The sequence below is a fragment of the Tasmannia lanceolata genome, unplaced genomic scaffold, assembly GCF_043159265.1.
Source record: "Tasmannia lanceolata isolate RefF3 unplaced genomic scaffold, GAP_Taslan_0.1 ptg000021l, whole genome shotgun sequence".
NCBI lineage: Eukaryota > Viridiplantae > Streptophyta > Magnoliopsida > Canellales > Winteraceae > Tasmannia > Tasmannia lanceolata.
Genome location: NW_027518698.1, coordinates 9,690,826 through 9,762,914, shown reverse-complemented (window position 1 = coordinate 9,762,914; position 72,089 = coordinate 9,690,826). Strand labels below are relative to the sequence as shown.

The following is a 72,089-nucleotide window of genomic DNA, read 5'->3' as shown; positions in this document are numbered from 1 at the left end:
ATGCGATAGATCCTACTGTTTTTCTTAGGATATACAACTTAGCTACACATAAATTATAGGAACCACTTGCATGAGCTTAGGGCTAACCTGCATTTAGTTAGAGCATATAGGGTGTCCTAAAATCTACAATCCATTGGAATTTAAATAATCATACAAGAAGCTTTAAGAACTAGTCCGGTCTTTTAGATCGAGTCTAGGATAGAGGTCTAGATGTCTTAGGCATCATAGCTTAGAATAGGTGCGAAGAACTACGTTGCCTTGATTCTCGTGGAGGCGGGGATACGTAGGCTTCTTTGGATGAACATCAGATCATCTAAAGACTCGGGCCTAGCTATAGATTAGAGTTTTAGGGTTGTATGGTATCGAATCATTTTCTATGTTTTGCAGTGTTTTCTTACTTTATTGTGCAGACCTTATACTTTTTTTGGTGTGTCATGCATGCGTTTGTTCATCAGAACTTAGACACATATTAGGCATGTCACTTATAACCTAGCTATGCTTAGGTGACACATGTTTCTTTTATTTTATCTTGTGTGCCTTTGATTTCATCTCCGAGACATGCATGATTAGATAGACGTCTTCTCGGAGATATTCATTCCCATTTCATATGATTTTCGCCCAAAGCTCTTCAAAATTATTAAGTAAATGGCATAAGAGACCAGGTGTTTGCACTTGGGCGGATGAGGTGCTCTTTAGACCTTCCGAATTCGTAACCAGGCACGAACCTTATTTTATATCTCTGGTTATCCGTTGCAACAGAGCATAGTATGGGATCCAGGGCCCATTTGCCTTTTTCCTTGGATGGCGACTCTTCTTTGTTTAAGGTACGCCTCGAATCTGGGATAGTCCCCGAATCAAGAAGTATCTCACCTTTTATCGCCACTCATGCTATGAGAGGCATTTTTCTTTCGAGAGTTCCTTGGTAGAACTCTCCATTCACGTGGATGATCCATAGAGACCTTAGCGCGTGGGGCTCGTCCCTCACCGTCGCACCTCTCTCGGATCGGGGTCCACACCCTCCATGTCACAATGACTACAATAATGTGAGCCATGACCCCATAAGTACGGCCTCCCCCTGAATCTCGGCCAAAGCCAGGGCCCTGTCCGCGATGACTGCGACCATGACCCCTACCACAAGTACCCCGAAAGGAACCAGACTAGGCAGCAAAGGCGGACTGGTCACCAGCAACAGAGATAGCCGGATCGATACGTAGAGCGCGCTGAATGCGAGAAAAGATCTCATCCAAAGATGGGACCATGCCTAACCCAAGGATCTGATGCCGAAGAGGAACAAACTCAGGCCCTAAGCCATCTAAAAACCGAGTAGTACGAAGCTCATTCTTCTGTTGAGCCAAGACCTTAAGGTCGGTGGATGGTGGATGATAAATATCAATCTGCTCACAAAGACCAACAAAATCCAAATAGTACTTGTAGACACCCCCATTTTGCTCCGCTTTAATCAGCAAAGAAGTTAGTGTTTTGCTATCCGTTTTCCATCGTTTTCCATTCCTGTGTCCGCCTCTTATGTTTTCTCGATCTTGTCGATCATTTCTGCCGTGTTTCGCATTTTTTCGATGAGTGTTGAGAAGGGTTATTCACAAAAACCTAAACAAGAGAGAATTTGGACCCATTGGGTGGGCCCGCATTGAACATGTCGATTGGAATGGGATCAAGCAAATGTGCCTTCCATTGTTTTTAATAAAGAATATGGGTTTTGAACTTATTTGGATCCAATGAACGAGATCAATTTCCATGGTGGGCATAGTGTATTTTTGCCAATCTGGTGTGAGCCCATTATTGTGAAAAATTAAAACTTAAAGTCGTGGCTCGTCAAATTGGACGATTCGGATCATCCCATGGAATAGATTTAAAGAGCGCGACCAATTTACATTTTGGCCCTTAAATTGGACGGTAGGGGCAGCTGTTAGGTGGAGATCATGATTCGGTCACTTAAAGTAGATTCCCAAATTCGGTCAATGCCGGTGGGCCTCACTTAAGAATTATATTTAAAAAAAAAAGGTTTTACCCAACCATTAGATCAAGGATCTAGGATCATTGAAGAATGTGACTTACACTCTAATTCTAGCCTTGTAGAGTGGTTGTGTCTGGGTAAGACTAAATCGGCTCACACATTGTTTTCAGTGTAGAAATGAATTTTGGCTTTGTGGGGCCCACATATTAAGATTGATTTGAAAGGAGGGGCCTAATGTGTATTTCGACCATTTGGTGGGGGCCCAACATGCGTCCAACATGTGTGGACCCACCGCACGATTCCAACCATTTTTAAGGAGTTAAAAATATTGAATCTTGAATTCGGTCAAATTGTAGTAGGGCCTGCTTATTTTCATAAAAGATTTCGAATTCTATTCAAAAAGGGAGTCTCGGCCCACATTGAGTGATTCTTACCTATGTGTTATTCCATTAAGAAAATTCAAATTTTATTTCCCATTCAAATTCTATTGAGAGATTGACTTAAAGGACACATATCAAGGCCCATTCAGTCACGTTGGAGGCAAATAGTTTTCATCTTATGGTTTTTTGGTTTAATAGGAAGTTGATGTGGAGAAGGGCACTTGGGGAACTTCTATAAAAAAGAAGAAGAGGAAATCAGCAGCCACTTTGGGAAATGATATTGCAGCCACTATAAAAAGAGGATTCCAATATTAATGAGATTTTGAGACTACCGGATTAGCAAGGTCTAAAAATGGATTTTTTTTAATAGAAGTTGGATGCTTGTTAGAGATCTTGTAGGATGTGCTAGTCGAATGGATTGTGTTATTTAGAAAGGATAAAGAGGGCTGCTAAAATCATCCGGGAGTTTCAATATTTAATGTGATACATGGACGTGAGATTTTAATAATTCTTAATATAATAGAAGTCCAGGTTTGATAGATTAGAAATTCCAAAAGTAGACCTCAGTGTGTTTCCTATTTAATGGTAAGGAGATCTCAAAGATGGGGTGGCCTAACATTCTCGCTCTTTCGATTTTTGGCAAACTCTTTCTAAAAAAAAATAGCCATGTGTAGGACTCTCTCTCCCTCTATCTCATCTGCAATTTGGCAACCTCTCTCACAAAATTTCTCTCGTATATTTATATATATGAAGCAACAGGTCACGTTTTGGGAAGCTCTTTTCTTTTTCTCCCGAATATCTTTAGAAAGCAGCTTGTGTGGGGAATCTTTGTGATTCTAAAAAAAGGAGATATTTGCAGCAACTTCTATTTCATCACTTCCCTAATTAGGCAAGGAGCATTCTAGGAGGTTTAATCTCCTCCCTCCATTCGTTAGACTTTTCATCTCCTCCTTACACCTTTACATGTTCCAAGGTTAGAAACTAAAAAATGCCCCCTCATAACCAAAACCGAAGGGGAGGAAAAGATGAGGCTGACTCTTTAAAAAAAGAAGAAAAAGGAGACTCTCAAGGTTTTTTGAGGTGCTCTCTCATTCTCACCCTCTGGATAGCCCTCTCGACATCTTTCCCTCATCTTCACTCTCTACATCTTTCCCTCTCCCTCACTCAACAGCTCGCTCCCTCCCCCTCGCTCAACAGCTCGCTCCATCTCCACAAGCTCTCGTCTCTACAACCCTCTCATCTTTTCTCTCTTGGGATAGCCGCCCTTCTCATCTTCACTCTATCTCTCTCTCTCTCTCTCTCTATCTTATTCTCTCTCTCTCTATCTATCTCTCTCTTTACCTCACTCTCACTTACTCTCAGTTCTCTTTTTCTCTCATTATCTATCTATCTATCTCTTTCTCTCCCTCTCTACAATAAAAAAAAAGCAAAGAAAGAAAAAGAGAAAGAAAAGACATTGGAGTGCACGTCGGCGGACCTTAACGGATTATCAAGCTCTCGGATTCGGCGAGGATTTCAATTACAGGTAGATGCACAATTCTCAGATTTTTTCAGGATTATTTGGTATTTTTTATATTTTTGCATGATTTTTAGCATTTAATTGAATTTAATTCAATATTATATGTGTGTGCTAAAAATCATGATCTACATGAGTGTTTCAATTCCGATTCGTCCCGAAATTTAATACACTGATCTATTTAAATAGACTAAAATAACCATCAGATCGGATCGGACATTGGATCAAAGGATTTCAAAATTTTGAGTGAAGAGTGGAATTTCATTTAAAATAACGGCTGAGAAATTACAAAATTCGAAAAAATAGCTATCTCAGGATGATCTATTTTTTGGAATTTAAAATTTTTCTTGTGTTCATCATATCAGAACAACGTTAAAGGACATTTTCCGGAGTCGTAATTTTCTCGAAATCGTGTTTTAAAAATAGAAAACTCTTCAAAAACATCTTTTTGACGAAGAAAAATAAAATATATACTAAATAAATTCCACAATTAATGAAATTTCGTGGGAAAATAATATGGTACTGATATATTCTACCATGAATTTTTAAGAATTTTTGGAATTGGTTTGGTATATTATTTGATGCTTTCTTTGAAAATTATCAGATTTGGTGAGATTTTTTATTGACATCATTTCACAGTTACAATTCTCAAAATTTTTACAGTAGTCTTATATTTCATATTTCGTGCCGTTGTAAAATTTTCAATTGATTTGGATCTTGTTTCCTAAGGGTTGTAGTGTAAATTCATAATCTGGTCTGAAAATTGAAAAATCCAAAATTGATAGTACATAGTCTCTAAAATTCATGAAAATCTCACAGTATGCTATGTTTACTTATATCTTACTAATGTAGAAATTTCAATGAATTTAGATTTCTATTTCTAGTAGTTTCCGTCTTATTTTTGCAATCTGGTCTCATTATTGTTAAATCAAAATTAAATATGAGCTTAATATAAAAATCTGCAAAACTCTTTCAATAAGCTACATACCATCATATCTTATTGCTGTAGAATTTTCAATTCATTTCTAATTCGTTTGCAATAATTTCACTTGTAAAATCACTCATATGGTTTAAAATTGATAAAATCCATTGAAAATTCGAAATTAATTAAAAATCATCATAAAGTTTATAAAGAACCTTGAGTTTTTGTCACATATTAATTCCTTAATCCATTGAAACAGAAATCTTAGGATCCTTAGATTTTCCTGGTAAAATGGCCAGTGCATCCATAATCGCATCCCAATTGCAACCGATCTTTGACAATTTGAATATTTAAGCTATAGCATGTTATTGGCTCCGAGGTTACTGTCCACGGAAATCCTGAGATATGCCAGGCAATAAGATGTTATAACATAAGTATTAAATTGCACAAGGAAAGAGTGCACGATTCTCTTCCTTGGATGTCATTCGAGGCCGAAATTGGTGAACCCTAGAACCTTTGGTATCCCTTAAATGTTCAGAAACCGAAAATCCTTGAAATCTGAAATTCATTAACTTTAAGAACTTAAATCGATTTGTCTCGTGTCTTTCGGAACCATTGGATTATGGTTTCCGATATAAGAACCATTAGAGCCCAATTTAGGAACACTGGTGTCAGGTCGTGTCATAGGTTTTAGGGAGTCTTAGTTTTAGGGAGTCCTAGAGTTAGGAGTCCAGCCTCATCACGGACATTTGCTATAAATAGCAACTGTGCCATAGGTCTAGTCACACTAGTCACCCAATCTTTCCCTAGGACAAGCCTAGTTACCTAGGATGTAGGTTAACCTGCATTAGTCTAAGGAACAACTTGCACTTAGATAGGATCATATAGCATCTTAGATGAAATCCTAGGATAATAAAATCAACAACTTGAATTAAATAACTTTTCTTAAAACTGTTGAAACAGTCAATCCCGTCTAGGTCGGTGTCTTAGTTGAGTTAGGCATAAGTAGCTTAGCTTAGGTGCACCGAACTACGTCGACTCTGATCCCAGTGAGGCTTGGGTACGTAGGCAGCTTGGATGTCTGATGGCATACCAACCGCGAGTCGGCTCCACAACAAATTGTGGGGTTTTATATATTAATTTTCTTGTAAATTCTTAATTAAATCACTTAGGACTTTCCATGAAATTAGAATTTTAGGAGAACTTTCACTTAGATTGAATTCAAACAAATTAAGAAATCAAGATACACATTTAGGATCTACATTGAAATTAGATCATAGGATGCATGTCAAATAGTTAGCACACTAACAAAAAGTTGAATGAGCCATTTAAAATAAATTTAAAAGAGTTAACTTTTGGAATTGAAGACCGATTATCGGGCAAGAATGGTGCATGTGGTGGATAACTCCCCATACCTTCCATTCTTGTAACCAGGTAACGAGTCTAGATTTCTGGTTAATTATGGGTCCTAGATCCCACATCTAGGTGGCGACTCTGTCAGTCTCTTTTGTGTGAAATTCGGATTGCCTTAATGATCCCAAGTTCACATAAAAGATGAGTTAAAATCAATAATAAAAATGCACACGCCAATCGCGTGGGTACGAGAGACCAAGAGAGAGCGTGGCGGCTCGCGTCCCACCCCTCTCGCGGGATAGGGTCCCACAGTACTCAGCGACAGTCTTATCTCTACGCGAGATACGAAAGAAGTCATTGTAAACATCAATAATCCGCGTGAGATTGTTGCTGCCGGAATAGAGTGTCTCAGCAAGCAACCAGACTGCCCGTGATGTATCCAAAAATAGCATGTGGCTCGCAATCTTTGGTTCCATACTCTGACAGAGAAGAGACTGAAGCTGGACATCCTCTTGACTCCACTTATCATACCCAGCATCTTTCGGATTCGGAGGATCCATCGTGATGAAACGTACTTGCCCTGACCTCACAGATAGAGGTGAACAGAACAACTCCAGGTAGGGTAATTAGCACCATCCAATTTAATGGATGTGATAGAGGTCATCGACACCGAAAATGAACCGGAGGAAGAAGCTGATGGCAAGGCCATAATAAGCACCAAAACTCAAATGGGATGTGGGTGAAGCAGACAGGACAAGACACACCACAACAATCACAGACACCCACAGAAAAGGGCAGCCAAATATAGGCAAGCAAATCACCACGAAGATAAACAATCAGAAGGAAAAACCACAAACATCTGCCGGAAGGACCCCGAAAGAATAAGCACGAAGCCTCATACTTGTGGAACTACAACGAAACATAGAGACAAAGCTTAAGTCATCAAGTAGGAAGCAAAGAAAAATGTAACAAAGCAGAGCCACGACCAAAAAGATGAAAAATGTAACGGGAAGATTTAGGGCATGAACACCCGACGGCTAGAAGAGAAGAACCCTATCCTTATAGGTCAAAGAAGATGGGGAAAGATGTTACAAAAGAAGGGAGAACGCGCAGGGGGGGCAAACAAGGAAGAGTTGGGTTTTCTAGGGGGCGCACAGGGGGCAACCAGGGAAGAGTTGTGTTTTTCAAGGGGGGCAACCAGTGAAGATGGAGGAAGAAAGAAAAATAAAAGAAGAAGAAGAAGAAGAAAAAGTTAGGGCATGGGCATGGGCATGGGCTTCAATGGAAGAAGAAGTTAGGGCATGGGCTTCAATGGAGGAAGACAAGAGGTCTTCAATGGAGGTCCCTAGGGCATCGAGAAATCTTAGGGCTCTGATACCACATTAAAAGAGATATTTGAGAATGAAATGTTGTGTGTTAGCTTACTTGCCCTAACACGCACATATATATTTATTATGAAAAGACTATAATGCCCTTAGGCTACATAAGCTTATTCTAACAGTTGGCATACCTGAAAATAAATCACAGCAAGTTAAAAAGTAAAATTAATGACAGATGGAATCTTAACTGATCGAGTGTAGTCAACCTGATCAAGTTTCGAGTGGAGATGCTGAGGTTTCTAACCATGGAAAACCATGCTAGGACCACCATCGTTAGTATAGTAAACAAAAATATCAATTTTCAATGAATGAGAGCAGGCACAGAGGCCCACTTTTCAGCAGATTTCGTCTTCATTAATGAGGTGGCTGCTTCCACATGCAACATGCCCGATATTTTGAGTAACACACAGTAGCTTCTTCAATTGCCAAAGTAAACACTGCAACAACAACAAATCCATAAAGTCAAAATTTTAACAAAATTTTTAAAAGAAGACAAAAATTTTAACAAATTCAAAATTTGTTTGTATTTGATGATACAAATGGTTTTTTAGTACTGTCCTTAAAAATAGATTCATAAAGTCCCCTTATATGATGATATATAATATTTTACATATATAGACTAAACATGAAAGCAGCCATCGGTATGACTACGACTATGTTTTATACAGATTCAAAATTTGGTAAGATACATAAGCAAAAGTACCCATATTTGATCATATTACTTTTTACATACATAAATACTAAACATTAAAGCAGTCGGGAGTATGACTATGATTGCGTTAAGAGCCGAAGGTGTCAAAGCTATAGAACACTTGAAAAAAAAATAGATTTTCAATCAATCAAAACAAGAATAAAAGTAGCCAAGCATTCATCTATATAATCAGATGGGTATTTACTATGGATGCTCAGCCGAATCTTAAATTCATGAAAACCAACAAAAAGAGAACACTTATCCAAAGATACCAGAAAAGAGATAAAAAACCATACCTTGCGGACATATCCATGATCGCTCACCATCTCTGAATCCTCAAATGACGTCCCTCGAATAGTGATCTGACAGATGATTGTTGAAATAACTCTTCTTGTAGAGATCTGAAACATGAAAAATCATATAAAAGAAATCCGAAGAAGGATAAAGCTAAAAAAAATCATAATAATATCAGCAAGATATTTGGAGGAATTACATATAGAAAACTCAAAGTGCCATTAAGCATGGTCAAAATATAAGCTTTAGACTAAATAATCAATAGTTTCTTTGAAAAGCAAAATCAAATTCTAATGCATGATACTTAAACAGATGTGTAGGACCAAAGGGAGTTGAAGAGTTGTTAGAGAGTTCATTGTATTAATAGAAAATGAACTCCAAGTCCAAGCACCGATAAGACATTTGATAAAAGCCTTATTGCCCTAAACTCCTACAATGGAGAAGGGAAGGGGGTGAAATGAATTGAAAACACGCTGAAGGAACGAAATAAAATTGTATAGGTAAAAATACAAATAGCGGCAGCATATCACAAATAGAAGATCCCGGATTATGAGGGTTTATCACATGTAAACAAATTGACCAAATTCTTACATTGTCAGATGCTGTTTCTCTGCAAGAATGAAATTTGATGGCGTATCTGCAAAGAAACATGGAAGCAAAATCTCAACCATGAAAAGTGCTAAACCTCCAATGAAATAAGTCATACAATCCATTTAAGAAAAAAAAAACCCAACATCAACAAATATAAAACCAAACGTAGATCCCAAGCTTTGAATCAATAAAAAATATTACTTATTTAGCAAGCCTCCAATTCCAATAGAGATTAAAGCAGAGATGCCACTACAAGAAACATTGGTATTAGCGACCCACTAAATTGGGCCGCTAATACTAAAAGTATCGTGGCTAATAGTAATAGCGACCATTTTTTTGGGTCGCTGTGTGGTCACTAATTTGATCGTCGCTAATAGTCTTTAGCGACCCAAATTAACATGAGAGTCGATAAATGTTACCCATTAGCGACCCATGAAACTATTACTAATGACATCATACAACCGTAGCTAAAGGTTTGTAAGCAACCAAAAAAGACAACCAAATCAAGCATTAGCGACGGTCGGCACGGTCGCAATATATATTTGTAGCGACGAAATATGTTGGTCCCTAATAGTAATTATTAGCGATAAGAATAAATTTGCGACGATAAAACTCTGTTCGCAAACCAACATATCATGTCGCTAGTAATCATCGGATCTTTGTAGCGACCAACTTAATTTGGTTGTGAATACTATCTTGAACGTATATATGTTTTATTACCGACCAAAGTAATTGGGTCGCGAATACTATTTTCACTATATATGTTCATTCTGCCACCAAATTAATTGGCTAGCTAATACTCAATTTTAAGATTTTTTTGTTTTGAAATTTTACTTTATTATCCTGTTGCACCTACACCTGTACAATATCATCTCCCTAAATTTAAGGCCATATAGGAAGATCCACGACGTCAAAATAAAAAAATTCTATGTTCACCCATTTTTTAAATTGATAATAGCAATTAAAAATAGAAATCATAAGGCATGGTAATTAGCCTTACAAAATTGGCATGGTAATTAGTTTACTTGCTTGTTGCTCTTGAAAGAGTTTGGAGTGTCCTAATGTATTATACTTTCACGGGTAGTGGAGTCCATCCTTGTCAATTCACGGTCATTTTTGTCGACAGTGATATTCCTCAATTATATCCATAATCATAGTGAAAGAGAGAGAAAGAAAACAAAAATACTTCTATGGGAAACAAGTCGATAGAAACAGTGATAGGATAGACCTTTTATTTTATTTTTCTTGACTGTTTTTTTTTTTTTGTAAATGTCATAATGACATGAAGAAAAAATAAAAGAGAAACTTCAATTACCAAAAAGAGCTTAGAAATTAAATGATGTAAGATAGAGCATACCTAATTTTTTCCCTCCCTTGAATGTTTTGTTTGTCATGATACCTAAAAGATGATAAATGAAAACAAAAATATGAGGACAATTAGAAAGGAAAACGCTATGAATTTGGAAAAAAACTGTTATAAAATCAACACAATCTATCCAATAGAAAAAATAACCATTCACAAAACTCATAGAATTTATAGCCCATAAATTAAGCAGAAAATTTTAGATTAAAACAAAATGAAATATCTCATACCCATCTTTCAAAGTGCCTTGTTATTAGTTATTGGATCTTTTGGGTAGCCGAAAAAGCCTCATTATCATCATCTTGTGAGTCACCTTGTAGACATCTCATTTTGACCGAACCCTTTTTATATCTTGTTTAATCAAAATCCCATCAAATCAGAGATTTAGGGCCCCAAATTTCACCCTAGGATAGGTTAGGATCCCGGCTAAGTCTCTACAAAATTTCATCAAAATCGGATGAGATTTGCCTAATAAGACGAGCCGAATTAGAATTGTAGTGCGAAAGGGGAATGAAATATCATGTAAGACAGCCAGTTTTTACACTAGACCAGAAATGAGGGTGCATTATCCCTATAATGTCGCCCATGAAGAGTTCTATTTAAAAATACTCATTTAGTTAAAATACAACATATACATGAATAAGGAGTTGTCTAAGGTAACTTACGGGGCAAAAAATTTCTTTCAGTTAATTTTTCATTAAACTTTTTTCCAAATGGCTACCATTTTGCAACCAAAACCAAAGCAAAATTTTTAAAAATGGATTGTCCTATAAACTAATGGGGGACAAAAATTAAGGAAAAACTCTATAAATAGAGCACTTGGGCTCTTATTTGAAAAAAAAATTAGGGCTTTTAATCTAATTTTAGAGAGAGGGAGAGAGAGAGCTTTCTAGAGAGAGAGAGAGAATTCTAGAGAAAGAAGAAGATCTAGAGAGAGAAAGGAGATATATAAGGAGATCTAGGAAGAGAAAAAAGGAGATTTAGAGAGAGGAAGAAACTTTCAATGAGGTCTCCAAGAGAAGAGCACAAGGTTAGTAGATTTTGAGTTTTCTTTGAAAATCTAGCCTAAAATGGGAAATCTAAGTGGAAAATGCTTTAAAATGGTTAGATCTAGTAACCTAGAGTTAAAATCTACCGAAATATGTTTAAACACATGTCTCATTTGAAGATCTAAAGCAATTCACCTCAAATTTTGAGTTCTAGTTGAATTTTGATGTAAAAATGGCAAAACTAAGTGCTGTCCAGCCTTGTTTTTGCCACTTTCGTCAATTTTCGGTTGGAATTCGTAAAAATTTCTCGCTAAAAGGTGTAGTAGTCATTGAGATCTTCGATTTGGCGTATAAATGTCCAAAAGTGGCCAAGAAACAAAGAAGTTATGGCCGTTTTAAGATTTCAGCTCAAAATTCGGTGCAAAATGGTGAATCTATGTGTGTGTTTGTGAAAATTCCTTAAAGATCTTCAAAACTGAAACTAACATGGTTAGATCTAAGCCTAATCAACATGTATTATCATATATTTGTGTCAAATTACCATAGATCTTGTGTTTGAAGTTTTGATGTGAAATGTTATGAAATTGTGTTGAATTAAATGCTGTCCAGATTTTATTTTTAATTTTTCACTAAAATCCGGTTAGATCTAGTGAAAGTCATATACACGAAAGTTGTAGATTTTTCCGAGATCTTTGATTTAACATCTTTTGGGCCTCGTAACGATGGAAAATGAAAAAGTTATGATGATTTTAAGATGTCAGCCAAAAATACTACATTTCCAGATTTGGACTTGATCGGAAATGGCCATTTTAACGGCCACTTTCGGCAAGATCCAGCCTAAATTGTCAACAAAGAAAAGTTTATTGGATCAATGTATTAAAAATTTGTAGTTGAACACGTTTCTTGAAAATGTATTTTTGATCCTCTGTTTTGCAAAACCAAATCAGAACTTTTGAAAAGCAAAACTGCATAAATGAAATCTAGAATCAGCCCAAAGATGGCCGTTTTCTGGACACTTCCGGCAAGATCCAGCCAAAATTGTCAGCGGAGAAAAGTTTATTTGATCAATTTTATAAAACGTTGTAGTTGAACACGTTTCCTGAAAGTGTATGTTTGATCATTTATTTTGCAAAATCAAATCAGAACTTCTGAAAAGCAAAACTGCAGAATTGAAATCTAAAATTTGCCCGGAGATGGTCATTTTTTGGCCCCTTCCGGCGAGAACCGGCCAAAGTGTATAACTAATCAATTTTTTCCTGATGTGTCCCCTACAACTTGGATGTGTTTCACTTTTGCTAGTTTTATCATTTTGATAGTGTAAATTAAATACAAATTTTCAGCTTCCATATAGAATGCAAATGTTTGCTTTTGATGCTTGATTCATGCTTAGCCTAGTGGGCGATGAAGGCGTTAGCCCAAGCCCATCCTTAGAGGACTTATTTAGTCCGAGTAGCTCTCTCCTCTCTCATTTAGAAGACTTGCTAAGTCTTTTAGACGCGTTTAAACCATAGAATCCTTCCTTCATTGTAAAGGGCGATGAAGGAGTCATCACAAGCCCATCTTTTAGGGGACTAGCTTAGTCCACATAGTATTTCCCTTCTTTAGAAGACTTGTTGAGCCTTTTAGATATATTTAGAAAATATAATCTCTTCCTCATTGCATGGGCGATGAAGGCGTTAGCCCAAGCCCATCCTTAGGGAACTAGCTCGGTTCTAATGGCGTTCCCCTCTTTATTTTAGTAGGCTTACTTAGTCTTTCAGATACTTATAGATATTAGAACCCTTCTTCATTGTCAGGGCAATGAAAGAGTCATCTAGAACCCTCATTTAAGAGATCATTGTGGTCTCATTAGTGAGTTACACTAGGAGACATGCTTTGTCTCATTAAGGCGATCCTTCTTTGGAGACAAGCCTTGCTGTTTAGAACCCATCTCTTAGGGAGATTGCCTTATCTTGGTATATAGTTAGCCCATAGGAGGCGTGCCTTCCCTCATTTATAAATTCCTTTCTAAGTTGTGCCCCAACTTGTACCCCCTACTAGTTGGAGACCAACTTGGTCTGTTAGTTGCCATATTCCCTATTTATTCATTACAAGGGCAATGATAAGGATACTTGGAGCCCATATCTGTGTCTAGTCTCACTAGCACATTTTAGTCTCTTCTTCATTTAGAAGTCAGTCTTTGACTTATTTACCCCCATACTTTGGTAGTGTTAAGAGCGAGTCTTTGACTTATTTGCTCCATCTTTCGGTAGAGTTATTAGAGAGTCACTGACTCATTTGCGCTCATTCTTTAGCATTGTTAGTTAGGAGTCTATTCTTTACTATTATTGTCACCCCTCTTTATTAAATACTAACTCAGTCTTATTAGAGCTTGCTTACTTGGTATCTTAGATCGTTTTCTCTGTACTTAGGGCACTAGTTTACTTGTTATGGATCGTCTCTTTAAGACGCTAGTTGTTTGTTCGGAGTTTTCCCTTAAATTTAGGGCTTTGCCCCAGTTTGTGGTTGTGCTTGCGTGTTCCCTTTCAGAGCGAAAACATTTAAAGCTCCTAAAATATTGGAATATTTGAAAACTCAAAAACATCAAAAATTTAAAACATCAAAAGCCTTAAATCTTTTGGAGTGTTAAGTTTTAGTGTTAGTTAGGAGAGTTCGATTTCGAACTACGTTGGCTTGATCCTCTTTCACGAGGTACGTAGTGCAGCTTGGGATCTTGATCCCAAGTCCAGCCAAACATTGTAAATAAATCATTTGAATTCTTTAAAAAGTACAAAAATCTTTAAAACCTTATTTTCAAAAAGCTATTCCTCTAGAGTTAGGAGTTTGTTCTAGATGGGATCTTCAAAGTTGAGCTTCTTTGCTTGACACCTTCCAAGGATGATGCCACCATTTGATTCAAGCTCCTTTGCAAATTGTTGATCCACAAGCTTTGGCCTTCATTGATCTTCCTTTGTTTGTTCAATGCTTTGAGATGACTAATTTTGAGCTTCTCCTTGGTTGATCCTCCAAGGTATGATTGATCCAAGTATGCTTTAGCTCCTTTGTATTGTGTTTGGTCCATCTTCAAGCATAGGCCATCCATGGTGTGTGCTAGCATGTATTGACCTGTGAATTCCCTGTATATAGCACAACACTCAAGGCAAACAATTAGTCTATAAGGGACTAATCAATTTATGTTTGTTAATCACCAAAACAATGTGATTGAGTAACCCCAAGAGAACTCTTGGGCTTACAATCTCCCATTTTTTATGATGACAAACCAAATTGATTAGAGGTGGGAGGAACTTCTTATGTGGATTAGATAAACAATATAAGCATAACTACATAACTACTCCCCCTCAACATATGCATAAGTTAGATTTACCAAATTATAGTATAGAATGCATATGAATAATGAACATCTAATCAATTTCATAATTCTCCCCTTTTGGCATAAGCAAAATGGAAGGATTAACAGTTAAGCAAAATACAAAGCATGAAAGATATTCAATGAATATTGATGCTCCCCCTAACTTCTTATCATGAATACAAGATAAACAAGGTATAGATGCCATGATAAGAGCATAACAACATAGAAACAAGATACCAAATGTAAATCAAGTCTATGTTGGAGAAAAAGCAAAGAGACATTACATATTAGCTCAAATTTGTAGGGTATATGAATAAAACCAAAAATTGAATATCCCTATGACCTGTAATTAAGTTTACGAGAATAATATGGCAATATAAAGCTCATGTTATACTTATCATGAAGGAAATAAAGTAAATGTAAAGTTTAGCATGATAAGCCTCCCTTTTTTTGTTAAGATATGAAAATTTAAGCATAATAAGTGGGGAATGTCAAAATAGACAATGCAAACATATTATTATAGTCCATATGAACATAAAGATATCAAAAATTAGCTCTCCCCCTAAAGATTTGTCATTGGCCTTAGGTAAAACCTATGAGGTAAGGCATGACAATGCATAATAGGCCAAAAATATAAAAGTGAATACATGACCAATAAGACTTATCATGAATATATAGAATAAATAACTTTATAAGCACATGATAATAAGATATTTCATAGGGAATATGATAGACAACTATAAGAAGGTCCTATGAAAGATATTCTAGAGCTCTATCTTGGATAATTCTCTAGAAGAGAATACTTATCCTTAGAATGGATGATACCAAATTTAAGATCTAATCAAATTGATTATCCAAGATAAGTATGAAGCCCAAGAGGATATGATGCTCCTAAGCTATGGGCTTTTTGTCTATACCAAAAGAAAATGGTAAATAATACCAAAAACAGTAGATGATACCAAAATAAGAGCATAAGACAAGCACAATCTAACATATATGGAGCAATCATGCTCCAAATGAGTGTACTTATCATATGATAGATAATATACACATTAAACATCATATGATAAGCCCCTAAGGACAAGATTTAACTCTAAGCTCCCCCTTTGAAATTGAATCATTCAATGTATGACTCCAAAGGGTTGTCCACAAATGGACTCCAAGGAATTTTGGATATATTTACCAAAAGATAACACATTAGACTCAACCCTTGGGCTACAATGACACTTACACTTTAAGTGTCAGTTTATCATGACTAAATGATAGCCATAGTCTAACTCCACATGATAAACAAGCATATCACAAAAGATATGAAAGTCTTAGCTCATGCTCCCCTAAGTGTGATATTATATTCTATAATTCAAATATACTTCCCTAAATATGTGACATACAAGCAAGCCAGGGAGATCATACAAATACATATATCTATCCATGATTGAGATGTTGGCACAAGGCCAAATGATTAAGTGTTTTAATTTAAGGTGATGGTACCGTTCCTTCAAAAGAAGGCATGAGCACCGATTGAATAGCTTTTAACATTAAGGTTTGACATCTCATACATGTAGATAATACCAATCAAGGGGTGATAAGTACATATAGAGTGCTACATAATATAATTAATATCAACATACCAAGGATAGGAAATGTAGTTATTTAAAATACGTATCCTAGGGCAAGCAACTCTAAGATAACTACTTTACTTTGATTTTCCTATAGGGACACACTAGTTATTCATGGAGGGAATTGTCAAATACTTTCAAGTTTTAAATTTTATTTTTATTACCCTCATACTTTTTAAATCATTTAGTCTTATACATTACATCAACATTGTATAAGTATGATAAGACTAATGTTTAACTTCTTTTTTAACCCAAGATAAATAACCTTTGAGTTTCAAGTTGGGTTATTACTCATGTATGTGCATTTATGTGATATATCAATCTAGAATATGCACACACTCTCATGATATGATTAAGATTATCTTTTCAATTTAGATTGTGAGATACGAGTTTGAGAGCTTTTAGATATGTTAAATCACTCAAACTTATAGAATATGTATAGTGATCTATCATGTGAGTATTCTAATATGATATACATAGATCAAAATACACAAAAGGCAAAGAATATAACAATTAGATCCAAATGCCTTTAATTAAAGAGTTTTAATGAGTATTACTTTTAATGTTCTTTCTTTAATGGGTTCACATATACTTGCATTTTTCATGTTTAAACATTTTATGTGAGCATCTTGTAGACCGCATAGATATTAATGATAAGAAAGCACGATGATCCATATCAGAACACCCATGGATAGTCTATTATGTTTGGACATAAAGAACATGACACATAAGGTACATGAACTAAACATCTACATCTACATCCACAAACCACATATAACAAGATAAGGCATTAAGCACAAAGTGCATAAGCCCATTGAAAACTAAAATGTGAGGGAGTCAAGCATTCCCATTACAATGCATTGTGTAACAACCACCACTTTTTAGTAAATGCCCAAATATGATACTAGATTCTTCAATATTCTATGATATTTCCAATTTTACTCAAGTGGGTTTCATACATTGAATCTAGATTCATTTTCAACTTCCCTACAAAATGTGTTCTTATATGAATTTAGGGAATGATCCAATGACTCTAAGGATATACTCATTAAGTGATAAACACCTTGGGCACATGTATTCCAACATAAACTATCATGACTACACATAATATATCTAAATTTTAAAATTCATATTAATCATAAGAGGATATCCAATATAAGCTTTTGGAACACATAGACATATAACTCATCAAGGACTTCATATTACATATAGTGATAATCATTTAGCACATAATAGGAAAGTCTTGTAAGAGTGTGTGAAGGAGAACTAGGTGCATGGAAATAGACATATTTTCTCACTTAGGGCATAAAAGATATCTAAGAGGTGATCATTTTCCTAGACATGGCATTTAATTTCTTAGTTTTGCTAGAAATGATATATAAATGCCAAATAATCTAGCAAAAGCCAATTTTATCCAAATTAGAGTTCAAGTATGAAAGATGTATACTTATGAGTTTAACATCAACTCATGGATAGTGAAATTGATAATCATTTAAGCATAGATATGGTTTTCACATTAAGTTCTCTATTGTGGCTTGTCATGTGGATGAATACTAAGTGCAATGTGGTATAAGTTATGGTGTGTACACTTAGCCAAAATACATATAGATACGTACCAATCAAACAATATAAGTCTATTGTATCTATACTATATTTTCTAATGATGTCATCATTATGCTCAACCTAGATACATAGAGATAGTTTAAGATGTACACATGTATCTAGTAACATATTTTCTAATGATTTTCACATTGAAGCTCAAATATAAACTATATATCAAAATGGGATATCTAGGGAACATTTTTCAATAGATATTGCAACACGTCAAAGTCATTTTGTACACAAGTTTAAGCATATAGATTTTGAATATTTTTAAAAAGATATTCATCAATTAAGCTCATATACATATAGATACATGAGAATCAATCAAAGATAAGCTCATGGTATATCTAATACATTTTTCAAAAGATTTTTAAATTAAAACACATACCCCTAGATCTAAGATAAGCAAGATATATTCATGTTGGGGGTTTTGGAACCCAAACCATGTTGGGGGTTTTGGAACCCAAACCATGTTGGTTCCACCCAAGTCCTTGTGTTGATAGAAATAATTCATCAAGTTTCTCTCATACACTCACACAACAAGCATTAATATGACATATTTTAACATTGTTGATGCATTGGGAAGAGAAGAGAATTATTCTCCAGAAGACATCTACCCTTCTTACTCTTAAATCGAGGAAACATGATATTCAAGAATTCACTAAGCTAAGAAGCTCAGACTTAACCTCCTAAGGTTAAATGTCTCAAAGCACGGCTACATCTCCAACACTCTCCAAACGAGTAAGCAAAGGAAAGAAGCAAGTATTCAAGCTTCACACAAAAGATCTCCGACAGGCTTCCTAAAGCTCAGACAATAACAAATGATGATGACGATTCCTCTAAGTGTTGAAGTTCGGCCAAGTAACTCTGGAATCTCCAAGAAGCTTAGACACATCAAAGACGGGCTCCATGGTTCTGAGCTTCGTATCGCCGAGCTTTAGTAAGCTTGGCTGAGCATACACAAGTCACCTCATCAAAGGTCAGTACTGAAAGATCTTAAAGACCTCCAAAACCTAGAGCTACTTCCTCGACATGAAAACGGCTCAAGTGGGGCAATATGTTAGGGGTAAAATCTGCTCCCCGTTTGGATGTTTGACACGTAGCGCTGTGCCAAGATAAGAAACCGAACTTCTCTTAGGAAAAAGGGCAAGGAGGATTCTCCATCTACAACTTAGCAACATTTCCAATTGGAAAGAGCCGCACAAAGAAAGTCCTACACGAACATGGAAAGTCTCCCACAAGGTAGATAGAATTAGATGGAAACCCTATCCCACGAGGAAATCGGGCATTCACCAAGATAAACATGGAAACCCATTCCATGGGAAAGTCTTCCAATAAGGAAAGACTCTAAGAAAGGTAAGCTTCCTAAACTATTAAGGACTCTAAATCTATAAAAGGGACCCCCACACTCAAAGGTACGCATCTTCTTCCACCCCCTTAAACATGCTCAATCTCTCTTTCTCCATGAATTAGTCTTGCTCAGATACTGTTGATGCCGATTTTTGACTCCAGCGTCAAAGGGTGTCACCGGAGTCCACACTCTGGGGCTCTTCTAAAGTTGTTATCTTTGGGAACAAGCCATCCAAAATATTCAAGTTCATTTACACCGTCCGGCGAAGATTCAGGTACGGATTTTGGCATCATCAGCAACGAGGAATTTTTTTTCCATGGTAAGGGTGGGTGGGAGAGGAAGAGACCTGAGAGAGACCGTGGGAGGTGAGAAAATACTTAAAAATAAGGAATAAAAAAACTCCATTCAAAATATGATTTATTTTCCTCTTGTTTTGAACCACTTCTCACCTTCTCTTCATTTGTATACGGTGCAAGTTCGTATAGTTCAATATTTTTTAAAAAGTACTATTGGCCCACACCATAAGATGATCCAAACCGTCCATTTGATGGGCCACAACGTAAATAAAGTTGTCCCCAAAATATCATTTCCATAGGAAGATCAATTTGCAGTTCCTTCATAGATCAGAGGGCTAGGACCATCCTATGGAAATGATATTTTAGGCACAACCTATTTATGACCGGAGGGCTAGGATCATCGTATGGAAATGATATTTTGGTCACAACCTATTATGTTGTGGTCCATCAAATGGACAGCTTGGATCATCCTATAGTATGGGCCATAGGGGGTGAAAACCTAACAGACATGGGGCCCAAAGGTCATCTTATTGGAAGAAAACCTAATATTTGTCGTGAGGTCAGTTCTAAATCCTGCTCAAAGCCCAACTACGGCCGTTTTACATTTGGGAGTGGGGAATCGAGAATAGCACCTATTGGTAATAAAATCTCTCATTTTTCAGCCATTTTTCCGACTGAAAAATGAAAGTCAAAGGAATGAATTAGTGGAAAGAGCAATTCTCACTCTCTATTCCCATAAACCAAACACGCCCTAACTTTCCTCTACAAAATAAATAAATAAGGGATTTGCTTGGGACCATTGCATAAGGCATTTCTCAGAAGGACTGTTGCATGAAAGTGCAGCTACCTCAGATGAATTAAATGAATAGGACAAAATCTGTTGAAAAGTGAGCCTATGTGGCATTGTGGCTGCTCTCTCATTGAACAGCCCTTGTGCGAAATGCCTTATATGTTGCTCCCTAGCAAATCTCCAAAAATAAACTATTAAAATGAGCAGCGCTTGGATATTCCGATCAAGATGCATCCAACGGAGAAGATCACGTCCAGTAGGTTCCAAAGGTAATCTTTAGCTAGAAAACCTAAAAGTCGTCCTAAGGTCAGTTCTAACTTCTAAGTCCTGCTCCATGTCCCTCTCTAGAAAATGAAATCATCCCCTCCTTTTCGAATCGCCCTTTCCGTCCTTTCCCGCTTTTTCCCAACCACTCTTATCCCCATTTCTCCTCGTCTCCCGTTTCACACTTCACTCCCTCTTACCAAAAACAACCACAAAAATCTCTCATTCTTCTTCTCCTCCATCTCTTCTTCTTCAATGTCAAACTCCTCCCAACCTTTCTCTTCTTCTTTTTCAATGGAGAAACAGTTCGAGGATTTCCGTGTCCAGCTGGACGAATCCGGACGCGTCCGCGAACGGATCCGGTCTGTCACAATGGAGATGGAGTCCGCCAGTCGTCTCATGCAATCCAGCCTCCTCCTCGTTCATCAATCTCTTCCTGTTCCAGGTGAACCAAACCCTAGATCCTTTTTTTTTAAAGAAACAAAACCCTAGATTTTCCCCTTCCTATCAGTCTTATGCTTCGAGAGAGCGTGGATTTCAGATGAATGGATGTTGTTCATGTTGTTTCATCTCTTTTAGCTGTTTTGCTTTGATTTTTGCTGATTATTTTTGTACATGAACACGGATTAGGGTTTAATTCTTTTTTCTTTCCTTTTTTTTGTTATAGAGATTTTAGAGAAGTCTAGACTTCAGATTACCTAGATCCTTATCCTCTTTTTTCTTTCTATCGCTCTTATGCTTCGAAAGTGCGTAGATTTCAGCTGAATGGATGTTATTCATGTTTTTTCACCACTTTTTGGCTGTTTTGCTTTGATTTTTGCCGATTATTTTTGTACATGAGCAAGGATTAGCTTTCAATATGTTCAAGTATAAATGTTTAGATAACACCAACTCTAACAGCTTAAGCTTTTGGAGTGATTGGTTGTTTCTCATGGTATCAGAGCTATTGCCTCACGGCAGGTCATATATTAAAAAACCCAACAACTCCTTGATATTAAAAATCCGTGTATTGCCATAAATATCTCCAATATTTTCAAAATATAGAAATTTGATTGCGATATTTTGATTAAACAACAAAATTCTGAAATAATCTCAAGAATTTAAAAAGTATAACGATAGTTTCATTTTCGGCTATAATATCACGATATTTTATTTTTTTCTTAATTTATATATATTTTTAAATAATTTTACTTTATCGCTTTTCCTGATATAAACCCAAAAAAAGTAGTGTATCCCGAGATTTTCCATTGCTGAGAAATTCCCAAGAACGATATTTGTGACATGTTGGCAACCCAAAAGTCTTGAAATATAAATGATTAAATAACACCAACTCTAACAGCTTAAGCTTTTGGATTTGTTGGTTGTTTCACATAAATTTCTTTTTTTTTTGTTTTGTTTTAGAGGTTCTAGAGAAGGCTAGAGTTCAGATTACCGCGCTAAGGGAGCTTTTCGGGCGACTTGCTGAAATTCTTCGCGAATGCCCCGGGCAGTATTATAGGTACCCACGTTGTCTTACTCTCAGATAGCTGTTGGGGATTATTGTCATTGTATTCCCTTTCTGTATTGTAGTAGCTGTTATGCCGTTTATCATTGTTTGTTTGTTTGTTTTTATTTATTTTTGGTTTTTTAGGTATAATGGAGATTGGAGGAGTGAGACACAGACAGTGGTATCATTGCTTGCGTTTCTGCATTGGTTAGAAACAGGGAATCTTCTCATGCATACCGAAGCGGAAGATAAACTCGGATGTGAGTTCCAGTTTTAGTTGTTATTATTATAGTTATTTAATTAGACCCTGATTGTTTTGGATTTTGAGAACCGGCTGTGAGTCCAAATCAAAACCTATTATTGGACTCCAATATTGGAGTGAAGGTGGTTGTTGAAATTAATTTTCTTTTGGATTGGTGGAAAAAAAATTGAGAAAGGAAAGATGCATTGAAAACTCAATTCACCTTGAAGCTTGAAGGGTAGTAGGAGGATGAACTTTATATTGCCAACTTGAGTTCATTGCCACAAAGTATCTTCAATAATTTTGAACGTCTCTTTAAAGTATCATTCTTCAAAAATCTTTTCGGGTATAAATTTCATTTTTTGTTTTGTTTGCAGAAAAAACATAAAAACAGAACAAATGACTTTTTATTTGCACAAAAGAAATCGTTCAAGAGCAAAAACAATAAATATAATATGAAATGAAGAGAGGAGAAAGAGAATTTGTGACGAAGAGGAAGAAATCTGCTTTCCATTATTCGACCAATGTGTTGATTAGATGTGTTTGTTCCAATGAAATCGTCAAATGCTTATCTTTTAGTTGATGATGTAATAATTACTTTCTTTTATTTTGTGCTCTTTCTTCATAGCATTTCTATGCTACTTTTTTGTTAATTTTTTGTTTGTAAGTAGGAAAGTGGTATGTTTCTTTGCTTGGAACAAGACATGTGAAAAGTTGTTATCTTTTGACAATGTAGTGGATGCTTCGGAGTTTGGTCTTGACATTGAAGATTATCTTATTGGTGAGTGACCAATTCTATTTTATGTTCTTTGTTAATGTATATGTTTTCTGATTGAATTCTTGAGAGAAAACCTTTGCATGTAAAAGTCCTAAAAAAGTTTGCTTCTTTGCCATGTGATAGTGTCAATTATATATATATGAGGAAAAGGATTGTACGCTCGAGCGTACCAAGCTTATGGTACGCTCGAGTGCCCAATCACATGGGTCCCACATTTTTTGTGGTGATCCAAAGCATTCATTTGCAAGGCCCTATCATAGATAGGGTGTGTACCAAAAATCAGCTCCATTGAATCATCCTAACCCCTCCAAAAGTGGAGGGCAAAAGTGGGCAGATTTGTGGACAAACAGTGTCTGTCCATTTTGACCTCCACAAATGGATGAGTTAGGATGATCCTATGGAGCTGATTTTTGGTACACACCCCATCTATGTAAGGGCCTTTCAAATGAATGCTTTGGATCATCCTAACAAAGTGGGCCCACATGTGATTGGGCACTTGAGCGTACCATAAGCTTGGTACACTCGAGCGTACAATCCTTTTCCTCTATATATATATATATACATACATATATATATGTATGTGTATATATGTGTATATATGTATATATATATATGTGTGTATATATATATGTGTATATATATGTACATATATATATGTACACACACACACATACATATATATATGTACATATATACACACACACACACACACACACACACACACACATATATATATAGGAATGATAGATACAAGGGAGCCCTTGCATAAAGAGCCGCAAAAGGGCTTGTGATTGGATCCAAGTCATCAAATGTAACTGATTTTTCTTTTTCAACCAATTTTAAAATGTAACTGAAAATGACGTGCATCCATGAATAGCCCTTTTGCCGCTCTTTATGCAAGCGTGTGTGCGTGTGTGTGTGTATGAGGACATATAGATACAAGGGAGCCCTTTGCATAAAAAGCTGCAAAAGGGCTCGTGATTGGATCCACGTCATCAAATGTAACTGATTTTTCTTTTTCAACCAATTTTAAAATGTAACTGAAAATGACGTGAATCCAATGAATAGCCCTTTTGCCGCTCTTTATGCAAGGGCTCCCTTGTATCTATCATTGCTCTCTCTCTCTCTCTATATATATATATATAAATATATAGCAGAAGAGAAAATAGAGAATTATTTGAATTTCTCCCAAAATTCTAATAGAATTACACATCACTATTTTTGACTTTTTTTAACAAAGGCACCCATTCAACCCACATATTTTCAATCCTACCCCCTCCTTTATGCTTTTTAACAAAGGCACCCATTAAAGCCGCATAATTTCAATCCTATCCCCCTCCTTTATGCTTTTTTCATAAAAAAAGTGGACAAAGTCATGGTGGCGTTTTTGTTTTTGCAAACATTACGGATTGGGTGCATATGTTACATAATACTACGGATTTTTGTTAACATATTACATAATACTACGGATTTAGGACACCTTTCAAAATATTGACGAATTCCGGGCACCTAAGAGGAACAACATATGATGGAAACCTCTATAGATTGGAGGGCTAGGATCAGCCTATGGAAATGATTTTACGGGCACAACCTATGTCTGTTGTGTTCCATCACATGGACGGTTTGGATCAACCTATGATGTGGTCCGTACAGTTCTTTGTCGACTCGTGCATCACACGAGGTTTTTTACTAGTGTGTGTGTGTATATATATTGAATGATTGCAAAAAATTAGTAAAAGAGAAAAATAAAACAACCCAAAATGATCATTGGTATATAACAAAAAAGATCACAACACGGTGCAAGTTGCACAAAGGATGCCTAAAAAGGTTACAAATATCTAAAAATAGTAGTTTCTCAGTTAGCTCAATTGCGAGCGTGCACAAGGCTCATGCTGAAATTTAAAACTTCTTCTATAGCATTCGTAAAATGCCAAGACTTAAATTGGATCCACTTAAACGATGTTGAGTGAATCACCCTCTACTATCACAGGCTTCGAACAAGATGCTCTCAAGAGCTTTATTCCACACATCGACACCAATACCTCAACTTCCGATGAATCCATTATTCCTTCAGAGTCTAAGAATGCCAATTTGACAATTCATTCATGGTTTCAAATTTCATTAACCATGATAATCCCTAGATTTAAAATGCTAGATCTGTCAAAGATCAGCTTTAGCTGACCCTAGGGCAGTGATTTCCACCTAGGATTTGAACCATCACAATCAAGACTGGATTCGTGGTAAGCGTTCCATTGATTGGAGATCTGACAAAGATACATCAAGGAAAATTGTTGAATAAGCAGTGCACTAAAGCACACTGGTGAAAGCCATGCTTCTTAATCTTGCTATGGATTTCACCCTTCCTTTGAAGACTCTGCAACTGCTTCCAATCCACATCAGAGCAGTAAGAGTTAGAAGCAGGAATCTTCCCTCGGGGTGCTGCTCCCGACTCGGAACCTCTGTTCGGCGCTCCTTAGGAAGGAGCTTCTAGGGAGCGAGATCCCGAAGAGAAGGAAACTGCTCCCAACCCGCTCCTATTACTCCATTTGTAATCCCCTCACCAACTTACTTGCATCAAACTCCTCCAACTGTTCGAAGCATATCTTTAAAACTCCCCCTTGGCCGTGTTCCGGGTTGCACTGCATCTGCATTGCACCGCATCCGCATTCCACATTTTGCCCTACAGTCAATAAAAACTCCTTAACATTCCCTTATATAAGACATTCCCTTATATAAGGAACACACAAACTAGCTAAAGGATATATGGCATACCAAAATACCAATTACTAACACTCCCCCTCAATTTTGGATGGAGACATTTTAGACTTGTAGTTCTAACCCAATGCCTTAGTGAAACATCAACCAATATTTATTTCAGTGAACACTTGGAGTGTAAATCAATCCTTGTCCTCCATCTTTGGCATCTTTCGCGCGAGTTGGGTATGTAGTGCCATCTCGAAGATCTCTTTGAGGCCGGGTGATGCGAAACAAGAGGAGAACAAGGAGAAAGGGAAAGAGGGTAAGGGAAAAGAAGGAAGAAAAGAAGTGAAGAAGAAGGAAGAGGGAAGAAATTTTGTAATCTATATTATTCCAAAAACTACAAACTCCAATAGATGAGGCCCTCATATATATAGGCAATGGAAATAAAATAAAATCCCTAAAAGTCAATCATGCTACTTAGTGGACAAATATGCCACTTATTACACCCCATGGCCTACTATCCCCATCACTATGTTATTGTATATAAACAATAATTTTCTACTGAGTTTGCATTGAGAAGACTGTCTGGACTTGTGTTTCTGCTCAGTGAATAACAAGGTTGAAGGCGCTACAATTTTTTTTGAATGGTAGTTGATTGTATTAATAGGATAAATGAGGATCGAGCCTTGTGACTGGGATGGCCAATACAAAGAAAGAAAGAACAAAGAACGCTACAAGCGATAAAAAACCACCCTCAAGGAGGGAGAAAATAAAAATAAAAAACTCCAAAGCAGCCTTATCTACTCTGTCTCTAGCAAACCGATCTTCTAACATGATGAAATGTAATCAATGAGCCTCTGTTACGGTCAACAATCTCATCCATCTAATGATCAAACCTCAAAGGAGAGAGTTAGGGGTGCAACTCAGGTCGCGTTGGATTGGGTTGAAGCCAACCCTAGCCCAACCCTAGTTAGCATTCCCTCAACCCTAACCCTACCCAACCTGAGCCTCAGGTTGAGGATGGTCAACTCTATTCCAACCAGCCTCTAAATCTCTCAACCCTAACCCAACCCATCTTACCTTGAGTTGGGTTGGTTTCAGGTTCACCTTGGGCAAAACAGAAAAATACAAGAAAAAAACATAACCCAAAGAAAACAATGATAAAATTAGAGGACGGAGGTTGGATCGGGTTGCATAGGCCTCAACCCTACCCCAACCCGAAATTAAATTGGGTTGGGCTTTTCACAACTCAACCCGAGGAAATGCCAACCCAACCCGAGCCAAAATCGGGTTGAACCCGTCAGGTTCGGGTGAGCCCGACCCAAGTTGCACCCCCAGAGAGAGTCGCCTCCCACCACAACCTTATCTAGGTTATGCGACTCCAATTTCCTTATTCTTTGTTGAACCGCCTGCATCTCCGTCTCATTGGATTCTGCGACACTGATGGGGCCTGAGAAGGCCCATATGGTTGAGCCACCGTCATATCTAAGAATTCTCCCCATACTTGACGGTCTTGGATTTCCTAGACTAGAGCCATCAAAGTTAAACTTCTATAGTCCAGGCTCAGGAGGACACCAATCCTGAGAGATAGCTGATCTTTGCTCACCTCCCCAACAAATCTCTCTTCATCGCCACAGGTCGAAAGCGAATACAAACATGAAAGGGGGAAGGATTTGCACCCATGCAATCGTTAATGCTAGGATCTTTATAGAGATGAAGTTGGGGCTTTTTACAATTCCCCCGAGTACTCTACTCATCCATCGACATGTCAAAAGCTGAAGGCCCTACAATTTTAAAGCAACATGGCGCGAAGTGCTGTTCTACAATGATTTCATGGACTGTTCATATCAGCAACCTCTGGAACAATTTCTAGAACCCCAAAGCTGCTCAAAACTGTGTTTCTTGATGATCGGAAGCTGCCTCAAACCGAGTTGCTGTTTCAGAATGCACTACGAACTGCTCGGGCAGCAACTAACTATCCAAACTCCAAGGTACCACAAGGAAAATATTTCAGCAAACCTCAAATTCCATTTTGCAGCTCAGAACTGAATTCTGTTCTGTGCACGAGCCCAACAACGTTCAGGAGTCAAATTCTGCTCAGATTTGTACATTTCTATGGCCAGACCGCTAAATTGGATCTGCTGCTCAGATTGGTAACCCAAATTGCACCTGCATAGAAAGTGAGTTTGCTGTCCAAAAGCTGAAACACAATCAACTCAACAAAATCCAGCAAAAAATTTCGAACTTCAGGCCTCGTATATGAAAAACAAATGGGAAGTAGCATTCGGAGAGGAAGATCAATAGCAAACAATGGAAAGAAACTCCAAGCAAATGAAATGAAGCAGAAAGACAGGAAAATTGATGCAATAGAATGAAAATGATGAAAATATGATGATTAACGAAGAAGGAAAATGAGGAAATTTTGCTGGAATCTATGGAGGAATTCTAAAATTTCTTTTGAGACTTGTTTTCAATGTTAAAAACGACCAACATGCAGTGGATTCAAGAAGGAAGGCAATAGAAATCGAAGGGGAAGAAAAATGAAACTGGCGACGAAAAATCGGAATTAATGAACCACACAGTGAAACAGTTGGTTAAGATTCTATATAGGAATTACAAAATCCCTTTAAGAGGTGGTTTCAATGAGGAAAACGACACGAAATTTGAACTGTTATTTGAATTTGGGGAAGAAAACTCAAGAGAAAGAGATGCAAAATTGGGAAAATCGTGCAATGTTACCATTTCCATTGCAATTCTGACATGAATCGCCAGAATACATTGATTCTGGACGAAAACTACAAGAAGCAACTCAAAATTTGTGGGAAATGGTAGCATTTGGGATACATTTTGGAAATTGTGAAGAATTTGAAGAAAATTTGGGTGAAAATCTTGGAGACTCCAAATTCGAAAGCGATTTGAGAATTTTCAAAGGAATTCAACACAAATGATGGAAAAGCAATCAATATTTTCGCCCAAAATAGCAATCAAATGCAAATTGCACAATCAAGGAGGAGATCAAACAAAATTCGAAGCTTCAGATCGTGGAGAAATGAGAATTTCTTCCAAATCTAGCTCTGATACCAAATTTGATGTAGATCTTTGAGGATCTAATCAAGAGAAGCAATCCGAGATCAAAATGTAGCCAAGAACAATGAATGGATTGCAAATTCTGCTAAAAACAGTCCTAAAACCATTAAGTTAATGGAAATTGCAGAAAATGTTGAAAATGTGCTGAAAATGCTGGAAAACACTAAATGATGAGCAAGAACAGAAGTGTATTGAATCTTTATTGAATTTTGATGAAAAGAAACAGTAACAGAAAACTTAGCTCAATTGCAACTACAATTTCAGATCAAAAAGTGGAAGGCCTTCTTTGAGCAGGATCTCCCTTCTAACATCAGTCAAAACTCTCTTTTACAATGGCTTTATCTCTCCCCAAGCTAGTTATAAGCTCTTCAATTCAAATCTCAGCAAATAGTCCCTCCAAAATTCAAAAAGGGCTATTTTAATGGGGCCCAAGCCTAGACTCATTACAAGAATACCCTCAGTCCCCCACTACATCTCTCAATCACATGAATGCCCTCATATCAAAGGAATACACATACACCCATACTACAAGAGAAAATTACAAATGAAACCACTATTAATGCCTTATTACAACTATAACCCCACTTCCCAACTATTTCCTTCACTTCCTTTCACCTCTTGCTAGAAGCCTCAATCCTGGTCCTCATCAGAATGGCATGGCTTTTCTATAACTATTTTTATCATTCATTATTTGTTGAATTGCGTTACTCGCTATTCATTGGTGTTTCTATGAATTGACAACTGTTTCTCTGTTGGGGTAAAACAAGATCATGCCCGTTTTAACTGTATAACTGATTTTTTTGTATATTGATTTTTCCTTATGTTTAGATATGCTGATGTAGAAGCCTTTTTCTGTTTTGTAGGATTGTGTTTCATGTCCAATGACTTGGTAAGAACTATTTTTTTATTCTTCCTATAATAAAGATTCTTGTTCTGTCGTTATAAGTATAAAAAAGCTTCTTGTTTTGTAGTTATAAGTTGTACATACATTGACTTTCCTTCGTCATGAACTCATAACATCCCATGTTTTAGAATTCCTCCAGACATGTGGCACTCTATTTATATTTTCCCAACATAGAAACCCTTTAGGTACTTTTTTTGTGTTCCCACAATTTAGAGTTGTTAGAATGGAGAATGGATAAGAGAAGAGAGGAAGAAGAGTGATGAGGGAGAAGATGGTGAGATTGTCCACTAAGGAGCTCTCCCATGTAATGATGTATGTATAGAGCCCAAAATAGGGCAACATAGTACAAAGACTACAATACTAATCACTTATACACGTAATGACCCAAATGCCCTTACACTTTTCAACACTCCCCCTCAAGCTGGAGTGTATATACTATAGAACTCCGGCTTGCTATAAAGAAAACTACAACCAACAACTCAGAAAGACCATATAACAAAAAAGGTACAATAAGCTCATACACACAGCCAGCTTGGTATAACACTCCTCCTCAAGCTGGTGTGGTGCATGGTTTTAAATTTCAACCGAAATCCGAAATTTTGGATTTCGGTGGAGACCGACACTGAAATGTCACTTTTCCGAAACAGTACATTATTTCGGCCGAAATTTCGAAAGTTTTTTCCAAAATTTCACACAGAATACTAGTTTTTTTTTTAAAATTTTAATATTATACCAAAATTTCGGTAATTTCGGCCGAAATTTAATATTCAATAAAATAATCTTTTCGTTCTAGTACCGGATTTCGACCGAAATTTTGAAATTTCAGGGTCCGAAACCGGTACCGAAACCGAAATTTCAAACCATGGTGTGGTGAATATATAATGAAATACATAACAAAAAAGAGAGGATAGCAACGGCCACAATGAATAGAATGTCAAGCTCATTGACTACCAAAGATAACAGTTTCCTCCGAATCAGCACGATGGCGAGAGCAATCACAACATGGCCGCCCCCTGAATCAAAGCACGACTTATAAATCCGCATACCAACGAGCAATGGAGGCGCCTCAACAGGAAACAACAACAATCCTTGAACAAAATAAGCACCCCAAAGGTGCGCACACGAGTAATGACGGAGCACCACAAGTAGATATCAGTTGAACAACACATCGCCATGAGAGGAACTACCAACCAACCAACGACGATCAACCAACTAACATGGTGATATAAAGATTAGCCCACTACAACAACTAAATAACGACGGCCACACAACATGTCGCCTGGAAGAAGCGACAACAAGGCCGAAAGCAACGCTAACGACCGGGCATACGGCCCCAAGAACAACAAGGCCGAGAGTAACGCTAAAGACCGGCATATAGCCCCAACAACGACAAGGCCGAAAGCAATGCTAACGACCTGGCATATAGTCCCAACAAAGTGGATTGCAATGCAAACCACTACAACCACAACAAAGGCGTAAACCTAAGCCTAGCAACTACACTCACTATATAGAACCATCAACAACATGACTCGCAAAGCGAGTCCACCAACAACTAACCACAACAACCAACAACAAACCAACCAACGATGATCACAAATCGACCACAACTAACCAACCAACAAACCAACAACTAAATAACAACCTCTATGATTTCAACCACGATCAATCCAATCGACAAACCAACTATAAAGGCACAAAAGCAACCAACCAACAATGAATACACACCAACAACCAACCAAACAACCCTTGTCCACCAACAAACCAACAACCAAACAACCAACTAAAAAACTACCAACAAAGACCACAACAAGACAACAAGAAGAAAACACCAAAAAAGATAACACCAACAAATACATACTAACACAACTACATGATAACACTCCCCCTCAAGTTGAAGACCGAATGCCTTCAACTTGCAACGAGAAAAAAGGGACTTTCAAGGCACGACACCTCTCTTAGAAATTTTATCAAACACTTGCTGTGCATCTTTGACATCAATACAATTTTTCATAGAAAACTATGGAGAGAACAAGACAACTACAAAAGAAGGATGCAAAGCATTCCATCCATGGAACTACAAGTCAAGGAAAGAACAAGACAACAACAAAACAAGGATGCAAAGCACTCCATCCATGGAACTACATGAGGGCTACAACACTCCCCCTCAAGTTTAGGCCGAAGGCCTTCAACTTGCAACGAAAAGACAACCTTCGACACACAATATTCCTCTTGGACATTTTAACAAACACTTGGCGTGCACCTTTCAGATTAACACAAACGCCAAAAGAAACAACGAAAAACAATGAATATAGAGGGATAGAACAAGAATTGGGTTGGAGTAGAAGGGGGATGAGACTCAAAACATGAAAGAAAGAAAGAAAGAAAGGATTTAAACCATAAAGACAGGGTAAAGAAACTAGAAAGAACTCAACAAGGAGATTTAGGGATTGAGAACTAAAAAGGAGAAAGATATTTATGGATTTGGGACAAAAGAAAGAACAAGAAAGGAGCTTATGAATGGAAAAAAGAAAAGAAAAGAATAGATAAAAGGGGAATCTTCCTTTTTTTTTTTCTCTTTTTTATTTTGTGGGAAATGGATGGAGCTATAAATGTTATTTATAAGAGGGGTTTGGGATTTAGAGGTTCACAAGGTTCGGGTTTGAAGGTATGGAGTTAGGGATTAGAGAGGAGAAGCCCAAAAAAATGAGTTTGGGTTTTGGGTTTTACGGCAAATGAGATGAGAATGGTTTAGGGTTTGGCGAATGACGAGACGAGATGAGGGAGAGCTGGCAGCGAGAGAAATGAAGATGGAAACTTGAAACTCTTCTTCTTTCTTCCCTAACGATCTTGCTCTGATACCATGTTAGAATGGAGAATGGATAGGAGAAGAGAGAAAGAAGAAGAGTAAGGGAGAAGATGGTGAGATTCTCCACTAGGAGCTCTCCCATGTAATGATTTATATATAGAGCCCAAAATAGGGCAACATAGTACAATGACTACAATACCCCTCACTTATACACATAATGGCCCAAATGCCCTTACACTTTTCAACAAGAGTGAAATGACAAATTTCAGGGATGCCATTATAAATTGAAGGTCTATGTAAATAAAACTTGAACTACGGTGGTTCAAAATTCAAATTACTGTTTTTTCATGTGTAATCAAACAATGGAAATTTTGGAAACGTTTTTCTTTCCCAAACTTTTCCTGAAAATTCCTACAATCCAAACAAACCCGTGAATAAAGAATTTGTCCAATTACAAGTTTCATCTCCTGCCAGAGAGGACTTTCTGTGTAATTACCCTATGTTGCATATTCAGTCAAATAAGAAAAACACATATGCTCTTGAATTCTTTTTATAGTATATGAGTGTGTAAAATTTTCCATGGTTGTATTTGAGCATTAACATGGAAGATAGTATGATCTGAACACCCCTTGCTGAGTGGCTGACCTGCATTTTAATCTCGATCGAGAAAATTGCATGTTCAGCTGCCCATCTCTATGTTCCCGATGTATGCATTCATTCCAAAATGTGAGCTCGGCAAAACTAATTATCCAATCTTTACTGTTGATTTTGCACTTGACGTATTAAAATCACTCATCACTTCTTTATGCCTTCTTTACTTTAGTTCTTGGGGAGCTAGTTCTGGTTTAAAAAATTGCGTATGTTCGTTCCTACATCTCAAATTTTCCCAAGAGAGAAGCTTGAATAACATCTCGAGAAAAAACTTGAAACTTGAAAACCCTACTTTTGCTTGCTCGAATAATCAAAGTTATATACATGCATTACCACAAATATATTTTGTGTTTGTGCGCATACATCCATTTTTTTCTCTTTTGTTCTACACTCGTCTCCTTTTTCTATCCTTTTTATTCTCCTACCTTAACAAGATTTTTAGAGAAATGCTAGAAATTTCTTTTCTTCCCTTCTCTGTACTTGCCATTCACTACTGATTTGAAGACTCGGCATCCTTTGCCATCACTCTTTTTCTTTGTTGGCTTAGTTTTATGAAGTGACTGGTGATTCCTTTCTTGTGTTGGTTGCCCGTGGTGTGATTGGTGACTTGTGATTATATGAGGATAGTGCGTTTACGGTTGCCTCCATTGGTTCTTCCACTGTGGTGATACAAAACATACAGATGACATCCTTCAAGTTAGATGGATTGAATTATCCTTCATGGAGAATAGCTGTTGAAACCTTTCTTCTTGCCTGAGGAAAGGTTGAGTATACTGAAACTTGAAAGTGACCCCCAATAGTGAGGATAAGTTGTATGGGAAGTCGAGGCAGGAAAATGCAGTGATCAAGAGTCTTCTTTGGAACAGTATGCAACCCAAGGTTGTTGTATCTCCAATCATCCAAAGATATTTGGAAGCGAGCTAAAACCTTGTATTCAAGAGTGAACAACTTGACTAGGATTTGTGATCTGTGCTCTGAACTTATGAATTTAAGCGTGGAGACAAGCCGATTTCAAAATTTTACTCTCAACATGTGACTGTGTGAGCAGCTTGATATGTGTATGCCATTCACTTCTGATGCCACTGTCTTGGCCAAGCGTAAGAAGGATTTGTGTGTGGTACAGTTTCTGGATGCCTTGGGGCTAGAGTTTCTCGCTATATATCAGCAGATCGTTGGTTTAGGGTCTCTTCCCTCTCTTGAGGAGGTGTTCTCTTGAGTACATTAGTCTATGCGAGTTCAGGGTGCAAGTGAGCCTTCTGTTGAGCTATCGACCCTAGCTGCTCAGTTGGGCGGTGATTGCAGTGGTCGTTTTAGTCGGTCTGCCTGTGGTAGAGGTCATCGTGGGCGTGGAGGTGGCTGTGATTTAGGGGAGGACGTGGTACTGGTGGTCGTGGAACCCATATTTGCACTATGGAGGGTCAGTATTATTACTATTAACTGCATCCGGAGTTATGGCCTCCTCGATATGCTAATCATGCTTCGGTTGCTGCATGTAAGATCTCCTTACACTGTCCTCTGGATAAGATGATCAGGTTGATTCCTTAGTGATCCCTCGGGCTGAGTATGATGAGTTTTTGAGGTCTAAGGACAAAGGCAAGCAGCCAACTGCCACCTTAACCCAACAAGGTAGCACTTCCTCTTGTTTTCTTTCTGCTTCTGGGTCATGGCTTATTGATTCACGAGCATCCGACCATATGACCAGTAAATCTGATATACTTTCTTCCTTCCAGTCATTTTCTTCATCGCGAGTCAATAATGTTACCTTGACTAATGGGACTATCTTTCCTGTCTCGAGATTAGGTGTAGCTTCCCTTCATTCAAGCTTTTCATTATCTTCTATCCTCTGTGTACCAAAATTTCCTTTTAATTTACTTTCTGTTGGATATATCTGAATTGTTTTCTTTCTTTCATCCCTTCTTATTGTGTTTTCAAGGATCTGAAGACTGGGAGGAAGATTGGTTCCGGTCATGAGGTGAATGGCCTTTATTTGAGGAGCTCTACGAGCTGTTGATTCCTTTCTGGACCACCCTTCAATTGAGAAGCTTTGGAAGTCAGTCTTACTGGCGAATCCAGTTAGTCCATTCAGTTTGAGTCTTATGAATTGGGAAACACCATAGGGTGTCCTTTCCCTCCAGAGTAGTCAGTCGTGTCCCTTGTCCTTTTATGTTAGTTCATTATGATGTATGGGTCCCATTCAAACTCATCCTTTGTTTGATTTTGAAGTACTTTATTATTTTCGTTAATGATTATTCAAGAATGACATAATTGTTTTCAAAGAAAAATCGTTCAGAAGTTTTCTTTGCATTTCGTGCATTTCTTGTTTTTTTGTTCTGAGATTTGCAATCATCATCAATATTCAATTCGATGTTTACGTACTGATGATACTAGGGAATACTTTTTTACTTGTGATGGTTTTCAATGCTTCTTGGAGTCGTGTGGTATCTGTCATCAGTCCTCTTGTGCCTATACCTCCTAGCAAAATGGAGTAGCCGAGAGAAAACTTCGCTACCTTCTTAATATGACCCATTCTCTCATGTGTCAGATGAACGTCCCTAAGACTTATTGGAGTGATGCTGTGTTTACTGCTTGTTTTCTTAGTAATCGTCTACCTTCTTCTGTGTTGGATAATCAAACTCATTCTCAGTGCTTCACCCTTCTTGTAATCCCTTTCCTTTGCTTCTGCAAGTATTGGTTGTGTGTGTGGTTTTTGCACATGTTATCTCTTGATTTAGACAAGTTAGATCCTCGTACAGAAAAATGTGTTTTTCTTAGTTACTCACGTACACAAAAGGAAGTGTTATTGACCTGCTGATGTTACCTTTTTTGAGACTGCTTCGTACTTTTCTTACTTCAAGACTAATTTTGTTTGTGACACCGGACTACCTCTTCACATTCCTTCTTCCTCCTTGGATGTCTCACCTCAATTGCAGGCTTATACTTGTGGCCCTCATAGTATTTGGCAAACTCATCGAAATGCAGCTACCTCAGATTCACCTCCACCCGCCCAACTGCCTTCCCAGTCTCGGGTATATCTTTGGTAATCAACTTTCTACAATTCCTTTTGATTCCCTAGTTGCTTCTCGAATTCATTCACACATTGTTGCATATCCTATCTCTCATTTTGTCTCTTATGATCGTATTTCTTCTTCATATCAAACCTTTCTTTCTGTTTTGTCTTTTGTTGTTCCTAAATCTATTGCAGACGTATTAGCTCACCCAGGTTGGTGTGCTGCCATGGATGCTGAAATGAATGCTCTTCATTCCAATGGCACTTGGCAGTTGGTTCCGCTTCCATCCGGTGCTAGACCGTTGGCTGTCGATGAGTTTTCTCCATTAAATAATTTTCAGATGATACAGTTGGAATCAGTTGGTTACAAAGAGCTACACTTAGACATTTGGGGTGGATTATTCTGAGATGTTCTCTTCGACTGCGAAAATTCCGTCTGTCTGGGTTCTTATCTCTTTGGTTGTAATTGGGATTGGTCGTTGTATCAGTTGAATGTGAAGAATGTCTTTTTATATGGTGACTAGCTGAGGAAGTTTATGTGGAGCATCCTCATTGGTAATTGCTCAGGGGAAGGTGGGGTCAGCGTGCCGTCTCCATAAGGCTCTTTATGGACTGAAGCAGTCTCCTTGAGCATGGTTTCAGAGATTTAGTGAGGCTGTTATGCGTTTTGGTATGAAGCAGTGTGTTGTCGATCACTCGATGTTTAGTTCTCACTCCATTGCTGGATATATCTTCTCGATAGTGCTTGTGGATGGCATTGTCATTACTAGAAATGCAGGATAGACATACAAAAGCTGAAAGAATTTCTTTAGACAGAATTCTGCACAAAAAAAATCTACGTCGTCTTAGGTACTTTCTGGGAGTTGAGGTGGCGTATTATCGTGATGGTCTTTCCTTGTCTCAGAGGAAATATGTGATGGATATATTAGACATGATCCTTGGGAACGAAACCTACTTAGGTACCTATGGATCGTAATGTGAAGCTTTATCCAGATTAATGAGAGTTCTTGGAAGAACCAGGCAGGTATAGGAGATTAGTTGGCAAGTTGGTCTACCTGACCGTGACTCGTCCTAATATTTCCTTTGCAGTGGAAGTGGTTAGTCAGTTTATGAGTTCTCCATGTACCTCCCATTGGGGAGCACTTCTTCAAATACTTAAGTACTTGAAGAGCGCTCTTGGGAAAGGCTTGTTCTTCAGAAAACATAATCAGGTGAAGTTGGAAGGACTCACCGATGTAAACTAGGCACGGTGTTGGATAGATAGGAGGTCAACTACATGATATTGTACCTATGTTAGAGGAAACTTGGTATCTTGGCGGAGTAAGAAACAAGATGTGATAGATAGATCTAGTGCAGAGGTGGAGTATCGAGCTATGGCTTACAAGTGTGGAGAGTTGACTTGGTTTAGGTCACTTTTGTTTGAGATTGGAGTTCCTTCCTCATCTCCAGTATCCTTGTACTGTGATGATAGAGCAACCATTCATGTCGCCTCGAATCTAGTCTTCCATGAGAGGACTGAGCATATTGAAGTGGATTGTTCACCAAACTACCAAGAAAGTCAAAGTTGAGTGACATTTGTAACAAGCTGGTGTTGTATGAGATATACACTCCAGCTTGAGGGGGAGTGTTAGAAGGGTAGTTTAGTCTCTATCATTGTTTTTTTTTCTGTGTTGCATGGATTCTTTGCCCCCTTATGCCGAATCTGTGTCGACAAGTCTCCGCACCCGAATCGGACTTGGATTCGCGTGGGACACACCCGAATTCTTGTCGTAGCCGTGTCCCGCACGAATTCGACTCATTGTTGTCTCTTTTAAAATGCGAATCCTATATAATTTCCCTTAAAGTGTGTTTTCTTCTTGACTTTATCTATATAAAAGCACAAGTCGTACTCTTTTAATAAAAACCCTAGCGCCTCGACCCCCTTCCTCCTCCTTCGACTCTCTTAATAAAAACTCTGACGCCTCGACCCTCCACCCTCAAAATTTACACACACACACACATATAAATTAATTTATTATTTAAAATTTTTAAATTTTATTTTATTTAGAAATTACCGAATCCGAATCCTACTTTTTGGGGTTTGCCGAATCTGACACCTCAAATCTATGTCGGGTCCCGACACGAATCCGAATCCATGCAGCACAATTTTTTTTCCAATGGTATTAGTCTTTATCATTGTTTAACGCTATATATATATATATATATATATATATATATATAAGAATAGAGTTCCTGAGGGTGCCCTCATATAAGCTTATATGAGGTGGCTCTCACAAAACATAAGGGGCCCACATTGTTAGGATGATCCGAAGCATTCATTTGAAAGGCCCCATCATAGATAGGTTGTGTACAAAAAATCAGCTCCATTGGATCATCCTAACCCCTCCAAAAGTGGGGGCGAAAATGGGCAGATTTGTGCACAAAACGTGTCTATCCATTTTTGCCCCCACTTTTGGAGGGGTTAGGATGATCCAATGGAGCTGATTTTTTGTACACACCCTATCTATGATGGGGCCTTTGAAATGAATGCTTCGGATCATCCTAACAATGTGGGTCCCTTATGTTTTGTGAGAGCCACCTCATATAAGCTATATGAGGGCACCCTTAGGAACTCTATTCTCATATATATATATATCTATTTATATATATATATATATATATATATATATATATAGAGAGAGAGAGAGAGAGAGAGAGAGAGAGAGAGAGAGAGAGCGAGAAGGTTTCCTACACACTTGTGTTGATAAGTTATCTACACACTAGCTTAAAATACAGTGGGGCCCACATTGTTTGGGTGATCCAAACCATTCATTTGAAAGGCCCTCACATAGATAGGGTGTCCACAAAAAATCAGATCCATAGGATCATCCTAACCATTCGAATTGTGGTGGCAAAAACTGGACTAATTTGTGAAGGTTTATACACTTCCATTTTACCTTCACAAATCGTAGGGTTAGGATGATCCTATGGATCTGTTTTTTTGTGGACACCCTATCTATGTGAGGGCCTTTCAAATGAATGGTTTGGATCACCCAAACAATGTGGGCCCCCACTGTATTTTAAGCTAGTGTGTAGATAACTTATCTATATATAAGAGAACGGTTCCTACACACATGTGTAGATAAGTTATCTACACACTAGCTTAAAATACAGTGGGGGCCCACATTGTTTGGGTGATCCAAACCATTCATTTGAAAGGCCCTCACATAGATAGGGTGTCCACAAAAAATCAGATCCATAGGATCATCCTAACCATTCGAACTTTGGAGGCAAAAAATGAACTAATTTGTGAAGGTTTAAAGACATCCATTTTACCTCCACAAATCGTAGGGTTGGGATGATCCTATGGATCTGATTTTTTGTAGACACCCTATCTATGTGAGGGCCTTTAAAATGGATGGTTTGGATCACCCAAACAATGTGGGCCCCCACTGTATTTTAAGCTAGTGTGTAGAGAACTCTCTACACATATGTGTAGGAACCGTTTTCTCATATATATATATATATATAGAGAGAGAGAGAGAGAGAGAGAGAGAGAGAGAGAGAGAGAGAGAGAGAGAGAGAGAGAAAACGGTTCCTACACATATGTGTAGATAAGTTATCTACACACTAGCTTAAAATACAGTGGGGGCCACATTATTTGGGTGATCCAAACCATTCATTTTTAAGGCCCTCACATAGATAGGGTGTCCACAAAAAATCAGATCCATAGGATCATCCTAACCATTCGAACTGTGGAGGCAAAAAATGGACTAATTTGTGAAGGTTTAAAGACATCCATTTTACCTCCACAAATCGTAGGGTTGGGATGATCCTATGGATCTGATTTTTTGTAGACACCCTATCTATGTGAGGGTCTTTAAAATGAATGGCTTGGATCACCCAAACAATGTGGGCCTCCACTGTATTTTAAGCTAGTGTGTAGAGAACTATCTACACATATGTGTAGGAACTGTTTTCTCATATATATATATATATATATATATATATATATATATATATACACACATAGCAGAAGAGAAAAGGTTTGAATTTTCTGAATTATTTGAAAACGCTGTAGAATTAACACGTCGACGGTAATTTCGAATCAATCTTTTCTATCGTTTTCGTTTTTATAGGTATTTGCTAGCCACCTTCTCCAAAGGCTACTTCTCCCCCATCCTTTGCAATTGTATGTGTTCAGAGATTTGTCTTATTAGACGTGGTGAAAACTGTACGGAAATACTATTTCTTGAAAGGTGGCTAGCAATAATAATTACCGAAAGAAGCTACTAATAATAATCATTAGGTACTAAAGTTTTGGAGGAAAATTACGGACAAAGTGCTTGAAATTCGCAAAATTACGGAAAAAAGTACCGAAACGGGTACCTTTATATGACAATTACGGAAAAAACTACAAAGAAGAGGTATAGAAATGACAATTACGAAAAACCTACTTTTCCTGAATAATTTTTTGAGGATATTACGAATTCGAGACACCTTTAAAAATATTTACGAATTCGGGGCACCTTAAGAGGAACAACATATTATGGAAACCTCTATAGATTGGAGGGCTAGGATCAGCCTATGGAAATGATTTTACGGGGACAACCTATTGATGTTGTGTTTCATGACATGGACGGTTTTGATCAACCTATGATGTGGTCTGTACAGTTCTTTGTCGGCCCGTGCATCGCACGGGGATTTTTAATATAATATATATATATATATACCTTTCCCATGCCATTTCTCACTTTATTCTCATTTTCCACTTGCACTCTTTAAAAAGGGATTATTTGTTGCATTGTTTCCCATTTTCATTTCTCAAGCATTCAATTATGATCAATCCCAACAAAATCAGATTGAATATTTCATCAGAAATAATCAAATCTCCAGACAAACTATCTGGAGTGATTTTTGTCACAATTGAATTTCCCACTCAGGGTTGGTTATTCCCTTAAAATAATCAAATCCTGCATAACATGTCCTGTCCACTGATACAAAATGACATCATAATGTTTGCTAATGTTTACTTGATACTCTGGGTTGAAGAGAAATGGACCGCTGTTTGTCTAGGAATTTCGTGGCGACTATTCTTGAGATCAGTCCCTTATAAACTTGAAATGTCAGTGGAAGTCCAATAATCTTTGCATTCTGTGTTAGATTAATGCCCAAGTTTTAGTATTGTCATCTGATTGGACCTTCATTACCATTCAAAAAAAAAATTGATTGGACCTTCATTTTTGGTTCAAATGCATATGCTTCTAGGTATTCATTTATGGGCAAGAGTTCTTTGATTATTACAAATTGGTTTATTTAATTAGAAAATAGAATGTTGGCTATTGACATTGTTGTAATGATCTTCCAGCCCAGATATGTGGTGAACCAAGTGACGGCAGGGGACTATGATTGTCCAAGGAAGGTGTTGAAGTTCTTAACAGATCTCCATGCTGCCTTCCGGATGCTTAATCTCCGAAATGACTTCTTGCGTAAGAAGTTTGATGGTAGGCTTTTTCTCCGCCACTTAATGATTCTATACTGTACATGGCATCTCTTCCTAAGATGGCTAAGTAGTCGGCTTTTTTTTTTTTTTTTGGTTGAAAACTCTTACAGGTACTACTTAACATAAAATAAATTTAAAAATTGCAAGAAAGTATAAGGATGTGAGGTTATTGTGGCACTGGCAACTATAATTCAACAGGTTTCCTCAGTCCATTTAACTTAATACCAGGGGGTCCTTTAACGTATTATTTAAAATGCACGTATCAGAGGTTGCAAATAATTTTAACCTTATCCTCGTTAATGAGGTTGGGCCTGTAGCTCATTGGGATCATAATTGTCAGAGGGGGAAGCGAGTACGAGAAGCAATGCAGGAAGCGGAAGTGGGAAGCGAGGGGTTTAGAAAAGAGAAAAAATGCAGAAAGCGAAAGGCTCTAAAGAAAGCAAAGAGGAGACACGTGGGAAGCGTCATTGAAAATCAATATGAAACATGAAAAACCTCATTGGAAGCGAAAAACAATTGTATAGAAAGAGTAGGGTTATAATAGGTTAAGGAGGAAGGGTTAATGTTGGTAAGGATTACAAGTTGTAAAGAAGATTTTGATTGAAAAAAATTACAAGTTTTAGGGATTTATAGTTCCGCATGTTTTATTCATGTAGATTTAATAATGTTAACATTTAGGGGAAAAAACAGATAACATAAGTTTCATTTGAAACTTAAGATAAGTTTTTATGTTTTAAACACAATCCTTCGACATTATCAAAGGAGAAAATAAACTTTTAGGAAAAAAATATTCACCTAAATAAGAAGTGTACTCTTAATTAAGGGGAAACACTAGGAAGCATGTGGGAAGCACACTTCCCCTAAATTTTGGAAGCAAGAACAACTTAGCTTTCAAACTGAGCTTCCCATCCAACTAGAAAGTTTCTGGTAATATCTCTTAGTCTAAATGCCTGTTTTATCCCTTGGCCTTTATGTTATTGGTTAAAATGATGAGATCTACACGACCACATGCTAGTACAGATGAATTGGCGAAGATGGGTGTTGACAGACCGATCATGGCTATTTCTTTTTCTTGTAGTAATCGTGTTGGAAATTTGTGGTTTACCATCCTATACTGTGTTTTTAACCTTATATTGGGTGGTGGGGGTCTGATGTTATCATCATGGGGACCGCTTGTCCCCTATTTGTAAATCGCACCTTTTTACATGAATAAAATTCTGTTAACTTTCAAAAAAAAAAAAAAAATGCCTTCACCCCATACTGTCAGACCTTTTTTTTGGTTGGTAAGCTGGGATCGAACCTGCGACCTCAGGGTTGAGAAACAAAGCCTCAAGTTCTCAACCAATGAGCTACAGGCCCAACCCTGTCAGACCTATCACCAAGTTCCGTTTTTGAAGGATGATTTTTCTTTCATTGGTAGATATTAAGAATCCTGTTACTATGGCCCGTGATTAGGTCACATGGATACGCTTGTCATTAGTATGATTTTTAGTTTATGAATCCTTTTTCTTTTTTTGGTTCCTGGCAGGGATGAAGTATGACTTGAGAAGAGTTGAAGAAGTTTACTATGATGTTAAGATACGAGGCTTGTCACCTGGGGAATCAAAGCCGGACCAAACAACCCAGGACTAACAGGTAAAATAGTTAATATGCTACCTTGTCAGCCCAAGCCCTCTACATTTTAAGCCACAAATTTGTTTGTTTCCTTTTTTTACTGAAATTTCATCATGTTTCAGCTACCATGTCACCCCAAGCCCTTGGCATTTTAAGCCTCAAATTTGTATTATTTGATATTTTACTAAAATCTCATCACGTTTCAGACTTGAATGATGTTTATACACTTAGTTCTTTTAGTTATATCATCATGCCATTTGTATCAGATTAATGAGGATCAAGGTTCAATTAGAGGACTTGGTGTAAGACCTTACTGAGTCAAACGTGGACTAGGTTATGACAGTGATGTATGAATTTCCTGAGTTGGCTTACTGTAAGTTATCTCAGTAGCTCTACTGTGTACCATGCGAACACTAAGTGTTCCATGTTCAAGCTAATATTATAAATAGTTCTTTTGAACTTGAACCGTGTCAACCAGGTCTTGTGGTTTCTTCGAGTTTTGAGCGGAAGCCATGTCTGTGGGTAACATATCTTAGATTCCAATAAAGCCGACTTCTACTGAAAGTGTCTTGAGTCAACTTTTCTTTTCTTGGCATAGGATATCCATATCATTTTTGTTGAGTATCTAGGGATATGATGTCCTCTCTCTCTCTCTCTCTCAGCATTTCCACCCACCTTTATTTGTCTTTTCCTGAAAATGCCTCTATTTTTTAGGGAAAAACAAATAAGAAGGTATGGAAATGCCATTTTTAGTTAAGAGACAAATAGGAGGGGTAGAAATACTGAAAAAATTTGTGCGTTTTTTTTCCTGCAACAGTGTTTATCTTGCTGAAATCGGCGGTCGATTTCAAGCAGAGATTTGTTGTAGGATTGCGAAATTGTGAGGTGCATAACCAATACGCCAATTGCCCTAGGACTGATGGAACACATTAGGCTAAGCCCTGTAAACCTGTCTCGTACTAGGTTAGGTCTTACCTAGACACATACTTGGCAGGCCATCAGTTAGGGCCATAACATTCCATGATGCTTCCGCATCCGCCGTCCTTAGCGGCCCACTCTGTGGCGGGTTTCACTCTAGCCTTCTCCATGGGTCGGCCCTTCCGTGGAGGGCTTGTCCGTAGTAATTTCACTCTGACGGCTTTCACTGTAGCTTTTTTTACCAAGTGACCCTTTCAAGGTAGTCCTCATCATAGGCCGTCCCTCCTGTGACCCGAACACTTGACATGGTGGTTGCTCTGATACCAAATGTTAGGTATCTAACCAATATGCCAAAAGCCTCAGGACTAATGGAACATGTTACGCTAAGCCACTAAAACCGTCCCACCTAATCCCATACCTACGTAGGTGACCAGTTAGGAGGACCTTAACAGAAATTAAGGATCTTCCCTTTTTTCTCTTGAGATATATCTGTTCGATTTGGTCTAAATTCTTCTCTTAATGTGATATTTCAATAAAAGCAATTGGTTTTTGTAGTTCATTTACTTTTGTGAAGTGCATTGGAGGTTATTAAAGTGTTTTTTACGTTGTAGGTGCTCTGAAACATTGCTTTCTAGCGAAACTTTTTGGGTGGAGAAAAAGGTGCATCTGTTTGGCGGCGAAGCTGAGCTTGGAGTCAAGTGCTCGTGGAGGGAGGCCATGATAGAGGGGTTACACAATAGAGATCTTACCCTCTCTTTTTCCAGATTTTGTAAGTGTTCTAAAGTTTAACAGGGTGGGATTGATTTAAGGATGCTGAGCATGGAGTCGGGCTCGGGCTTCTTCTGCTGATGTCTGGATTAAATCTTATTACTTATATTTGGGTTTTGATTTCTCTATTTTCTTTGTTCTTGTTGTTCTTGTTTTGATCTTTCTGATCACTGCTGCCACTGCCGGAACTGCTTATCTTTTTCACCACCCAACAGATAGGTACCCATTAGTGGGAGAAGATTGTATTAGAGTTTTTGGGTAAACCATGAAATAAGAAGAGAGATTGAGGAAAAGAGGAGGCAAAAGAACCATCTAATCTTAAAATTTTCTCTAGATGCTCTACGTCGCGAAAAGAAAGTCATGTTGGCTGTTGCAGAAACATCTGCGTAATTTGGAGTATGAGCAGTTGAGCAGAAGTATTCAAAAGACATGTCTTGCACTAGTCTTGTCCTCCTCTAAGGCTGACACTTTACATGCGTTCCCATCATATTTTATTGATTTTTTTAATGCAAACAATTATCAAACACGGGTGATTCTTCAAAATCGGGTGGAAAAAAGACTCCAATACCCTTATGAGATTATCAGAACCAAGATGGAGTCCTCGAATGTTGGTCCTTTATGATTCACCTTTTCATTTTTTTAGTATTTTCTTTGGAGAGAAAATCTCCCCGTATTTAATTCATCTCATCCCCATTTACGTTGGCGCATTGCACGAGGCTTCTTTTGGTTCGTCTGAATGTGTATTTGAATCGACAGAAGCTTGGGTTCATTTGGATCTTGGCCGTTGGAAATAACTAGAGACGGAAGGATGCTTGACACGTCTTAAAAAAACTTTGTGGAACGGTGGCGCCTTTTTCTCACAACTGGTTTGGTTTGGATTTGAAATTTCTCTTTGAACCTAGAGTTCTTTGGGTTCGTTTAAATCTTGGTCGTCACCAATATGCATAGACAGTCGGATCCACGACACGTGGACATCTACACGGAATGATGACGTCTTTTACTAATACCGCTGGCGTTACTAAAAATTTTAAACCAAAATTGTCCCACCGTTTACGCTCCCCTGTCATTTCAACCGTTTCCATCTCTCTGTATTCACCATCTTTTTCATTCGAACCCTTGCATTTCTATTGTTTGTTTAACCCACCCTTTCATTTATTTATCAAACTCCCTCTGTTCATCAAATCCTCTTCCCTCCAATCTAAAGGCAAAATGACCGGTTCCAAGAAATCCAAGAAGGCCTCACCAACTGCATCAACTCCTCAGGTTCCTCCTGTGGAATCACCAGTGAAGCAGGGAAGGATAAAGAGAGAGGTATGATTTTTTTGCATGTTTCATGTTAAACTGTAAAGTAATGTGATATCTGAAAGAAACAGGGACCCCACCGGAGTAACTTCCTTTTCTAGGTTAAAGAGGGCTAATCTCTCCGGTGGGGTCCCTATTTCTTTCAGATATCACATTACTTCTTTACATCTCTGTAATAGTATTGTGAAAAAATCATTTAAAATACTAGTGGCGTTATCACCTCTCCGGTGGCAGTATCGAATCACCTTTCCTACCTTAACTTAGTGAATATAATACCAGTGGCGTTATTACATTTCCGATGGCGTTAACGACTCACCATTGCTATCATTAACTGGGTAAATTAAATACCGGCGCCGTTATCATCTTTCCGGTGGCATTAACGATTCACCTTTGCTATCATTGACTGGGTAAATTAACAGTGTGTCATCGTCTTTCCGGTGGCGTTATCCATTCGACTGTGTTTCATTAACTGCGTAAATTAAAAACCGGTGGCGTTATCATATTTCTGGTCGCGTTAAGTAATTTTCCGCTGGCATTATATAAATTTCCGGTGGCATTATTTAATTTTTCGCTGGTGTTATATAAATTTCCAGTGGCGTTATCTTATTAACTGTGGCATAATCTTAACTTTCAGTGGCGTTACATATTTTACGGCGATGCAATAATAAAGGATTAATCACAGTGGAACAGTACCGGTGGCGTACCCTTTTAAAGATGCAATTAAATTACTAGTTAGTGTTACATTTTGTTTCACTCCCAGATCAATTTTTACTCTTCCTCACGGCCCCGCCAGTGAGGAAGAGTAAGTACCATTAGTTATTTTAGATCAAAGCCGTAGTAAGATATGGGTTAGGTAGTTATGTTAGGTGTGATTTTGATTTTAGTTGAAGAACTTAATTACGTTGTCTTGTTTTCAGGTTCCATATGATTTTGAGATGCAGTGCCACCAAATTTAAAAACTACTACAAACAAGTATCCTTACGGAAAGAGCATCTGGCGGTGTTGGGGAGGACTTCGTTCTCCACGTTAGTGCGGAGAATAGATGACATGCCTTGGAAGAGCTGATTCCTACTTGGGAAACAGGGGCCAAGTCCTTTAAACTTGGAGGGCAGTCGGTACCATTTACTACCCGTGATGTGGGTGCCATATTTGGATTGCCCATAGAGGGGGAGGCAATTCAATTGGGAAAGTCTGAAATTACCCCGTTTAGGCAGACATTTGCCGCATATAGTTCCATTGAATCCGATGTAATTTTTGAAAGGCTGAAAGAATCTCTAGCCGATCCTCTCAAAGTGGAGGAGAGTGTACGACTACTTATTTTGCTTTTGTTTTCTACTTTCTTATTCGTTACATCGAAGCACAAAGTTGACTCTATGTTTTTGTGATTATTTGGATAATCTTGGTAAAATCTCTAAATATTCCTGGGGAAATAAGGTATATGAGATTTTACTGGAAAAAAAGGTAAAGATGGACGCGGGACACAAGACTATATAGTTCCACGGTGCGGTAGTTGCCTACCAGGTTAGGATCGCATCCTTATTCCACTGCAAAGTTTTTAATTCGATTATTCAATGAGCAATTTTTTGGATTTGATTTGATTAGGTGCATAATCTTGTTGCTCGTGAAATCACAGGTATGGTTTTATGAGCACATGGGCTTCGTACCTCCCTCCAATGTGAATGCCATGCCACTTTATTTTCGATGGGAGGGATACAAGGCCGGAAAGTCCACCGACCGGGAAGTGTACAAAAAATATTTTAGAGTTGAAGAGGCACACAAGATAACAAAATAACATTGTTTGATGCCATCCTCGCTTATGGAGATGTAGTTGTTTCTACAGCTTTGACATGTATCTGAATCGTTTGAAATTTTGCAGATCATTCTTGATCTAGAACTGTCAAATGAGGAGTTGTTAACAATCCAACCTACAGTGAGTGATATAAATTAGCGCATAATGTTAAACGGTGTTACTTAAACTGTTTTTTGCTCGATGGGTGAATATGTTTTATAATTAGGCAGCAACAAAAGAAATAGGGCTGTGGACCCCGATCCCGAGGAAACTGGCGAGGATACGAGATCCCCATCGATCCTCTAAGATCTCCACACGTGAATGAGAGCTCTACCAAGGAACTCTCGAAAGAGTGCCCCTCACTGCATGAGTGGCGATATATGTGAGATACCTCTTGATTCGGGGACGAGCTCTTAACCGAGACGTACCTAAAATAACTCAGAGTCGCCATCTGTGGAATACGGCCACGGAACCAAAAATCTGCTCTGTGCAATGGATAAACTAGAGATAATTGGGTCCGTGCCTGGTGACAAATGAGGAAGGTCCAAAGAGCACCCCATCCGTCCAAGTGCAAGCACTCGGTCTCTTATGCCATTTATTTATTAACTTTGAAGAATTTTGGATGAAAATCATGTGAAATGGAAACGGATATCCCCGAGAAGACGTCTATCTAAGCATGCATGTCACGGGGATGGGTAAAAGAAAAATAAACATCCAAGTCCTAAGAAGAGTTGATATCAGTGTCATCTGTCATTGGAATGAACACTAGAATTCAACGTCTCTTAGAGAGGTGTAAAAGACTAATGTTTATCCAATATAAGATAACCATGCTACCTATCTCCATACATCATGTCTAACATCCATACATAAAAAGAGAATTAATACCAGTATCACTTGTCATTAGAATGAATACTGGAATCCACCGTCTCATAAAGAGGCGTAGAAGACTAATATTGATATGATAATAGATAACCATGTTACCAATCTCTATACAATCATCTAATCATAACTCAGCTCATCTAAGTAAACGGTAAACATACACATGCACATCTACAACTAAAGAGATGAACCTGCACAGTGAGCAAACGTCAGTAGCTGATAGCAAAAATAATAATCAACAAAAGTAAAGAGCTGTATCTAAGAATATGAGCGCTACAGCTAAGCATATGATCAGGAGATAAGTAAACAAATAAATGCTACAGCTAAGCATGTGAATCAACTAAAGAAAGTAATCACTTAACATGTCAGGAAAAAGCACACGAGCATGCTCCTATGCACGAAATCATAACAAGGGACAAGCCACACAACCAAAATCACACAAGAGACATATCTAAAGAAAGAAATCACTTAAACATACAAAAAAATACCAGACCACAAACCCCTATGACTTTAGGACAATAAACCCTAAGACTCTAATGTGAAGTTTGACTCGGACCAGGATGGCCATCCCGGCTGCTCTACGTATCCCGGCCTCGGGAAGAATAAGAGTCAACGTAGTTCGGTGACCTATTTTAAACTACGATGCCTAACCATCTACCGCTATCCTAGACTCGATCAACTAGACCCGACTAGTTTTTAAAGCTTCTTGTACGATTGCTTAAGTTCATGTGAATTGTAACTTTTAAGACTCCATATATGTCCTAACTAATGCAAGTTTTTAGCCCTAAACTAATGCAGGTGGGCCCTACATCCTATGTGTAACTAGGCTGTATGTCCTAAGGAAAATAATGGACTAACTAAGTGCATTCTGGTCTACCCATTGGCTCGACTAATTGTCTAGCCGACCACGACTCGAGGCCTCCTAACTCTAGGGATACTCACACGAAACACACAAAGCATCAACATAACCAGGATAGACTCCTAACTCTAAGACACTCCAAACATCTAGGACATACTTATAACTCTATGGGAAGATCTTTTCGAAAAACGGGTGTAAAAGATTTGTTTGAAGATTTTTTGTGTTTTTGAATGATTTGTATATGTTTATTTTGAAAGGTTTGACTGGACTTGGGATAAGGATCCCAACCTGCCTACGTACCCCGTGAGAGGGGATCAAGCCAACGTAGTTTGGAAACAGACTCTCCTAACTACTCTCTTAATGACTCTCGACTTTTCAAATGTTTTGATGTTTTTTATTTCTATTATTTTTAAATTTTCATGTTTTCAAGTGCTTTTGTTGTTTTTGAAATGTTTCAATATTTTTGTTCTTTAAAGTTTTCCAACGTTTTTGAATTTTTAAGTATTTTCACCCTATCAGTCAAAGGGAACCCATATGTCTGCACCCCGTGATTCACAGCATGGAAGAGTGTCAGTGATAAGGGTTGAATCCCTATAGCTAAAAAGGAAACTCCTATCTAAAGACAGACTCACAAAAGGAATGGACAGACTCCGAAATATCTATAAGGGCAGGACAAACTCAGAAGAATCCTATACTTTGCAAGGGTTGGACAGAATCCCATGACTTGATGAAAGGTTGGACGGAATCCTAACTCCCTATGATGGTAGGACTGACTCCTGAAAGATCGACTTCTATGCTAAAAACTGACTCTCTAGCTAATGACAGACTCATATACTAAAGGACTGACTCCTAGTGCATAACCCTAAGAGAGGAGTGCTAATGAGACTAGGCTAGTCTTCCTAAAACAAAGGGATAACTGGGGCAAATGAGACAAAGCCTGTCTCCTAAGGGGGAACAACTAACTCTAATGAGACACTGAATATCTCCTATGGAGGGCTCCAAGTAACCTTATCATTGCCCTTGCAATGATAAATAGGGTTAGGGCAACTACCAGACCAAGTTGGTCTTCAAACTAGTAGGGGTGCAGCTTATGAGACTTGAGGTAGTCTCCTATGGGTTAACTCACTAATGAGGCGAAGCCTAAAGGGGCTCTAGTTGACTCTTTCATTGCCCTTGCAATTAAAAGAACTAAAGCTTAGGAGAAGGTCTCTATATGAAGAAGAGATAGGAAGAGGGTACCACCATAACCAGGTAAGTCCATCTAAAGAATGGGTTTGGGCTAACGCCTTTATCGCCCTTGCAATGAGAGGACAAATTCTAAGGGTTTCTAAAGACTGGGCAAGTCTACTAAATGAAGATGGGAGTGCTATTGGACTTAGCAAGTCCCCTAAAGATGGGCTTGGGATAACTCCTTCATCGCCCTTGCATTGAATATGGCTTGCTAATGTTCAAGGGTATCTATAAGACCAAATACTTTCTCCTAAAGAAGAGGAAAGAAGACAGGGGGTACTACCATGATCCGGTATGTCCCTCTAAAGATGGGCTTGGGCTAACGCCTTCATCGCCCTTGCGATGATAACGGGAACTACCATCTAAAAATGTCTAAAAACAGAGCTAGTCTACTAATACTTGGACTGAGCAAGTCTCCTAAGGATGGGCTCGGGCTAATGCCTTCATCGCCCATGTATTGATCGCTCACTTGTCAAACATCTTTCTTATAGAGGAAAATCCCTAAAGTATGAACCTGAGAAATGACAAATATGCCAACGAAATGACAAAGAATTTGAACATGGTTCCCTAAAACAAGAAAACTAACATGTAATCTTTAAGGATGGAACACTGATTAGCATTAGAAATCAAAATCTAGAGATTTCAAAGAAGACAAATGGACCATGAATACTTAAAGAACAAGAGAATTGAGGATATAATTCATTGCCTAATCCATTTGATGCAAGCAAATTCAAAGCTAGATACAAGTTGCAATCAGCATTCCTTTATCAAAACATGAGAACACATGCATAGTATTTTTTTACATATGGTAATGACCTAAGGATTTCTCTTGAATTTGAATTTCTCATAAGGATTTGAATTTCCAAGATGGGGCATATGCAATCGAATTTCCAATTATTTTCTGTGATAAAGCTCAAAGTACATGATAAAACTTAGACCACACATTCAGTATAAGAGAATGAGGTCATACCTCTTTCATTAGAATTTTTCCTTCCCATCACCACTACAAAATACTCTCATATTTACCCAGATTATGAAATAAATGTCAAGTTTCCCTTTTCTAATACAAATTGCTATGAGTCAATTTACATAACCCGAGCTGAAATTAATTTAATTCCAAAAAAAAAAACTTATACCGTACTCAATGGAATAATGTCAAGACAGATGATAATAGTAAATTCCAAGAAAAAAAAAATACTCTCTTACATTTCTAATATTCACAACCAAAGCCTTCTCTCTATGCTCACCCGTGATCGAACGATAACTTGCACCGTCTTCTTAACAAGAGATTTACAAGCTCATAGAATTAAAGAAGCGATAGTCGCTGACAATAATGGAAGAGGTTACTGGTTTAAAGAAATGGAACAATAGAGGATAAGTCTGAGAATCCGAGCCATTCTGACTGTCCTAATATGATTCATGCCTTCATGCTAGGAAACATAGCAGTCGCAGGCAACTCTAAGAAGAGATTTTACATATGGTCACTTGGTTTGTCTCTATGAGGCAAATACAACTTGCTTCGCCCACACATGGAAGGAACACCTTTATTTGTAAAACTCTATTTAAACCTAATGACTATACTTGCAAGTTATCAAACTAGGAACTCCCTTTTACATATAAGTAAGATGGAAGGTTACTGTTGTCAAAAGGAATCCTTATTCATATGAAGGGAAGGATACTAACCACTGAAGATATTCCACCAAGCACCAACTTATTGATCACACTACATTCATCTTGTCTTTCGCTGTTGAGATTGCTTCATAAGATTTTTATAGTTCTAAAGGGAACTCAGATAATTCAATCAACATAGAAAAGACAAGGTGATTTCGTGCAACAATCAAGACATGGTTAAGCCAATATCATTAACCAATTCGCCTGACGAACAAGGAAGCCTCTCTTAGGCAAATGGAACCAACCCAATCACACCTTGAATTACATTTTTGATAGCACAGATCACTACACAATCAATTTGCAATCACAGATCATCAAAATTGAGATTGTGACTTAGGCCAAAATCAAGTAGAAATCAAATTCAACTCTCAAAGAAGAAAATCAACGAGGATATGCAATGTTCAAAGCATGAAGACGTACTAAGAAATGAATTTAACTGGAATTACCTGTGTCAGACGAATATTGTGGCGACGATCGGAGCCGATGTCAGAACCTTGTGAAGATGGCGCTAGTGGAAAAGGATCCGAAATAATGACCGCGGCTTCCCTTTTCCTTCGTCTACTCAAACGGATTTTCTTTTAAACTCTCACTTCTTTCTTCTTCTAGCTTAAGCACAGATCGCTGTCAATTCATTTCTTCTCTCTTTTTGAAGTTTATAACATTGGAGAAAATGAAATTGAATCCAAATTTTCAAGAACTTAAATCTTAAACACAACAGATCACAGATTCGGTGGATCCGAGAATGGAACAATAACTCAAAAGTTTCAAAACTGAAATTTGAGTGTCTAAACTAGGGTTCCAAGGTTAACAACAACGGATCTATGGTTTCTAACTTAAGGTCTAGGTTTTTTGAGTAAGGAAAATGAAATTCTAGGGTTTAAAGTTGGGGAAAGTGACAGATCTAAACAAAACAAACAAAGAGAAATGGGCATGAAAGTAAATGAAGATCAATGGCCGGAGAAGAAAACCTAGCCGGACAATTGGCCGGAGAAAAATGGGTTTGGAGGTATTGGCAATGGGTTTTGGAATTACACAGACCAAGGTTTTTTAGAGGAAATGAGATAATCATGGCAATGAAGAGGAAGGAGCTGGATCTTGAGTTTTAATGAAAGACAGAGATTAGAAATAGGGTTTGGGAAGATGGGAATAGTGGCTGTAGCAAAGAGGATTATGATGGTTGATGGAGAGGAGTAGAAAAGAGAAGATGATCGACCGGAGTTAGCCGGAATTCCGGCATGATGACCGGAGAAGATGGAGTTTGGCCGGAGAATATGGTTAAGGAAAGAGGGTTTCGATCAAGCTCCTCTCTTTTCTCTCTTTGAGAAAGACCCTGGGTGTGTTCGGCAACTATTCTTTTACGGGATTTCCCCCTTTTTTAGGGGTGGGGAATGACGAAAGCCAAAAAAAAAATCTCAAAAGTCTTGTTCGGCTGCCTGACCCTCTAAGGTTCCTTTCAAACATTTCTCCTACTTTTTCGACAAAAAAATAGGATTCCTCGGAGCGATAAATAACCGTTTCTAAAATTTCTCATCACTCCAATGTTCCTTTCAAACATTTCTCCTACTTTTTCGACAAAAAAATAGGATTCCTCGAAGCGATAAATAACCGTTTTTAAAATTTCTCATCACTCCGTTTCCGCCCAATTCTTTAGGCGAGAATGAGAAGTGTTGCCGAACATGCACTAGATCTGCAATGAATGAGATCCTCCCCCATTTGCTCTAACCGAGCAGCTTTTATAGGTAAAAAATGGGGGCCAATTTCATTATACTCTCGATTTGGTAACTACACTCCCCTTCGGCTTTTCCTCTTCAATCAGCTACACTTGGGAATGGGTATTGGCACACCTCTGCCTTGCTAATTCACCCCCCTGATGCTTTCTAAAGACAACCTCTTGTGTAGTGAACTTATCACTCCCCTCGATATATTTTTCTCCCTTTTTCCTTTACTGGGCAGCTCTCTTATAGAGTAATTTGACTACTTTTTTTCACTCAACTGGGGTAGAATTTCATTGCAGAATATGAACAACTTTAGGGCTGATGTATGCTCAAGTTGTTGATGTAGCTTTTATACATTGGAATGCAACCGAGAATAAACATTTTACTACAAGGGCGACTTGAATTTGCTGAGCTCCATTATTTGCCTATCTATTGGAGATTCTTCGTCACCAAGAATTCATACAAACTCAGAGTTACATAGGCTATTAAGAGATTGAAAACCCCACATTCCAAATGAAGTTGGAGCTCGAGTTCAGACAATTGTTCTAGGCATAAACTTGCCCTCATTCTTTACTACCATTTGGAGGCAAATTCAAGGGATATCAAACTCCAAAACCATCCAATTCATTTCCCAAGTAAATTCAAACCCAAAATGGAGATCCCTTATATCAAATTCTGCTATTGAATGAGTGCAAAAGATGCCTGGATCATGCGTTGAAGCCCCCATTGTTTCCAAGTGTTTGATTTCCCTGCCAACAGGTTGAATTTCATGACAATGCTCAACCCACTTAACTACTGCTGAAGTTTTTTAGAGTGCATTTCCCTCCCATTACATTGTCATATCAGAAACGCCCTTTGGTCGCTAACATAATCAAATCACATTGACGATTCAAGTGTAACCCCAATATTGTCAAGTAGAATCTGCTCATTGGAGGTTACTTCATCAGTTTTCTTCCATTCAGGCTGACCTTTGATGCCTCAGATAAATGGTCAAAGTGGATGAATTCGAATCACTGTGCAGTTGGGTCGTGCATATCACTGGCAGTGCCTTAATCCAAGAAGGAATTGGGCCCTTAAGAGTCACCAATATCCGCTGGCCTTGTGTACATTGGCTGACTTGTACTTCTGAGTCACTCTCTTCAGAATTGAGTGATTTTTCTTGCTAAGATGGAGATAAGTCAAACTTTTGCACTACATATTAAGCCTCTTAAATTTTGTTACATCCCCTCCTAACAAGGTGATTTTTCCAGGATCGTTGCAACTACTCACCCAAGCATTACATTTGGCAACCCATTTCTCTTTAAAGATGGACTTGCAGTTTTTGAGAAATTCAAATAAGTCTTAGTCTTCCCCACTGGGAATTACTAATAGCTGAACTCTCACCCAAGTGCCAAGTCAATTATTCTCCCTGGACTAGGCTTGGGATATAACTTACACATTGGCTCTTTACATTCTAGTTGAGCTAGTTGCTACCCCAAATATAAGGAATTTACCAATCAACCACAACTGCTAGTTCAACTGAGGATTCCTCAAGAAATTCTGCTGAAACTTGGGCCCTTCATCAACCATTTGCCAGAGATCACAGCCCCACAGTGCATCCACTAGTGAGACAGACCTTGTCTACAATTACACCTATGGAGTCACCATTTGTTCCTCACATATATGGCTAGGAGTGCCAATGCCAAAAACTTAGGGGGATTTTGTTACTTTTTTCAAATTTTTGTAAAAATGAAAGAGAGGATTGAGGAAATTGATGGAAGGATATCACTGAGGTTCAAGGATTACTTGGGCTCCAAAAAGGATTTCAAGAATCATTTGCAAATGGGCACTTTCGGGTTCTTTTGCATTTCAGGGCTCAATTCTTCAAAAAATTTGGGTTTCGGTTTCATAACTTTATTCGGTTTTTAGGGTCCAGTCAAAATGGGGTGTCTACAAGGGCATGCTGGTGCAGATGAAGGTTCACACTCTCGTACAGGATCCGCACAAGTAAAGCTATAACTTAGTAGAAGGGAAAGGTAAAGCTTGTTCTATATGTTCCACCAAATAAATCTGTGAAGGCATTGTGTGTGCAGGAGGATGCGAAGGCAAATGACAACCCTGATGTTCAACATCAGGAACCCGTTAATCAGATATATTAGTTGTTCTCAATGCTAGTTGCTTCCTGGGGGCTCATCCCTCACCGATCTCTGTGGACCCCGATCCCGAGGAAACTGGCGAGGATACGAGATCCACGTCGATCCTCTGAGATCATCCACATGTGAAGGAGAGCTCTACCAAGGAACTCTCGAAAGAGTGCCCCTCATGGCATGAGTGGCGATGTATATGAGATACCTCTTGATTCGGGGACTAGCCCGGAATCAAGACATACCTGAAACAAGAAAGAGTCGCCATCCAGGGAAGTAGGCCCTAGAATCCACAAAAAACACTATGTGCAATGGATAAAATTCAGAGATATAGTTTGGGTCTGTGCCTGGTGACGATGAGGAAGGTCCGAAGAGCACCTCATCCGCCCGAGTATAAGCACTCGGTCTCTTATGCCATATTTTATTAACTTTGAAGAGTTTAGGGCAAAAATAATGTGAAATGGGAACGGGCATCCCCGAGAAAACGTCTGCCTAAACATGCATATCTCGAGGAGGGATAAAGAAAAGAAAACACACAAGTCCTAAGGAGAAGTGATATCAGAATTGTCTGACATTGGAACAAACACTAGAATCCACCGTCTCTCAGGGAGGTGGAGAAGACTAGGGTCAATCCAATATTAGATAACCCTACTACCTGTCTCCATACATCATATCTAACATCCATGCCTAAAGAGAGTTAGTACCAGTTTCATCTGTTATCAGAATGAACACTAGAATCCACTGTCTCTTAGAAAGAGGCAGAGAAAACTAGTATCGATCTTATAATAGATAACCATGTTACTAATTTTCATCAACCATATCTAATCCTAACACAACGTATCTAAGAAAGTGTTAAACATACACATGAACATCTATATCTAAAGTGATAACCTGCACAGTAAACAAATGTCAGTAGATGATAACAACAATAATAGTCAGCGAAGATAAAGAACTACAGCAAAACATATGAACAAGATAAATAAGCAGATAAGTGCTACAACTAAGCATGTGAGAGCTACAGCTAAGCATGTGATCAAGAGACAGATAAATGCTACAGCTAAGCATGTGAATGAGTAAGTAAGGAAACAATCTCAATCTGAAAGAAAATACACATGTTATGATCCTATACAAGAAATAGTAATAGCCACACACAAACTCTAAAAACACTGACAATAAACCCTAAGACTCTAATGTGATACTTGACTTGGACCAGGATGGCCATCCCGGCTGCTCTACGTATCCCGGCCTCGGGAAGAATCGGAGTCAACGTAGTTCGGTGACCTATTCTAAGCTACGATGCCTAAATGTGCCTAGACCACACTAGACTCGACATGACACGACTCGACTCATGTTTAAGTTATTAAAGTGTTTTAGACTCACCCATATGGTCCTAAACTAATGCAAGTCAACCTAGTCTAATGCAGGTGGGCCCTACATCCTATGTGTAACTAGGTTGAGACCCTAGAAAGTGGGCTAACAAGTGCATTCCAATCTAACCATCGGCTCGACCAAGTTCTAACCGACCACGACTCGAGGCCTTCTAACTCTAGGTACACTCACACACAAAACACACAAAGCATCAACATATCCAGAAGAGACTGCTAACTCTAAGACACCCCAAACAAGTAGGACAGTCTCCTAACTTTATGAGAAGATCTTTTCGAAAACTGTTTGTATGATTTGTTTGAAGAATTTTTGTATTCTTAAAGAATTTAAATGGTTTGTTTTTTAAGGTTTGACTGGACCTGGGATAAGGACCCCAAGTTGCCTACGTACCTCGTGGAAGAGGATCAAGCCAACGTAGTTAGGAACAGACTTTCCTAACTACTCTCCTAATGACTCATGACTTTTGAGAATGTTCTTTTATGTTTTTTATTTCTGTTGTTTTTGAATTTTCATGTTTCCAAGTGTTTTTGTTGTTTTGAAATGTTTCAATGTTTTTGAATTTTTTAAAGTTTTCCAATGTTTTTGAATTTTTAAAGTGTTTTTACCCTTTTAGCCAAAGAGAACCCATATGTCTGCACCCCGTGATCCATAACATGGAAGAGTGTCAGTGCTAAGGGTTGAATCCCTATAGCTAAAAAGGGAACTCCTATCTAATGACAGACTCACAAAAAGAATGGACAGACTCTTAAACATCTATAAGGGCAGGACAGACTTAGAAGATTTGCAAAGGTTGAACAAAATTCTATACTTGCAAGGGTTGGACATAATCCCATGACTTGATGAAAGGTTGGACAGAATCCTAGTTCCCTATGATGATAGAACAGACTCCTGAAAGACCGACTCCTATGCTAAAAACTGACTCTCTAGCCAAGGACAAACTCATATACTAAAAGACTGACTCCTAGTGCATAACCCTAAGAGGGGAGTGCTAATGAGACCTGGCTAGTCTCCTAAAACAAAGGGATAACTGGGGCAAATGAGACAAAGCCTGTCTCCTAAGGGGGAACAAGTAACTCTAATGAGACATTGAATGTCTCCTATGGAGGGCTCCAAGTAACCTTATCATTGCCCTTGCAATGATAAATATGGGTGCTAAATGACTAAGTTAGTCTTTAACTTAGAAAGGGTGCAACTACTTGTGAGACTTGTATAGTCTCCTATGGGGTGATTCACTAATGAGACAAAGCCTATCTCCAAAGGGTATGACTTTTTCTATATGAGACATAGCTTGTCTCCTAAAAGAGTAGGCTTTAGATGACTCTTTCATTGTCGTAGCAATGAGAAGAACTAATGATTTCAAGGTACATGTCTAAAAGACTAGGCTAGCCTATTTAAATAAAGAGGGGAGTGCTACTTGGACCGAGCAACTCCCCTAAGAATGAGCTTGAGCTAACGCCTTCATCGCCATTGCAATGAAAGAAGGATTCTATGGTTTAAACACGTCTAAAAGACTTAACAAGTCTTCTAAATAAGAGAGGAGAGAGCTACTCGGACTAAATAAGTCCCCTAAGGATGGGCTTGGGCTAACGCCTTCATCGCCCACTAGGCTAAGCATCAATCAAGCATCAAAAGCACACATTTGCATTCTACATTGAAGCTGAAAATTTGTATTTAAAATTACAATATCCAAATGACAAAACTAGCAACAGTGATACACATCAAAGTTGTAGGGGACACATCAAGAAACATTTTATTAGTTATGCACTTTTGCTGGTTCTCGCCGGAAGGGCCCAGAAAATGACCATCTCTAGCGAATTTCAGATTTCAATTCTGCAATTTTGCTTTTTAAAAGTTCTGATTTAATTTTGCAAAACAGATGATAAAAAATACATTTTCAAGAAAAGTGTTCAACTACAAAGTTTTAGAAAATTGATCAAATAAACTTTTCTCCATTGACAATTTCGGTTGGATCTTGCTGGAAGTGGCCAGAAAATGGCCATTTCCGATCAAGTCCAAATCTGGAAATGAAGTGTTTTTGACTGACATCTTAAAAGAAGCATAACGTTTTCATTTTTCATCGTTACGAGGCCTGGTAGATGTCAAATCGAAGATCTCGGAAAGATCTACAACTTCCGTGTGTATAACGTTTGCTAAATCTAACCGGATTTTAGTAAAAAATGTAAAATAAAATCTGGACATCATGTAATTCAACACAATTTCATGACATTCACATCAAAACTTCATTCAACTACAAGATCTATGGGAATTTGACACAAACATATGATAATACATGCTGATTAGGCTTAGATCTAACCATGTTAGTTTCAGTTTTGAAGATCTTTAAGGAATTCTTATAAAAAAAATGCATAGATTCACCATTTTTCAAGCTTTTTCTTAAAATTTCACATTAAAAGACATCCAAACATTAGATCTATGGAAATTTCATTCAAATTTATGATGAAACATGTTATTTAAACCTATATCTACCAATTTTATCATTAGATTTTAAATCTTACACGAATTTTCACAAAAACACACATAGATTCACCATTTTACGCCGAATTTTGAGCTGAAATTTTAAAACGGCCATAACTTCTTCGTTTCTTGGCCAAATTTTTGTCGTGAGCTATCAACTCGAAGATCTCGACGAGTACATACCTTTGCAAGAGAATTTTTCATGAATTCAAGGTAAGAATTGATGAAATATGGCCAAAACGAGGCTGTACAAAACCTAGTTTTGTCTTTTTTCCTCAATTTTCAACTAAAAACTCAAAAACTGGGGTGAATTACTCAAAATCTTGATACAAACTGACATTTTAAAGATACTTAGGTAGATTTTAACCCTAGGATGCTAGATCTAACATTTTTCTTGCATTTTCCCTTTAGATTTTCCATTTTAGGTTAGATTTTCAAAATAAATTCTAAAAAAACTTAAAATCTACTAACCTTGTGCTCTTCTTTTAGATCTCTCCTTGAAAGATTATTCTCCTTCTTCTTTCTCTCTCTAGATCTCCTTCTCTCTTTAGATCTCTTTATTTTTCTAGAATTCTCTCTCTCTCTCTATAAAGCTCTCTCTAGAATCTTCTCTCTTTAGAAATCTCTTTCTCCCTCTCTCTAAAATTAGATCAAGAACCCCTAATTTTTTCTTCAAATGAGAGCCCAAATGCTCTATTTATAGAGTTTTTCCTTAATTTTTGTCCCCTATTAGTTTATAGGACAACCCCTTTTCAAAAATTTTACTTTGGTTTTGGGTGCAAAATTGGGGTCTACGGAGAAAAATTTAAGTAAAAAATTAACATAATTTTATCCCCTTCTATTACCCTAAGACACCCCTCCTATGTGTTTTATATTTGATTTTGCTGAAAATGGGAGGTCTCAGAAAGAAATTAGGTCAAAATTAGAGTGGGATAATTCACCCCCCTTTAAAGGTAGCTTACATCCTACGCTAAGTTTTCTTAGTGTAATTATCTAAATCACCCCCCCTTTTTTTTTGGTGAGTAAGTTGGGGTTAGGTGGACCCCGACCAGATAAAATTAAAGAGAAAGAGAATTACAATCTACGGGGGCTCAAAGGTCAACAGGCGGGGAACATGCTCCTAGCAAACAAAAAAAACAAAAGAGACAAGAAAAAACATAAGAGATACATAACTATGTCCTTGTGTAGGGGAGTCCAGAAGAATCAGTTGCAATAATATCTTTGAGAGTGATTGGAGTGGACGACAGAGGGATGTCATCACCCTTGCAAGGGCAGTCCTCTTTTGAAAGGAAATCAGGGGCTGAGTTTGCTTCTCTCCAAACAAGAGTGACTTTCTAGTAAAAAAAGGCAGTCAGTTGAAGGCAGATTATGTCCAACAAGGTGAGGGCCTTCCATGGGCAGGGGGCTTGAGAGTTGATAATATTGACTGCATTAAGGAGTCAGATTCTACCCAGATTCTGTTGAGGGCTTTTTTCTGAGCCAAAGATAACACATAGTCAATAGCTTTCAGTTCCAAGATTGTGATGTCATCACCAATAGCTGGAATAGAGAAGAGAGCTAGGACAGAGTTGGGGTCCCTAATGAGACCTACCAAGGAGGCACCATTAGCAGAAAGGGATGCATCAGTGTTAATTTTGGCAACACCGACAGGGGGCTTGATCCAGGAGCAAGTTTGGATAAGATCAGGTTTCAGATGAATAGGGATTTTAAATGGGGAGCTACTTGGAGGCTTCTGTGGGAATGATTATCATGGAGGTGGAGGAATCTGATTCTAGATTGAATCTTGTCATGATCAGATGAAGAATATCTCTTTTGTGGATTGGGGTGCCTCCATGGAGCCTTGAATTTCTTTCTTGCCATATACAGTATATGGCTGCCCCAAAAGAGACTTTCATGGCAATGTAGATTGGTTTGAGCCCCTGAATTGATTTCTAACCCATTCTTCTTCATCACATAGAGTTTTGCCAATTTTCCTTCTATATTTAAATCTCCAAAGCAGAAAGTTCAAAATCCATTTGGAGAAGGCACAATGAAAGAAAAGGTGGTTTACTGATTCTAGCCCTGAGTTACATAGAAGGCAAGCTTGATCAGTTGTAATAACCATGGAACACAGACGGTCTCTTGTCGGGAGTTTGTTGATGATGACTTGCCATGCTGTGAGAACATGCCGGGGAATGTTTCTTGAAAACCAAATGGTTGTGCACCAGGGGACTTTCCGAGCTTTGATTTTGACTTCTTTCCAGGCTGATTTTGAGGTGAAAATACCATTTGAGCAAGGTTTCCAAATAGCTTTATCAGGGTAACCAGGGCGGATGATTGCAGAAGAAATGATCTTTTTTAAGTCGGCAAAGTGGGGGAGATCAAACATCTGATCCCATATGCCATTAAGGAGAAGGCTATTTAGGTTGGCTTTCTTACTGTTATTGGTTAGTAGCGAGGCAGAGGAGGATTGGTTGGATATAGGCCCTTCAGGGTGCCAAGGGTGGTCCAAGAAGTTGATGTTTTCCCCTGTTCCAACAGAATAGCAAATGTGTTTTTTCATGATGTCCCTGGATTAGAGGATTCCTCTAAATCCCCATGAAGGATGACTGGGCATCTTCATTAGCCAAATGCTTTTTTTTACGTATTTGAGTTGAACCTAGTCATTCCATAGGGATTTCCTGTTTGATATCAGCCCCCAGAGTTGCTTCATTTGGCCAATACTGTTGGTGTCTCTGATTCTTCTCAGACCTGCTCCCCCTTCTCTTTTGGGAGTGCAAATGACCTCCCAAGAGATGGCATGAAAATTTTTGTGTCTATCTTCTCCACTCCAAAAGAAATTTCTCAGCATTTTTTCAATATCATCTAACACCCCCGCAGGAATGTTGAAGGAAGAGGACCAATATATGTGAAATGAGTTAAGGACAGATCTGATCAGCTCAAGTCTCCCAGCGCGGGACAGGTTTTTGTTGCACCAGGTGGAGATCCTTTTCCTAACTTTAGAAACATGGGGGATGCAATCCGAAGAGTTCAGCCTGGAGGAGGTTAGGGGGAGACCACGATATTTGATTGGGAGGTTGCCTTCAGGGACTTTTAGAATATCAAGGATGGACTCTCTACCATGGATGCAGGCTTTACTGAAGAAGATTTCACTTTTTCTTCGGTTAATGTTGAGGCCAGAGCACATTTTGAATTTATCAAGGCAACTAAGGATTACTCTAGCAGTGGATGGGTTTGCATCTGCAAAAATCATCACGTCATCAGCAGAAAGGAGGTGAGAAATTTTTATTTTGCCCCTAGAAAATGGAGTTCCAAGAGAGCCAATAGATAGAGCTTCATTTAGGAAACAAGACACCATTTCCATGACAATGGTGAATAGGAGAGGGGACAGAGGGTCTCCCTGTCTCAAACCATTTGAGGATCTGAAGAAGCCTTTAGGGGATCCGTTTAGGATGATAGAAAAGGAAGGGGTGGAGATATACTGAGATACCCAGTTGCACCAAGTATCATTGAATCCCTGTTTGGACATAAACCTCAAAATGCTGTGGAGATTTACATTGTCAAAAGCTTTTTGGAGGTCGAGTTTAAGACAGATGGCTTGTTTGGAGTCTTTTGATTGGAAGTTGTGCATGACATCATGGGTAAGGAGGATGTTATCTTGAATGAGCCTACCTTTTATGTATGCTGACTGGTTGGGGCTGATGATGTCACTAATGACTCCACTAAGTCTGGAAGCTAGAATTTTGGTGCTGATTTTGTATAAGAAATTGCAGAGAGAGATAGGCCGGAATTTGTCTGGGGAGGTTGCATCTGCTGATTTAGGGATCAAAATGATGATTGTGGTGTTTAGCTCCGAGAGCATTTTACCACAATGGAAGAAATTCTGAATAGCTGCTGTCACTTCTTCCCCAATGAGATACCAAAAAGCCTTGAAAAAATCAGCATTGAACCCATTAGGCCCAGGGCTTTTGTTTCCATCCGCTTGGTGAATGACTCTTTCAATTTCTTCTTTGGAGATAGGGTCGGTAAGGGAAGAAGCTTGAAGGGGAGAGATGACCTTTAAAGGGCCAGGGACCTGCCTGAAGTGAGAGTCAGGAGAGTTGAGGATGTTTATGAAGTAGTTGATGAAAGATTCTTCAATCTCTGTTTTAGAGGAAGAGATTTCTCCATTGGGCTTTGTCATTCCGTGGATGTGGTTCATGTTCCTTCTTGAGTTGATGGCTGAATGGAAGAAATTGGAATTTAAGTCCCACAGATTTAGCCAAGAGATTCTTGCTTTTTGTCTTGCCATAGCTTCCTCTTTCCTTGCTACAATGAGGAGGTTTTCTCTGATGAGGCTTTCTGTCTCTCTGAGGGAATAGTTTGTGGGATCAACAACAATTTTAGACTGAATTTCATTTAGCCGATCCTTGATAATTGGGAGGGTGATGTCTATTCTTCCATAGATTTTGTAATTCCAGTTTTTGATAGCTTGTTTCACCAACTTTAGCTTTCTGACTACCCTGAACATGGGAGTCCCCTTGAGATTGATTTGCCACATTCTTTCAACAACTTCATACAAAGAGAGGTCTTCCAACCAAACAGAGAAAAATCTAAAGCGGGGGGGGTGATCCCTGGAGGATTCAGGGTGAGTGTGGATAATGATTGGAGAGTGATCAGAAATGCCGGGGTTTTTGTTGGCTGCAAAAGACTGAGGAAAAAGGGAGAGCCACTCATCATTTACAAGAGCCCTATCCAATTTTCTCAGTTTCAGAAAAACACTCCCCGTTTTACTCTAGTGTAAAAGCTGGCTACGCTAATGGCTAATACACTCCCATATTTACACCATCATTCTAACTTGACTCGTCTCATTAGGTATTTTTGCTCGGATTTTGACAAAATTTTGCAGGGACCTAGCCAGGACCCTAACCTATCCTAAGGTGTAATTTGGGGCTTTAAAACATTGGTTTGATGGGGTTTTTATTAGAACTTAGCTACTTAGGGTTCGGTCAAAATGGGGTGTCTACACTTCCATATTCTTTTACATATAATAACTTCTGTGCCATGCTTTCTTGTTCAGGGTAGCCCAGCTATCCCCCCTGAAGCTACACATGAGGTAGCTTTTAGGGAAGTTGATTTTCAAAACATGGAACTTTCTTTGAGTTTGAGAGAGACATAAGTAATTAGCAAGGAAGCACTTCTTGCTGAGAAGGATGAGCAATTGAAAAGAATGGAAGCTGAGTTGAGGCAGTTGGAGTCTGACCTTAAGAGGCTAGATCATTTGAGGACCGAAAACAAAGGGCTCCGCAATGAAATCTCAGAGTTGAAGTTGAAATTACGGAAGAAGGATGGTTCAGTCAACTCCCGAGAGGAGGGAAGAAGAAAGATGATAAGTTTCCTAAGAAGACAAGAAAAAATTTACCTGTGGCGGTCGATGGGACAAATAAAGTGGCCACTACTTCTACAGCTTTACCCACAGGTAAGCAAGCAACATCCATTTCGGATAAGAATAAGGAAGTTAAGGTCGGCAAGGGTGCAGATGTGGCGGGCAAGGGAACAGAGATGGGGGTCATCGCTTCTATAGCTCCAGCCACAATTGATAATAAACCAGTATGCATGTCTTCTATCAATGAAAGGAGACGGACCCTTCAGAAGCGATTACGGCCGAATACCCAAGAAACCACAGCTGTTGGCCCTCAGGAAAAGAAAAGAAATTAAGTCAGCTGTCGAAGCTTCCAACCTTGTCGGAAGCTAAGAAGGACAAGGTGGTCAGTGAGAAACAAACCACAGAAGCTGTTAATGTCCCTTTACTGGAAAAACCCGATCTGCTTCCGAAAATACTGGAGGCTGAGAAAGAGAAGGTTGTCGCAGCATTTGAGAGACAATATGCAGGGGAGAAGCACAACTTCAAGACCGTCATCGTGCCGGGGGAGGAGGTTATGAACAGTGTGAGTAACAATGCTGTGACTACAAGTACTAATGATACTATACTAATGATTTCATGTTTAGTGATTTAATCGTCTGTATAACTGATGCTGTTGTTTGCTTGTCGTTAGGCATTCGATTCATATGTAGAGAAAGTGAATCGCAGACTGGCCGCTCAACAAGAAGGAACGGTGCATGTTCTACCTGTCTCCTTTCACGTACGCACATGCTCTAGCATGATACTTGTAAGGTACAATAAGCAGTGACAAAATGAACCTCACATCACTCTTCTGATTGTATGACTATGCAGCAATAAGTTAACCTGACTAACCCTGCCAAAGTGAGTAAGAAGAAAGCTAAAGTGGGTGGCGTGATGACTACGCCTAGTAACTTAGATTTTTATGTTGATTCGTTTCTCCCGTTGGAAAAAATAGTATTGGCTCGCATAATTTTGATCCCAATTATGCATTCACAACATTACGTACTTTTGCTTCTTGATGTCGAAAGAAAGATGTTCATTATATACAACTCAATGTATAACGAAGACATTAAGAGGACAAAACTCAGACCGGTTCGCAAAACTGTAAGTATCGGTTGATCATTGTTGTCATAGCTTAGAATTATTTATATCTTCTCCATAATTTAATTTTATTATGTTTTGTCCGCAGTTGGATATTGTAACACGTTTTATGGTTTTGGGTGGCCACGATGTTGATAATTGACCTACCACAGAGGTATCGGACTGTCTGCAGCAAGATAATAAGTAAGTTGTTGATCACTTTCATTGTTCAATAAATGTCTGTATGTATAGAAAGCATTTGAAGCTTAGTTTATGATTGAAATTCCAAGGGTGGTCCCGAGTACGGCAACTTAAGATGAGGTAAAATTAGGTTGCTAACGAGTTTTAATCTTTTAAAAGCTTCTAACCCAATTTTGAAGATTAAGAGATCAAGAATGAAAAATAAGCACACAAGTTAAATCCTAAGTGCAATGCAAATGTAAAGCAAGAGTTTAAGAGAGAGTGCACTCGAGATTTAAAGTGGTTCGGTCCTCAAAACGCGAGGCCTACTCCACTTCACCAACCAAACCCGTTGATGGCTTCACTATTTGATCTTCTTAACTCCGGCGAAAATAAATGCCGATTAGAATTCCAATTGCTTTTAACCTTGGTGGCAATCCTCACCACGGAGAGTGGGCTCCGCTTCTCCGAACACTCGCCCGAATACAATGTTCTTGAATAAGAAAGAAAGAAACAAAAAATCCCTCACAAGGGTTTACAATTTGTAAAAGATGTACAAATTTGAGCCTAATGATCCAAATCCTAATCTTAGAGGATGAGAGGCATAAACAAGTTTTAATCACTCTTTGGATGTTCAAATGGAGTTTTTGAGTGTTAGGATTGATGAATTGGAAGTTGGGAATACCCATATATATAGGAAAACCCAAATATGACCGTTTGGTGGCATAGTGGTAATTCTGGCAAAAGCACCAACGGATATAATTCTTCCCGTTATAGTGTTCTCGGAGTTCCAAGAATTGATCTCGGAGTTCCGGGAATACAAACAGAAATTGGAAAAATGCTACTGGACCATTTCTCGGAGTTCCGAGGAACATCTCGGAGTTCCAAGAAGCCTATGTCAAGCAGATTTTCAATTCATGTTTTTGGGCTTCTAACTCTACACAAAGTTGGGATTATTATGAGGGTTCCAAAGTGTTGGAACACCACAAAGACAATTACTTAAACATTTAGGGTGTGTGAGATTAACTTTATTTATGCATCTTAAACATAAGCTAGGATTGGATCAATACAATCTAAAAAAAACTTTAAAATGGTCTTCACTTGCAATGCTTCAAGTCTTCTAGAGTCTTGGATTTCCGACGACTTTGGCCTTCCGAATGTGGTCAAATGAGTGCTTCTTGGTCTCAATCCAAGCAATCTTGTCTTAGCACAATTAAGATCTACAACTTAGACAAATAAACACATTAGTGATATAAAATCACCTGTGTATTGGAATCATCAAAATAAGATGGGAATGCCAAGGTGGGATCATTGTTGTCATAGCTTAGAATTATTTATATCTTCTCCATAATTTAATTTTATTATGTTTTGTCCGCAGTTGGATATTGTAACACGTTTTATGGTTTTGGGTGGCCACGATGTTGATAATTGACCTACCACAGAGGTATCAGACTGTCTGCAGCAAGATAATAAGTAAGTTGTTGATCACTTTCATTGTTCAATAAATGTCTGTATGTATAGAAAGCATTTGAAGCTTAGTTTATGATTGAAATTCCAAGGGTGGTCCCGAGTACGGCAACTTAAGAGGAGGTAAAATTAGGATGCTAACGAGTTTTAATCTTTTAAAAGCTTCTAACCCAATTTTGAAGATTAAGAGATCAAGAATGAAAAATAAGCACACGAGTTAAATCCTAAGTGCAATGCAAATGTAAAGCAAGAGTTTAAGAGAGAGTGCACCCGAGATTTAAAGTGCTTCGGTCCTCAAAACGCGAGGCCTACTCCACTTCACCAACCAAACCCGTTGATGGCTTCACTATTTGATCTTCTTAACTCCGGCGAAAATAAATGCCGATTAGAATTCCAATTGCTTTTAACCTTGGTGGCAATCCTCACCACAGAGAGTGGGCTCCGCTTCTCCGAACACTCGCCCGAATACAATATTCTTGAATAAGAAAGAAAGAAACAAAAAATCCCTCACAAGGGTTTACAATTTGTAAAAGATGTACAAATTTGAGCCTAATGATCCAAATCCTAATCTTAGAGGATGAGAGGCATAAACAAGTTTTAATCACTCTTTGGATGTTCAAATGGAGTTTTTGAGTGTTAGGATTGATGAATTGGAAGTTGGGAATACCCATATATATAGGAAAACCCAAATATGACCGTTTGGTGGCATAGTGGTAATTCTGGCAAAAGTACCAACGGATATAATTCTTCCCGTTATAGTGTTCTCGGAGTTCCGAGAAATTTTCTCGGAGTTCCGAGAATTGATCTCGGAGTTCCGGGAATACAAACAGAAATTGGAAAAATACTACTGGACCATTTCTCGGAGCTCCGAGAATTCTCTCGGAGTTCCGAGAAGCCTATGTCAAGCAGATTTTCAATTCATGTTTTTGGGCTTCCAACTCTACACAAAGTTGGGATTGTTATGAGGGTTCCAAAGTGTTGGAACACCACAAAGACAATTACTTAAACATTTAGGGTGTGTGAGATTAACTTTATTTATGCATCTTAAACATAAGCTAGGATTGGATCAATACAATCTAAAAAAAACTTTAAAATGGTCTTCACTTGCAATGCTTCAAGTCTTCTAGAGTGTTGGATTTCCGACGACTTTGGCCTTCCGAATGTGGTCAAATGAGTGCTTCTTGGCCTCAATCCAAGCAATCTTGTCTTAGCACAATTAAGATCTACAACTTAGACAAATAAACACATTAGTGATATAAAATCACTTGTGTATTGGAATCATCAAAATAAGATGGGAATGCCAAGGTGAGAACCATTGGGCTTACAATGATATAACAATCGATAAAGAACCGATTGTGGTATTTTTGTGATGCGATTCATTGATCGTCTCTCTATTTTCAAGGGTATGGACTTCGGGCAGGTAAACTTATTCTCCATAATTTTCCCTTTGTTCTGTCGGAGGTTATATTTATTTTATCCTATATCTTACAGTATATTTCGTTCATATCAGAATGATATACCTTACATAAGAAGGCACTATGGGTATGAGCTCATTAGAAAAGACAATATCTAAGCAACTGCAACTGACGTCGAGGTGATGGATAGTGAGAAAGGAATGTTGACTGTAAGCAGAAGAAGGTTTGATTGTGCTCGGTGAGAGGGTGGTTGTTAAATTTACAGGGTGTTTAGTGTCTTAAAGAGGATGGATTTCGTTACTCGACAGGAAGAACGTTAGCAAATGAGACGATGAAGATCTTCACCATGCTTTAATATCTTTGGCCTTTTAGGCAATGATCTTTCCTTGAAAGCTGTGAAGCATATGCTTGGAAATTGATTCCCCTTAGCTTGATGGACTCTTTTGTCATTCGCTTCGGGTTATATCCTTCCTTAGAGCCTGTACTTGTCCTCTGGAAGTTGGGAGTGAAGATAATCCATTGGTGTGTCACATTTCGATCTTCTGAACTAATGCTCTTTTTAATGTTGTAATTAAGAGTATTTTCTAATTTGTTTCATCTATAGGAGCATGAGTATGCTATTGACCACTTATGGTATTTAAATGCAAGTTCGGACTTCTGTTATTAGTTAATTATGTTTTTCTGTATCTAAGTTATTAGTTTTCAGTTTGTGATGATAGTTTAATTGGAAATCAGTTTTTTCCTAATAAACCGATACTGACCAGTTCAATATTTGATATTTAAAAGTTGGTAATTATCCTCTATCTCTCTGGATTTAGGAAGAGAACGGCAACAGCTATCATTTTGGTGAGGTGCTCTGTAACAACCCGAAATTTTTTCATCCAAAGTCGCTACCAAGAAGAAGACCTGAGAAAAATATGAGGCTATTTTTTTTAAACAACCATTGCATTATTTAGCGGAAGCGGATTTCAATTTGAAATAAAAGCAATGTAATTTCCACTCGACAATTAATGAGAGAATTAAAACCATTTATTTAAAACATCCATTCAATAATTAATCATAATTAAACCATTAACAAACCAATAACTCCATTGTCTGAAATCCCAAACGTACTACAAATCTTGTAATTTAAAATAAGAAACTGCGTAATTGACTATAATGTCAATTCGCCCCAAAAATTCTGACACGCATTCACCTGGTCCCGTGATTGGTCCTATATGTCTTCATTTGCGAATGCTCCACCTTCTTCTCCTACATGTTCTGTAGAGGAAAAAGGTTAGAGCAAGATCATATAATAGTCCTGCAAGGTAAAAGAAATGACAATACTACTCATTTGTAACTATATGCTTCATGAAACAAGAAATTTGCACCATTTAAGAGTCCATTTTTCATTTATTATCATTTGGATTAAAGCATTTAAAAGCTGTAATAGTTAACATATGAAATGCATGAATCATGTCAAGCAAGTATGAACTTAAAGCAATTAAATACAGTAACAGATTTCAAGTGCAACGAATGATTCATATCAGGCAATTATGACACTCGCTCCCCAGTGATCATATGGAAATTCCCATTTTCTTTCTCAGTTTACGGTGGCCTTTGGCCTAGCAGTGGCTTTCTTGCCTAGCGGTGGCTTTCTAGCCTGGCCGTCAATCACTGACCATCAAGTAGACCCCGGCCCCTAATGGGACGCTCTACCTTCTAGGATTCCTCTCGGGTCGCCTTGTAGGTCCACCCTCACATACATCGCCAAACAGGTGTCGTACTCTCTCGGCATGAGTGGCTTTTGCCATTAAGTGCCCAAGGTTGGATCCAAGGGGGCTCCTCAGTCCGCCTTACCCCCACTTCCATCCTAAATCATGACACAATGAATGCTAGGTACCTACCATTCCTTTTTTCGATGGGAAAGTATTTTCCCTATCTCAATCCATTCATGTTTGGATTCTTCCAACATTTGCTCATTCTCGTATTATATATATATATATATATATAT

At 38.2% G+C, this 72,089-nt stretch overlaps 1 protein-coding gene across 1 annotated transcript; it reads left to right on the top strand.

Annotated features, from left to right (window-relative positions):
* The first annotated feature begins 20,768 nt into the window (after positions 1 to 20,768).
* LOC143855544 (uncharacterized) lies at positions 20,769 to 45,291 on the top strand. Its single transcript, XM_077365695.1, has 8 exons — positions 20,769 to 21,166; positions 22,123 to 22,219; positions 22,352 to 22,467; positions 23,185 to 23,229; positions 29,877 to 29,902; positions 41,729 to 41,864; positions 43,392 to 43,498; positions 45,007 to 45,291. The coding sequence occupies exons 1-7, from the start codon at positions 20,809 to 20,811 to the stop codon at positions 43,493 to 43,495; spliced, it is 882 nt and encodes a 293-aa protein (XP_077221810.1). The 5' UTR covers positions 20,769 to 20,808; the 3' UTR covers positions 43,496 to 43,498; positions 45,007 to 45,291.
* Positions 45,292 to 72,089: the final 26,798 nt, after the last annotated feature.

Bases quoted from the DNA above. Each gene is read 5' to 3' on its own strand.
- LOC143855544 (XM_077365695.1), top strand. From the start codon at position 20,809: ATGAAATCATCCCCTCCTTTTCGAATCGCCCTTTCCGTCCTTTCCCGC. The intron at 22,468-23,184 runs GTGAGTTCCAGT...TTGACAATGTAG, and splicing joins AGCGGAAGATAAACTCGGAT to TGGATGCTTCGGAGTTTGGT. The intron at 23,230-29,876 runs GTGAGTGACCAA...TCTGTTTTGTAG, and splicing joins CATTGAAGATTATCTTATTG to GATTGTGTTTCATGTCCAAT.